Genomic DNA, 61,182 nt, shown 5'->3' with positions numbered 1-61,182 from the left:
TACCAGAGGTAATGTCTTGATAATTGCAACTAAACAAATTGCACAACCAGGAATACAATTATTATTTTAAAGTAATCTCAACAGCTGGAGTTGGCTGTTCCTTACTGTCTGCTTGCATCCTTTGCTCTGAGAAAAAAATGCATCCACTTATGGTGGGGGAGAGGAATTAATAGGAGGGGGAGATACTTTAAAGGACAAATGTTAAATGAAATAAGTTCTTTGCTCCTGGCTTTAACCTTGGGGGCGGGAAGGTATTGCTGGGAGGCAGGGGTGGGTTGCTGCGGGCATTACTGCCGGCTCGGTGCACGCGTGCGCAGTTGCCCAAAAATAGATCTGCGCATGCGCAGAACTTTTAAAAAGGAAAAAAAACACGCCGCCCCAACCAGAGAACCAGTTTGGAGGCGTGGCAGGCCTGGGTTGCTGCTGGTTCCGATAACCCAGGCCGGAAAACCACTACCGGTTTGACTGAACCGGTCCGAACTGGTCGGAACCCACCTCTGCTGGGAGGCAGGAAATGCAGGAAAATCAGATGGAATCTTATATTAAGGCATAAGGGAAAAAATGTTGTTTGCCAACACCCATATGAGAAAATTCACAGATAGCAGCAGTACTGGGATCCTATCATTCTGATTCACTACTACTGCAGTCACTATTTTCTCTAAGGTTTCTTTTTCTGTATGATCAATGCCAATTACTGTAATTTTAAGCAACATTTTCCTTCACAGCAGGCAAGGTAAAAAACACTATTGGGGAAACTGGTGAGTTCCACAGCTGGAATCCTTTGTTTCTAACATTCTTCTTTCTTGCAGATATTGTTTCTGCTTTCTTGAAGAATGTGGACAGGCTTCATTTTATGTCCTTTTTTTGTTTTGTTACCTGGATTGGGCACAGAGAAATGCAGAAAGTTACTGGGCATTAGCAGCTTGGGAGAGAAGATGAGCCCACAAAGAAGAGTTCAGTTGAAAATGCTTTGTCCAAGGGCCCCTCAAACCTTAGTATTTCTCCCAGCATCATTCTTACATGAAACCAGCTTCAGGAGAAAGCGATAATTGCTTAAAACAAACAGGCGAAGCAAGCCACTTTGCAAGACGTGGCTGGAAAGCATGTTGCTGGATCTGCAGCCCTAGTTGATCCAGAGGGCCTTTCTTGCTTATCTGTTGTTCTTTTCTGCACAGAAGATTGTGCAAGATGTTAGAGAAGTTGTCAAGGACTTAGAGATGATACGAAGCTTAATGACTGAGCCAGTTTTACCCAAGAGTTTCAGTCCAATATCTGAACTTTCACTAGCATACTATTTCTTTGATCACTTTTAAAGGGCTGAGAAGCAACCATGATTGAAGACAAAGTGCTAGGTACAGGTTAAACATTGGAAATGATAAAATACACTGTAGAAAGAAGGCAAAAATAAAATAAAATAAACAAGAGCATAATTTATGCATTTAGATGGGCAAGCTTGCAAAGTAGTAATGTAACTACAGTAATGGAAACTGTAAGAAGCTGATGGCATTTGTTTATTCACTGCTACAAGGGGTTATCTGTTCTAAATATGCAACCTGTAAACTGAACATTTTTAGTTCGGAGAGAGGGAGGGAGGGAGGGTGGGTGGGAAGATAGAAAATACACTATTCCAAGAGTTTTGAACTGCACAATACCTGTTTTGTATACGCCACAAATTAGAATCAATTTGCATCTTTCACCAAATAGCAATAAGAATCTCAGAGCAGGGAAAACTTAGATCAGTATCACTATATTAAATGGATTTTATGCAATATGTACATATTTACATGGGAACTCTTACATCAACACTTTCAATTCCTTGTCTAACAGATAACAACTTCGCATAATCCACTCTATTCCAGTGAAGAAAGCGATTATTACTGAGTCCCATTCCAATCTTGATTTCCTTCTGTTTTCAATTACTTTACAATCCTAGTCTACATCGCTTGGTGTGCTCCATGTTAGATATTTACTCTAACTACAGTGGTTTCCACCAAGGTCCTCTGTTCCGGCGGGAACAGAGGTTTAATCCTATTGGTCGAAGGGTCTGACATCTCCCTATAAAAGGGCTGCTGTCAGACCCAACCTTCGCTGGATTGTTCTCACTTGTTGTACTTAATAAAGAGCTGTTGTTACCGTTAAGCCTGTGTGTGCCTATCCATTACCCAATCTAACACCATACACACTTATCCACTTATACAATGTTGTGTACTGTATTAGTTATATTATTAAACTTGGACTGTGGGAACAAGGGTCAAGTCTGAAAGAAGTGTGAAGTTGGAAGGATAAAATTAGGAAATACTGTCATGTAAACTGCCTTTAAAAAGCAGAATAAAAATAGAATATTTTAAAAAAGCAATGCTAGAATTTTTCTCAAGTTTTTTTTTTCTTGGCCCAGACTCAAGGGCCTCATACCTGGTAATTGCCTTGGTAGGGGCTCTTCCTCATGTCCTTTAAGGCCATTCCCTAAGCTCTTGAACCTGGTATTCCTAACATATACTGTGCGATGTGGGATGATCTTGGGAAGTTTGGAGAGAGAACAGCAGGATCCGATGGGATCTAGCTCAGAGAGTTTTAGTGGCTGACTTTTTAGAAATGTTTTAATATCAGAGTTCTCTAGTTTTGTATAATTTAAATAAATTTCAGGAAGCTGTGATTTCAAATATCAAGTACCATATTTTTCGGAGGATAAGACCCACCTCCCCCGTCCAAAAGAACATGGAAATCTTGGTGCAATCTTATACACCGAATGTGGCCATTTTTGGCCTCCTGAAGCCCCGTCCCCGCACCCCATTTTTGCGAAAAAGACGCCATTTTTCGTAAAAGCAGAGGTGTTTTTGCCTTCTCCCAGCCCCCAGCAATACTCTGCAGGCTTCAGCAGGGCTGGAGGAAGGCAAAAATGCTCCCATTTGTGCGAAAAACAGGTGAAAAACGGGCCGTTTCCCCCAAAAAACGGAGGCATTTCGGTCTTCCCTCATCCCTGCTGAAGCCTGCAGAGTGTTCCTGGGGGAAGGGAAGGACAAAAATATTTTTTTTCTTACTTACTTCTTTGAAATCTTGGTGTGTCTTATACACCAGTGCGTCTTATAGTCTGAAAAATACAGTACATTTAAGTGTCCCTCATAATGGAAAAACTAGGATAGAAATCTAAATGTAATCAAGCCATCTTTTTTTTTTTTTGAAATATTTGAACATATTGCAAATGAGTGCTTTTACAACTTAGCTTCTTGGCAGCACTTCTTGCAGTTCCTGGGGGTGGGAGAGGAAACACCCACAATGTAGTCAATACGAGGAACCGCTTCATAGGTTAAGTGGCAACCCTGTCAGGTGAGTTGGGCTGAGTGAAGTGGCTGGTCTGAAGTCACCCAGCCGGCTTTCATTCTTAAGGAAGGAGTAGAATTAATAATTTCTCAGTTTCTAGTCCAACCCCCCCCCCCCCAACCACTACAATACATTAAACTTTCTCTTTAAAGGAGAAATGGATCGTGTACAATGTTTTATGTTTATTAGAAAAACTGAATGTACTTTGAATGTACCTTAGCCAATTAAGTTGCTGCCAGTTTAATTTAGCAAAGTTTTACCAGAAACACATATTCATTCTTTTAACATGGAAAGCTTACAGGTAGTCCTCGACTTATGACCTTAACTGAGCCCAAAATTTCTCTGGCTAAGTGAGACGTTTGTTAAGTGAAGTTTTCCCCATTTTACAAGCTTTCTTGCCACAGTTGTTAAGTGAATCACTGCTGTAGTTTAAGTTAATAACACGGTTGTTAAGTGAATTTAACTTCCCCATTGACTTTGCTTATCAGGTTGCAAAAGGTGATCATATGAGCCCGAGACACTGCAACCGGCATAAATATGAGACAGTTGCCAAGTATCTGAATTTGGTCCCATGACCATGGGGATGATGCAATGGTCGTAAATGTGAAAAACGGCCGTAAGTCATTTTTTTCAGTGCCATTCAGTCAATAAATGAACTGTAGCTAAGGACTACCTGAATTCAGATTAAATAATCATAATATATCCTTCTAATTTTCCGATCTTCAGAACGCAATGATTAATGTACTTGCATTACACCAGTTGCAACTCGGTTAATTAGGAGAGATGATTTTCTGATTGCGTTTCTGATAACAATTCAAGAGATCTGCAAGGCAATCCCAATGACAGCAGCTCTTTAACATGGTTAATCACTGCACAAATAAGGTAACAACTGCACTGATTCCCCCCCTCCCCTCCCCCCAAAAAGCTGTTGATATGCCATTTGGTGGGTTGGAGAAAATAAGTCCTATTTATTTCTAAATATAAGAGGTACAATTTAAAAGTTCCTTGAAATCTTCTCACGCCTTAAAACAAATTGTTTGTGCTTGGTTCCAATAACTTTAAAAACCCCATTTAATTGTTGGCATACTTTTATCACTACTTGTAGGGAGAGTGTACCTCAAGCAGCATTTTTTCTGTAGCTGTATTTCATTGATTTATTTACTTTTGGACTATCTGAGAATGTGACATGTGAATCATGATGAGGTAAATGCTTTGACTTGCAATTTCCCCAGATGCGCGGGGCGGGGGGGGGGAGGCATTTCTTTTTCATTATTTGTAACAACCACAGTAAAGAATAATAATAATAAATTGGTGTTTCATCACTGAATTTTTGAAAACCAAGCTTTGGGGTTCAGTCCACTGTACAGCCTATGGGCCTCATGTTACCCCTGATTTAACGCTGCCTCTCTTCTATTAAAGTGGAACCCACAAAAACAGAATTTTTAAGATCCCTTACAATTTTCAACGGATTAGGTTTACTATATTTAAAGTACAATTGTTTTTTTTATGCTACTTCTATCCTCCAAATGACTTATTACATGAAAACCAAGATTATAGTTCACCCAGACTAGCGTTAGAGAAGACACAAACCTTTGAAACGATAACAAGTTTTCAGTGAAAAGGGGAAAGTTCATTATTAACTACAGAATCCTGGAAAACATAAAAATAACATCCTGGACAGAAACCATGAAAATAAATTAGCAAGAAAGGGACGAAGGGGATGCAGGAGAAACTGAAAGTTGCACCCTTTACTTAATGAGCTAAAAGACACTAATAAGGTGAATGTCTCCCCCCCCCCCAACAAAACCAAAATTGGAGGAAAGTCTCCTATGACTCATGGGCGTTCTATTAAGGGGCAGAGATAAAAGAGGCAGCTTTCCTACCCATATAAATACAAAAGTGGATCAGAGAAAAAAGCTGACCAGGCCAAGTCATCTAGCATACTGCTTAGTAGAGGAATTTGGAGACAAGTCAAGATACAGCTAGACTTTGAGCTGGAGTCGCTGTAAAACGTTCTGTATATTGTACTCGGCTTTTCAAACTAAGTTAAAATGGGCAGATTCTCTCTCTCTCTCTCTCTCTCACACACACACACACACACACATTTTGTTGACTAAATATTCTTGGGCAGGCTATCAAAATTTTGAAAGCCCAGAAAGCTACCATCAGGCTGTCTTGAAACTTAACTTCATATGATATCTAACAGATATAATTTCCCAAGCACAGCTGACTGCTTGGGACTGCTAGCAGAGTCAGGACACAGGATAGTAGTGAAGCGCTTGATAAGTAAGATCTGATCTTTTAGGATGAGTACCACACCCAAGGAAAATAAATTCATGTACATATTTTTCTTCCTTTGATTAATTACACCAAACTATTTAGGGTAGAATCAATTCTAGCCAGGTTTACAGGTGAAACTCAAAAAATTAGAATATCGTGCAAAAGTTCATTTATTTCAGTAATGCAACTGAAAAGGTGAAACTAATATATGAGATAGACTCATTACATGCAAAGCAAGATAGTTCAAGACGTGATTTGTCATAATTGTGATGATTATGGCTTACAGCTCATGAAAACCCCAAATCCACAATCTCAGAAAATTAGAATATTGTGAAAAGGTGCAATATTCTAGGCTCAAAAGTGTCCCACCCGAATCAGCTAATTAAGCCATAACACCTGCAAAGGGTTCCTGAGCCTTTAAATGGTCTCTCAGTCTGGTTCAGTAGGAATCACAATCATGGGAAAGACTGCTGACCTGACAGTTGTGCAGAAAACCATCATTGACACCCTCCATAAGGAGGGAAAGCCTCAAAAGGTAATTGCAAAAGAAGTTGGATGTTCCCAAAGTGCTGTATCAAAGCACATTCCTAGAAAGTTATGTGGAAGGGAAAAGTGTGGAAGAAAAAGGTGCACAAGCAGCAGGGATGACTGCAGCCTGGAGAGGATTGTCAGGAAAAGGCCATTCAAAAGTGTTGGGGACTTTCACAAGGAGTGGACTGAGGCTGGAGTCAGTGCATCAAGAGCCACCACACACAGACGGATTCTGGACATGGGCTTCAAATGTCGTGCTCCTCTTGTCAAGCCGCTCCTAAACAACAAACGACGTCAGAGGCATCTTACCTGGGCTAAAGAAAAGCAGACCTGGTCTGTTGCTCAGTGGTCCAAAGTCCTCTTTTCTGATGAGAGCAACTTTTGCATCTCATTTGGAAACCAAGGACCCAAGGAGTATGGAGGAAGAATGGAGAGGCACAGACTGCAAAATGCTTGAAGTCCAGTGTGAAGTTTCCACAGTCTGTGTTGATTTGGGGAGCCATGTCATCTGCTGGTGTTGGTCCACTGTGCTTCATTAAGTCCAGGGTCAATGCAGCCATCTACCAGGAGATTTTGGAGCACTTCTTGTTTCCTTCCACAGACAAGCTTTATGGGCATGCTGACTTCATTTTCCAGCAGGACTTGGCACCTGCCCACACTGCCAAAAGCACCAAAACCTGGTTCAATGACTGTGGGATTACTCTGCTTGATTGGCCAGCAAACTCGCCTGACCTGAACCCCATAGAGAATCTATGGGGAGTTGCCAAGAGAAAGATGAGACATGAGACCGAACAATGCAGAAGAGCTGAAGGCCGCTATTGAAGCATCCTGGTCTTCCATAACACCTCAGCAGTGCCACAGGCTGATAGCTTCCATGCCACGCTGCGTTGAGGCAGCAATTGCTGCAAAAGGGGCCCAAACCAAGTACTGAGTACATATGTATGCTTATACCAGCAATGGCGAACCTTTTTTGGCTCGCGTGCCACAAGTGGGGGGAGCGTGGGGGGGTCGTTTGCGGGCGTGATGCACCCATAATGCAACGTGCGATCCCCCAGTGCGCATGCGCGCACAACGCACGCCCCATTTTTATATGCATTTTTCGCCCTCCCCAGGCTCCAGAGGCTTTATAGGAGCCTGGGGAGGGCGAAAAGAGCCCCCCCGCCCCCCCGGAGGCCCCCCGGAGGCTTCAGGGACTGTCCGGAGGCTTCCCTGAAGCCTTCGGAACGCTTCAAACCACCCTCCGAGCAAACCGGAAGTGACTTCCGGTTTCCTCGGAGGGTCGTTTTAAGCGCTCCAAAGGCACTAGGGAAGCCTCCGGACGGTCTTTTAGCCTTCAGAGCGCTTAAAACGACCCTCCGAGCAAACCGGAAGTCACTTCCGGTTTGCTCGGAGGGTGGTTTTAAGTGTTCCGAAGGCTTCAGGGAAGCCTCCGGACGGTCCCTGAAGCCTCCGGGGGGGGGGGGCGGGGGAGGCTCTTTTCGCCCTCCCCAGGGTCCTATAAAGCCTTTGGAGCCTGGGGAAGGCGAAAAATAGCTTTTAAAAAGGTGAACTCAGCTGGCCAGCCCGTGCATGCGCACTGGCCAGCTGACAGGGCAGCGCCTCGCGTGCCCCGACAAATGGCTCCGCGTGCCACTTGTGGCACGTGTGCCATAGGTTCGCCATCACTGGCTTATACTTTTCAGAGGTCCGATATTGTTCTATGTACAATCCTTGTTTTATTGATTGCATGTAATATTCTAATTTTCTGAGATGGTGGATTTGGGGTTTTCATGAGCTGTACGCATAATCATCACAATTATGACAAATCACGGCTTGAACTATCTTGCTTTGCATGTAATGAGTCTACCTCATATATTAGTTTCACCTTTTAAGTTGCATAACTGAAATAAATGAACTTTTGCACGATATTCTAAATTTTTTGAGTTTCACCTGTATACACCAAATACTAGAATTAAGCAAACTGAACTCCTAGGTCATGTACTGAGGGTCTATGTAAGTAAAAAACACCAGCCAGTTATTTTTTTCATGAGGGGTCCTTGGTGCTCTATGAGCTTGTTTTCTTGCTAGGTAACATCATCAGTACTAGCAAAGGGTGCTGTTTGCTGTCAGTTTATATTCTAATGGCTTGCCTGTCTGTGTTAGTGGGGTGGTCTTAAGAGATAGAAGCCAACAGCAAACAGCCCAATCAAAGAATCTCTAAGACCAGCCCACCAACACTGACAGGCAAGCCACTAGACTAGAATATAGACTGACAGCAAACTGCACACCTTGCTAGCACTGATGATGTCATCTAATTTGGGTAATGAAATGTCTGCAAGAAAACAAGCAAGCCTAGATAGCACGAAGGAGCCCTCATGTCAATTCTGAGCTACAAATATTCTCCTTTATTAGTTATTCTTTCACCCTGGCCAAAATTTTGACTTTCTTCAGGGTGGGTGGGTGGGAGGAGGCACTTTATTTAAATTGCTTTTTGTCCAAGTCTTCCTTCCCTAGCACTTACAGTTAAGGGCATCAAGTTATTACAAGTCCCCTGATCACAGTTCCGTGCACAATGACTTTATCTGAAAGAATCATAGGTGGATATATAGTATTTCTACAGATGGATGCTACCATCCAGGTTACAGTTAAGCTATACCACACTGAAGCCCTGGTTCTCAGCCTGAGTGCTTCACCCCTAAATACAGAAAGCATGACTCTATGGAGGCCACATCTTAGGGAAGCTTTGTGACTCTGATTGATGCCTTTTAAGTCTACGGCAGTGGTGGCAAACCTATGGCACACGCAGACACTATGGTTTAGAACAGATGTCTCCAACCTTGGCAACTTTTAAGACTTGTGGACTTCAACTCCTAGAATTTCCCAGGCAGTCCTAATTGCAGTCCACAAGTCTTAAAAGTTGCCAAGGTTGCACACCCCTGATTTAGAATCTTCTGTCCAAGTACTGGTGGTAATTATATCAATGATCATGTTTTTGTTTTCCTAAATTTTATTCGACGTTTTCTTCCAAGTTTCCTGAATATCCAAGAATAAAGACTGAATATAAATCAAGTAAATTTGGTGTCACATTTACAGATTTGGGGATAACTCTGCATGCAAAATGGAGGATCCATGTGAGGGAAGGAACTGAGAGAGTCTTGTTGAAGAAGGAACGAAGAAATACTTTTAAGAGTTTTGGACTGCAGCAGTTGCCCTTGTGAAGCAAAAACCCTGCAGTGTGAAAAGCAGATGGCTTCATTTACAGCCTGAATAGCTGAAAGAAAAATGTAGTTGAGTACGAGTGCCTCTTCTTTGGATTCTAGCCAGCATCATTTTATCAAAAGAGCTTAACAATGGTCTAATTGTTCAAAGTCAAACACTCATTTTAAGAATCTGCTTGATACAAGGAACCACAAATTAAGACTTACTTTCCACCACTTAGTCTCCAAGAAGTTGAGTGCAGGTATTTTGCAAATTGAGAAGACAGCAACATGTGAACATATGCCAAAATCAAAGAGAAGGCCTATCTTATCTTGGAGAAACAGGATTTAACAAATAATGCTCGTGTGATATCACAAAAGTTTATTTTTAATGAAAAAAATACTGAAAAGTGTGCCACAGTGTCCATAGCTCCATTGAAATAGTACAAAGGTATGACATATGTCATTTGAGGAATAAAGTTTTAACACTGTAGAAAATAAATGTGGTTTTTTTTAAATTATGTTCCTCTGCTTCAAAGAAAACAAAAAGGAAAAAACTGTAGAAAACTAACATTTTTAATACATTGGAGAAAACAAATAGTAAGAGGTAATAATAAATTATTGTTACAATATTTTCAAACATTAAGGAGTGCTTGCCAGTTTTAGTACATGGAATGAGTTTTGTTACACCCTTTGTATCTGCCACTTGCTTGATGGGGTTTCAATGCAATCGAGGGCAACAGTACCCATTTGCTTCTTAATTTAACTCATACAAAGGAGACAGAACATGGCTCTTTTAGATCTGCAGGCATTTCTCTTAAATGAAAACAAATTCCATTGTAACAGATTAGTCTCTGTATTTAAAAAGAAGCAGCTACTCTTAAACAGATATGTTAATCTGCAAAGATGTTATTCTACATGGATGCTAAAACAACTACTGCTGGCTTGTTTGAAAGCTGGAAGGGTGGGAGCTGAGAATGATCTTTCAAGAAGGCCTCAATTAGCACAGAAATGGATGTGTGCACTGAAGGAAAATAATCTTGGAAGGAAGGAAATCAGACATGCATTTAAACTGAAACCATCATGCCTTAAAAACAGATGTTGTCTGACTGTTTTTGTGCCAATTGTCATGTTTCATCCTTTCTCCCCTTCCCACTCCTCCTTAATTCCTGCCCTATCCCTAATCAAACAGAATCTAAGCGGGCCTTGATGTCATAATCCTCTTGGTCCTGCTTGTACATGAACGTAAGAAGGAAAAGAGCGACGTCCATTGATGACCAGTAAGCTGTGTGCGATGTAACGGCAGACCAGTACCTGCTTTCCACCAGGCCTTCCCTGAGCTCGAAGTCGATTCTGTGGTCCAGCTCAACTAGACAGGAAACAAAAACGTTATTACAGAAGAACTGTCCCCTTGTCCTTTGATGAACTTTTGATTCTTCACATCTACCTAACATTTGAAGGGGTGGGGAGGAGGGTTAGAAGAACAGGACTGAAAGTAGCACTATTGAGTGGCATTCTTCATCTCCTTAAGTTGCTAATTAGATAGAGACCCCCAAAATGCACACACACCCCATCCAAACCACTTAACAGAATGGAAATTGTGAGGCTTGGCAGCAGTGCCCCCAGAAAGTAGTTTCTAGTCAAAATATTAGAAGCTACACAACTGCCAAAGAAGCTATGCTGGGTGGCTCTGGGTTGAAAAAAAAAGTCTTTATAATACGAGCAATTGAAGAACAGGGAAATATCAGTAAAACTGAACACTGAAGCAGCAATGATTCTCTCCTAAGAGCAAGAGCTAAAAATGGGAGAGTGAGATCTTGTGGTCCTTAGATATTACTTTGCTTTCTGATTCGTAGGACTGATGGTGATGAATTTTAGGGAGGGTCAGAACTTCTAGAGCCAAATGAACTGGAATTTAAATCTACATTGAAGTCTGTCATGATTCTTTCTCTTGTCAACTCATGAGGCTTGCTTGCTGCTAATCGAAATCCTACTTCCACGTCAGGAGGAAGCAGTTCTTACACCAGCGGTCCACAACTTTTGGGGCAACGGGGGCTGGGGGAGGGGAGGGATAGTTTCGTGTGCTACCTAGGTTCTGCGCAGGCGCACATGAAGCATTGCTTATCTATGCAGTTCTTAGTGGGTCGATATCAGTCTATGGACCAGGGACCCCTGCCTTAGATAGAAAGACGAAGACATAATTAGCAAAGTAAGGAACCAAGAACTACTTACTTGTTGGATCTAGGAAGCCAGAACTGCTGTGTGGAAAAGTCTGAGTCCCGACTGATGAATGACTCAGAACTAACTTCTTGTCCTCCACTTCTGTTCCTTCTTTTCCTGGTTCAGGCACTTGTGAGGTGGGCAGACTGGAGCGTCCAAATCTTGAGAACAGCATCCCTCCGAGGCCTTTCCCAATGCTAGCTGCCCCTATTCAATTGGCACAGTTTTAAAGCAAGACACGTTATTCTGCAGCCACAGCACGCCAGGATTAGTGAAAGGTTAGATGGTAAGTTCACAACTGCTCCCTGTAACAGAAATCACAGGTTTTCTCTACATGCCACTTTAACTTCTAGTATAACTGACCAGTGTCCACAGTTTATGACTATTTTTTCACAGACTGATTGTAATACCGGTGTTTCATGGCTGAATTTTTTTTTTGTCCATTGCCATCCCAGAGCTTTCTTTCATCATGCGTACAGAAGTATTTGATTAAAATAGTGTTACTGAAACTGCAGTTATTCACCCTTAAGGATTATAACAGAGTTTTTTTCTTTTGTCTCTGCTGCCACCATGTGGATAGTTTTACCCTGAAACTAGAGGTGTCATTCTCAGATACTGTATCCCCAGGATCTACTTCATTAAAAATGCATCAACTGGAACTGTCTGCTGCCCATATACTAGCAAACACGGAGCTCTGTGATATACAATCCATTCACAACCAACTAAATTGTTACTTGTTTATTTGGGGTAGGATCCAGGATTTAGGACAGAGTTGTGCTAATCCCATTTACTTCAACCTGCTTAAGCCAAGGGTTCTTTCCTTGATTAGGATTCCATCCATTGCTTCTTGCTCTGTCATCAGATGTTTTGGATAATAGATTGACCCCCCTCTTCTCTGAGGCAGCTCCTCAAATACTGGAAGAGTCCTAGCATCTCACTCCTAGTCCTTATCTTCGTTAGAAACTAGACATACCCAGTTCCTGCAATTGTTCTTCATGTGTTTTTCCCCTAGTCCCCCAATAGTTGTTGCTCTTCTCTGCACTTTTTCTAGAGCCTCAACATTTTTTATACCGTGGTGACCAAAACTGGATGCCTATCATAAACCCTTTCCTCCACTTAGTGGAATCATGAAATGATGTGGGACTAGGGCTTTTAGCCCAAATGATTCTAAAGTACTATCCACTGGCCCACAGAGCAATGTTTCAAATTTCAATATTCTATATAGAATCAGGAACTCCTAAAGAAAGAGTGAGTCTGAAATGTAATATAGGTAGTCTTCATTTAGCAATCACAGTTGGGGACTAGAACTTGGTTGTTAAGAGAAGTGGTTGCTACGTGTGCTTATCGTCTTACTGCAGCTTTCCTTTGCTTTGTAAATGTGAGGACATTTTGCAAAGTTACTTTTTCATTACTGTCAGAATTGTGAATGGTTGCTGTACAAGGCAGTCACTAAATGAGGATTAACTAAATATTATGATTGAACATTTATGCTTCCTCGCAGCACCATTTATAGGAACACATTTCTTCTGTCACATTTTCATTTTTTATTTAATTTATTCCTTTTTGAAAAAAGGAAAAATATCAAAGAAGACCATACTAGGAAATCTAAATTATCTGTACCTTGTGCTTATGCTTCCTCTATTATTTCTGTGAAGTAGATTAATCGGAGATACTAAGATTGGCCCAATGTCACCATAAGACTCATGGCTCCAGGAATTCTATTTTTTAGAGTGGAGGATTTTAAAACTGTTTGACTCAATTGCAGGAAAACGTCATTACTTCACAAAAACAATCAATAACAAAAAAACAACAACCCCAAACAGTCTGCTCTTCACAGCAGCATTCGCAAACTGGATTTTGACTCATAAATAAGCAATTACATATTGCTTCTTTACTTTCAGGATTATGCCTAAATTCTCCTCCATTTACCGTAAGAACCACTGCTTTAGAGGAAGACAAACACTACCAACAAAGAAAGGTTTAATAGTTACCCAATATGCTTGCTTTGCCTATATTGGTTATGGACTCCCCATAATGCCGCCGAGACATGACAGGGGATGTTGTTGGACTGGGCAATGTTGGGAGAGTTTCAGGGTCAGAAACAGAGGTAGATTCTTTTGCTGGATTGAGAAAGCTTGGCTTCATGTGTTCGTAAGGTAGTGGATTTGTAGTGTTATACCAATGTATTTGCACAGGAGAAATATTACTGTAGTGCTTCAGAATTAAAGGTTCTAGTCTATAGGCCTGCAAATAAGAAGACAAAGAAAGAAATTGTGAACAGGGAACATTTTAATTATATCCAGTCTTCATCTGGTCAAATATCTACCCATTTATCACTTAAATGTTTAAGTAATGTTCCTTCTCTCTTCACCTCCATTTAAAAGTTTAAAACAATATGACTGATGCTGAATCCAATCTTGCTCGGTCCCTGGGAACAGAGGTTCCCTCTGGGAACCCAGAGACAGACTAATATTGGATCCTGCAACATTATCCTGGGACACCTACATTTGCCTTCATTCGTAATACGACTGATCTAAAGATCCTGCTGCCTAGAAAAAAAAAGAATCATTACTATCCTGCAGCTTCATATGAGCTTTATACAAACAATCATTTTTGCTGATATTAGAATTGAGAATATTTTTACATTAACTTGTTCTACACATTGTTTTAAAATAAACAACATATGCTGATTTGGTAGCACATTGGCACATGGCCAAGAAACATCAGCAATATACATGGAAATCATGAGCAATTTGCTATGCTAAGTTTTGCTAAGGATACTAGTGCATTAAAGATAAAGTTTTTGAATACATTGTTTTCTTTTATCATTTCTAAAATAACCCACATCTATGAAAATTTCCTGCCTAGGCAGGGGGTTGGACTAGAAGACCTCCAAGGTCCCTTCCAACTCTACTATTGTATTATTGTATTGTATTATTGTATAAAATAAAACAATGAAAACAAAAATGCCATTTTCTACTTATATAATACATCTAGTTCATGCAGTTGATGTTTCCGATGTTTAGATATTTCTTCATATTTTCTTTCATATTTGAGTTATTGGGAGCTAGCTGACTTATACATTTGATAATAAATACATAAATAAACATATAACCCATGACAGAGAAAACAAAAACAAGACAGACCCTAAAGAAAGACTGAAGGTCAAGACACATAATATGTGTTAGAACAATAGTTTATATGGAAGTCCCTTTGCAGAACTTAATTTAAAAAGGCTGTTTTGTGTGACTGAATTCATTAAGGAAAATGATTCTGCCAAGTTCAACTAGAAGTGAGCTATGACAATTACTTGGTAGCCTGTGATATCCAATTAAAGAAAAAGCTTATATGTGTGTGATTGTACATTATCTTCAAGTCTATCAACTCTGAATTCATCTGTAATGGGGCCATCCATCCCATACTGTTTCACTTTATAAAAAATGGCCATCGTCCAGTTTACCAAATGCTTTACTACAGTCTATGTATACTTCATCCATAACATTCTCTTGGCCTACTCATCTAGTTATTTTGTCCAAAAATGTAATGAAATTTGTTTAGCCCAACCTATTTTTAACAAATAATACAGGGTTCTAGTAATCACTCTGTTCCTTTCTAAATGCTTGTAAACTCACTACTTGATCTACCTTTCTTAGATTTTCCCAGATACTAAGGTATCAAGCTGACTGGGCTGTATTCTGGGCCACTTTTTAAACTTTTCATAAACCTGCAACGTCATTATCTTTTCCAGTTCTGAAATCACATCTGCCAGTTTCTTTAGCATCCTGGGATGTAATCCATCCAGGCTATTAGACTTGAATTTATTCAAAGCAGCTAGGTGTTCTCTCGCAAATTCCTGGCCCACTTTGACTGCATGTCTCTTCTGCCCCAATTCTGAAGCTGAACCATTTTTTTTTTGTGAAAAGACAAATGCAAAATAAGAATTAAGCAGTTCAGCCTTCTCAGCGGACAGACCATTTCCCTCACATTCTTCCTGTTCTGCACATACCCCAATATGAGCACTTTTTTTTAAAAAAGGGGGCTTAATTGCAGGATTCAGTTAATTCTTAGCATTAGCCTTTCTAAAAGTTCTAATAGATTTTAAGAGTTTGAACAATTTTCTCAGTTTTGGCTTTTTTATGATCCCCCCCCCCCCCTTTCCAAGTTTAAATTCCATGTTTTGTTTCTCTATTTCTCAGAAAACTCTTTATGCCACCATATTGGTCTCATTAGTTCTTTCCCATTTTTCTTTCTCTTTGGTATTGTTTGTGTTTGAGCCTTAATTACCTAATCTTTCAGAATTTCCCAACCATCTGGAATTGTTTTTCTCTTCAGGACTTCCACCAATGGAATCCTTCAATTTTTTTCTCCCTTACAAAAAAAATCCTGATGTACTATGGCCTTCATTTAATGACATCAACATTTTGCTACCTGAGGGGCTACTTCATCTGGCTCCATGATAGTTGCCTCTATTCTGTGAAAGCTTGCTACTATACTAACACTCACCACTGGATCTGTTGGATGAAAAATATTTAGCAACCGGTTACAAATTTTTCTGGGTAGAATGTGATCTTGAGTTCCACTGTTTCCTGGACGGATGCCACGCAAGGCCAAAAACACTGCTAATGGAGATCCCATACAGAAGAAATTGTCCACCTATGGAAACATTTCATTTGATATTAACAGGCAGAGTAATAGGCAGCTGGCCTAGCAAACAGCAGGAAACTTTGAGGTAAGGAAGAAGAGCTGTGATCTCATTGCCTTGAGAAACAATACAAATTGAGGAAAGCCACAGTTTAATAACGAATTAATAATCTTTTTGAGTTATATGATAACCAAAGAAAGTAACTAATGTTACAAAAATACTACAGTGTGGTTTTGATCCCCCCCCCCCCCCAGAACATTTCAATTAAAAGAAGTATTGCAGGAAAGGTTGGGGAAACTTGGGTGCTTAAAAAGAACTGTTCAGAATATTCCCAAAGCAAAACAGAAATCTGCTTCTCTGTGACCATATGGGAAATTAAGGAGGTTGTGGCCACTACTTAACTGCAAGTTAGGAAAGCTGCAGTATGTTTTCCCCAACAAAAACTTCAAGGAAGATATAGTGGTATGAGGGAAGGGCAATGGGAGACAGGGAGTTGAGCCACAGCTAGGGGGACAGTCAGATATGTTATATGCTTGCACGTGGGGCCCTAAACATGTTAAGGACAACATTTCCTGGTTATATTGATAGTTATAGGTATAACTTTTTGCAGCTGATAGACAGAAGCATACATTTATGTGTTGGGTTTGCCCTTGGTTCTAACTGCTCTTATGATTGTTTATAGTCCAGAGCAGAGGTGGGTTGCTATCGGTTCGCACCGGTTGGGTCAAACCAATAGTGGAAATTGGGACTGGGTTGCCAAACCAGTAGGGGCGGAAGGCTGGCCATGCCCCTGAACTGGTTCCCCGGTCACCGCTGCCCTTTCTGGTTTTTAATCATTTTTTCATGTTCTGCGCATGCACAGAACAATTTACACTCAACTGCGCATTACGCATGAAGTAAACCAGCGGGCGACGCCCAGGGGTAGGGCCTTCTCTGTGATGGGCCCGACCCTCTGGAATGACCTCCCCCCGACATCAGAATGACCACCGATCTCCGCTCCTTCCGCAAGAAACTTAAGACCCACCTGTTCAACTTAGCTGGCCTGGCCTAACCGAAAGTTTTAATCTTTCTAGCCTGTATTTTAAATTTTTAGGGGTAGGTTTTTAGGTTGTTTTTTTAATTTTTATCACTGTACAGCCTAACATTTAATCTGATTTTAGGGGTATTTAAGATTATTTATTTTGTATATGGTTTTTATCTTGTCGTCTGTACACTGCCCCGAGTCCCTTCGGGGAGAGGGGGCGGTCTATAAATTCAATAAATTCAAATTCAAATTCAATTCAAACCAGCAGCAACCCCGGCAGCAACTCACCCATGGGCCAGAGTCACTTGTTTGAGAGGAGTGGCTATAGAAACTGAATAAATAAACAAATAAGAGGCAGCTTAATCTGCAGCAGGAATGCGGGTGTGGCAAATATCCTAGAAGGGACCCTCCCTAATTTCTTGGGCTCTAAATGCAACAGGGGAGAGATGTGCTTTCAGACTTGCAAGATTCTGTTGTTGTAACCTTACAATAAAGTAGAACTGTGGCTCATCTGGGCGTGTTTCCTGTGGGGGTTACCATGCAAGGCTGCCAGAAGATGAACAACAAATATGTTTTAAAATGCTTAATATCCAACATCCTGGAAATATATGCCAGGAGACAGTGATGGAAGATCTTTTTCAAAAGTCCAATACCAAATATAATTATTGTACATTAATGTCTCATAAAATTAAGCTACAGTTATTAAGCTGCGTTCAATATCAGAGATGTGACTTCTTCAAAACAATCTGATCACAACTTGCAGATATACTGATTGGTTGACCGTAATAGATGCCAGCTTCCTATTATGCTCATATTCCTTTGTATAAACTGCAGCGGTGATAAAAAATGATTTTATAAAAAAACATATGAACTGCTAGCTGGATTGAGATGACAAGGGAGAACAAAACTGGACAGGAAAAGGTAAATTCACACTATTTTCGGTGATGTATCTTTTAATGTTGCAGAGACAGAAAACTCTTGAGGCAAAAATAGTATCCAAATTTGCACAACTTCTTTTCACTGGGAGGGCACATATTGAAAACAATTCATGATGTACAGCCAAAACCATCTAAATCAGGGGTGTCCAAACTTGGGGACTTTAAGACTTGTGGACTTCAACTCCCAGAATTCCCCAGCCAGCCATGCTGGCTGGGGAATTCTGGGAGTTGAAGTCCACAAGCCTTAAAGTTCCCAAGTTTGGACACCCCTGATCTAAATGATGTTTGATAGCCTGACTCAAGTCAACAGGTACCACACCCTGCACATCTTGATTATTTCCTCCTATCCTTTGTTATATAATAAGGACAATAGTCCTTTTTTGTTTGAAAATAAATCCATTTCCTGGTAATATTTGAATTAAAAAGTTTGTATATAGGAAACATATTTGTAGATTTATCTAAGTTGAAAGTAGAATTGGTTAAAAAAAAAAAGAGTTGACCAGCTTGTTAAAAGTGACCTATCAGAAAGAAAAGACATTTCTTATCTATTCATACCTTGAATTTTAAGGCAGGTGTTTTGGCTACAGTTGATGTCTTTAGTCCATGCAATCTATCTTCTATCTCCCTCAGCCTAGGAGAAAATTAACACTGGCATGAACACTTTTAATTCTGTTTAAATCTTATTATTCACATATATGGCAACAATGGAAAAGAAGGCATTTTATTTGGGAAAACAGTGGAGAGGGAAAAAAATCATCCTTTCCCCCATGGCCCATCTGGCCCATCCCCTCGTTAAGAACTGAATGATCATTAAGAAATGTCCGTGACCTTCCTAAAAGGTCAGGGACATTTAGATTGAAGCCCACTAAGTGCTGCATGTATCATTACATTACCTCTGCCAATGAAGTCTAAAAATAAAAAAAAATCAAGGATAGAAATGGCCTTCAATACTTATTTTACAAAGACACAGCTGAACTAAGATCTGCCTATGTGTCAAACCTATCCTGTTTCCTCAAAATGGTGCTGAATCTACTCATGCATTTTCTTCCTGCCTGGGATCTCTTTAGTAATTCCAAGGATATTTTCTTACTGTTTCTTGGTTAAGTAAAACTCTTCTAGTAAATGCTGCTCCTCATAGGTCATCCAGGAGTTCTCAAGAACATCATATTCCTTCTCAAGTAGCTGTTCATAAAGCCTGACTGGATTCCATCCTGTCATGATATCATACGTAATCACACACCCTAAGGAATGGGATACAATAGACACTTTCCCATTCTTTTCTGTAAATTCTGGATTCCGGGAACAGAAAAGTGTGTACAAACGATTCATCTCTTGCTGGAGGCCTTTTACCAGCTGTGTTAAACGAGTGAGGAAAAGAAACAGAGAGAGAGGTGAAAAAAATCATTTAAAAACTATTCTGCATATTGTTAGCTTCTGTATTTCTGCTTATATTTAAGTGCAAATTTTATGACCAATTGAATAGGACAGAAAAACCAATGAAGAGCAATCAGTTAATGGAATAGTAGTTTTTAAATGTATCATTTAAGTAAACAAAGAGCCAAGTCTTTTAAAAAGATAAACACAAAGATTCCTACTTTAATTATCATGCTTGCAGCTTAATTCCTTAAACTGTCAACTATTAAACCATATATATTAATCACAAGCAACCTGTCTCCAGGTAGAAGATACTGTACAGAGGCTACCGGTATTTAGATGATTAACAAATTAGAGCAGATTGAAACAAAGTAATTTGTAACAAGAGGATTCAAATAAACACTGTGGAACATCTGCTTGGAGGCACGTATCATTAAGGCTTTCTACTTTGATGCAATCAGATCAAGCAGCATAAATATGGAAAGGAATCTCTCAGGCAGCAGCTAAAGGACTGGGCTAGAAATTAGGATGCCATTTTAGTCGTCTCTTAGGAATGAAAGCTGGCTAAGTGTCTCTGGGACAGACACTCCTTATTCCAACACACCTCACAGGATTGTTGTTGGGAACATAGGGGGTAGCAACATTGAACTGACACAAAATAAAGACGGGATAAAGAGTTTATAAAGGAGTAAATAAGCCCCATTTCAGAAGGTCAGAACAATCAGCTCCTTTTATCAGTCATATTTATGATCTGTTTCTGTTGAGCGGTGCCATCCATTTGAAAAGACAGTCGTTATTTAATGCATAGGTTTCAAGTGTGGGGGAGGGGGACCTGAAATACGATTTGTGATATGAGATAAAACAAATACCCTGGCTATGAAAAAAGAAAAACTTGTAAAATGAGAAAAGGGTACTAGTGACTTTTTGTAGTATACAGTAGTATAACTAATTTGTTAGAAGTCAATATTGAAGTATCTAAGTACTTGGTATATAAGAAGAATCTGATAGTTTAGACACCTGCTTTTGATCCTGTCCCTGCTATGGAAATTTCTTATTACAATGTCAGCTTGACCCTTTCTAGCTAAGTAAACTTCAGATGTGTGACAGAGTTTTTGCTTTTGGACTCTATTGTAAAGAGGTGGGTTCCGGATCCTGGTGCAACCGGTACGGTGCAACGGGGCCGGACGTCCACCATATGCACGAGCACAGCGCACGCATGTGTACTTACTGCCTGCGATGCTCCGTGATGCTCCAGCTGCTCGGCAAAGCATCGCGCAGGCACCGTACGCTCCATGCGCGTGCACGGAAGCCCCGATTGGCTCAAATACAGGTAAGAAGGGCGGGTGGGTGGGCCCTCAAGAGCATTGTATCGGAATGGTACCTGGTGCTCCCAACAGGCACCAGTACGCCCGTACCGGTCGTATCCCACCACTGCTGTCGTACCATTTAAAGACATTTTTCCTTTTTCATAGCAAGTTCTTGACCACCAAAAATTCTACACCTCTTCACTGTATGAATATTTATTATGTTTATCATACTCTATTTGTCAGGGGAAGAATATCCCGGATCCTAGAATCCATTATTTGTTTATTCTTCAAAAATAGTTTCCTCTTTTTAAATTTTAAAGTGTCTACTAGGACTGTAATATCTGACTGATTTTTCCCCCTTTTATGTAGCTTACAAAGCACATTTCTTTCTGACTCCTACAGTCACATTTCTCACCCCAGTTGCTGGATGACCTTCTTAAACCATGGAACATTTTTGAATTATTTAGGAAAATCTCTTAAAGAGATTGTTACCCTCTCATCCAATGCATGATGTTGAGGGGGGATTTTTCTCCTCATAGAAATGTCTCCTACTTCTTCATTGCAGTTCTTTGCTGCAGCTAACAATTGATTCTTTGTAGGATAAATCATGTGATCTCATTATTTGCAAACTGCTCCTTAGTCCACTTCTTAGTCATGCCTACTAATTAAGTAAGCAATCCAATACACTCAAACAGCAAAGGAACTATTGCGCTTATACTGAACGTGTTAGAAAATTATCAGTGAGAATTCCATTAGAAAAACCATGGAATTATTTTTGTAAAGGATAATTAAAGTTGGGTTTAATTCGTATTCAGTCATCAAAACATACAAAAAGTCCTGCTGAATCTGGCTATAAAGCCAACATATTTAGCTCTCTATTCAAACAATAGCCAGGCAAGTAACCTTAAAGTACAGTGTGAAGGCAAGAAACATTTCCATTAATGCTTTTTGTTTAACACTATTTCATGCCACTTCTAATCTTGGAATAATATAGTTACTGATAGATTTATTTGTTATGGATGTATCTAAATCCCCTCCAAGTCAAACTGGTTAACATTACTGCAACTGTGATACTTAATTCTATAATTTCATGGCATACTGGGTATCTTCAGCCATTTTGAGGTGGAAACAGGAACGGCCATCATTCCAGCATCTACCACTGATAGTACATTACTAACACCTACCATTGATAGACAACCACTTCTACTGCAGATCTCTGATGTGAGACGCGCTCTCCAGAATGTTAACATCCGGAAGGCAGCTGGGCCTGATGGAATCATGGGACGAGTTGTTAGGGACTGCGCTGCAGAGCTAGCTGGAGTGTTCACGTATATTTTCAATCTATCCCTGTTGCAGTACTCTATCCCTATCTGCCTGAAGGCATCCATTATAGTACCAGTCCCTAAGCAGACAGCAGTGGTATCTCTTAATGATTATAGACCAATAGCTTTAACATCTGTTGTCATGAAATGTTTTGAGAGACTGGTGTTGAACTATATTAAGGCTAGTCTTCCATCTACTTTGGACCCATACCAATTTGCATATAGGAGAAATAGATCAACTGATATATATATTTGCTATGTCTATTGTTGTCCATACTGTATTAAATTATTTAATAATAATAATAATAATAATATATTTATTTCTTAGCCGCACCCTCTCCCGAAGGACTCGGGGCGGCGTACAACAAAACATACGAAATAAATATGTAAACAAAACAAACATAAAGCAAAAACATACACTGAGACATACACAAGGAGGAGGTCGATTGATAAAAACAATTAAAATACAAAATATAAAACCCCTAGAAATTAAATATAATTAAAATACCCGGTTAAAAACCCGTCAGGAGCGATATGGTTAGATCAAAGTTGAGCCAGGCCAGCTGCTTGGAATAGGTGGGTCTTAAGCTTAATACGGAAGGAGCGGAGGTCAGAGGTATTCCTAATATCCGGGGGGAGGTCATTCCACAGGGCTGGGCCCGCCACAGAGAAGGCTCTACTCCTAGGCGCCGCCCCACGACATTGTCTAGCGGACGGCACCTGGAGGAGCCCCTCTCTGTGCGAGCGAATTGGTCGCAGGGATGTATGGGGCAGAATACGATCCCGCAAGTAACTAGGTCCTAAGCCATGGAGCGCTTTAAAGATAGTTATCAAAACCTTGAAACGCACCCGATAGACCACAGGAAGCCAGTGCAGCTCGCGCAGGAGCGGTGTCACATGGGAGTACCTAGTACTCCCCATAATTACCCGCGCGGCTGCATTCTGGACCAACTGAAGCCTCCGGGTGCATTTCAAGGGAAGCCCCATGTAGAGAGCGTTACAGTAGTCCAAGCGAGACGTCACCAGCGCATGAGTGACTGTGCGCAAGGCATCCCGGTCCAGTAGGGGGCGCAATTGGCGCACCAGGCGAACCTGGTGGAACGCCCCCCTTGCCACGGCTGTCACATGGTCATCCATGGACAGCCGGGCATCCAGGAGGACGCCCAAATTGCGCGCCCGCTCCACGGGGGCAAGATGAATGCCCCCAATGGCCAATGATGGGATTAATTGGCTGAACCGGGGGGCTGGTACCCACAGCCACTCCGTCTTGGAAGGGTTGAGCTTGAGTCGGTTGTCATCCATCCAGATCCGTACGGCTTCCACACACCGGGACATCACTTCGATGGCCTCGTTGGGGTGGTTCGGGGTGGAAAAGTACAGCTGAGTATCATCAGCGTACAGATGGTATCCCACCCCGAAACCACGTATGATCTCACCCAGCGGCTTCATATATGTGTTGAACAGGAGTGGCGAGAGGACCGACCCCTGTGGCACCCCACAAGTAAGGGGGCGTAGGGTCGACCTCTCTTCTCCTGTCAACACACGCTGCGTCCGGTCAGAAAGGAAGGAGCCGAACCACCGCAAGACGGTGCCCCGGACCCCCAGCCCCTCGAGCCGGCGCAGCAGGATACCATGGTCGATGGTATCAAAAGCCGCCGAGAGGTCTAATAGGACCAGGATAGAGGAACAACCTCTATCTCTGGCCCTCCAGAGATCATCCACCAACGCGACCAAGGCCGTCTCCGTGCTGTGACCGGGGCGGAAGCCGGACTGGCGCGGGTCTAGATAATCATTTTCCTCCAGATGTCGTGGGAACTGGTAGGCCACCACACTCTCTACAACCTTCGCCAAAAAGGGAAGGTTGGAGACAGGACGATAATTGGCTAGCTCCAAAGGGTCCAGGGAAGGCTTCTTGAGCAGGGGTCTCACTACCGCCTCTTTCAAGGCGGCCGGGAGGGACCCCTCGCCCAACGAAGCATTCACTAGGCCCAGGAGCCAGTCTCGTGTAACCTCCCAGGATGCCAGTACAAGCCAGGAGGGACACGGGTCCAATAAACATGTGGTGGGTCGCAGTCGTCCACGCAATCTGTCCAAATCCTCGATGGCAACCAAGTCAAACTCCTCCCAGATCGAAACCTCAAGACTCGCCGTGGGCGTCTCCACTGGACCACTGACTGGAACCCAGTCTCTCCGGATTTGAGCGATTTTATCCTGCAGATATTTACCAAATTCCTCTGCCCTGCCCTGTAAAGGGGCCTCCCGCTGCCTCTGAAACAAGAGGGAGCGGGACACCTGAAACAGGGCGGCAGGGCGGTTCTCCGCGGACGCAATGAGAGTGGCACAATATTGACGTTTGGCCGCTCTCAATGCCACAAGGTACGTCCTTAAATGGGCTCGTACCTGTGTTCGATCAAATTCGGAGCGAGAGGATCTCCAACGACTCTCTAGACGTCTCTTGCGGCATTTCATCACCCTCAGCTCCTCGGTAAACCAAGGGGCTAGGGTGGATCGTTGCCGCCGGAGAGGCCGCAAAGGCGCCATCCGGTTCAAGGCCCCGGTAGTTGCATTATTCCACGCAACCACCAGGTCCCCTACCCGGGGGCGGGTCAAGGTTACAGGAGGTGGCCCAAGCTCCGTCTGGAACCTATCAGGTTCCATCAGGCGCCTGGGGCGGAACCATCTGGAACTTTCCGGTTCCGCCTCCCCGCGGCGGGAGGTAGCACCAGGGAAGTCAAGACGAAGGAGTGAGTGATCTGACCATGACAGGGGAGTGATGGTTAAGTCCCCTCCTCCCAGATCACTCAACCACTGGCCAGAGACAAAAACAAGGTCCAGAGTGTGTCCTCCCTCGTGTGTTGGGCCCGAATCAACAGGGAACATATGTAAGGTTGCTATTTGTGGATTATAGTTCTGCCTTTAACACCATTCTACACAATAGGTTGTTTCTTAAAATGTCCAATTTGGGTATAAATCAGAGGATTTGTTTGTGGATAAAGGATTTTCTGACAGATAGTTCACAGTCAGTAAGGATGGGATCTCAGCACTCTTCCACTCTGACAGGAACCCCACAGAGTTGTGTGCTAAGCTCCTTCCTATATTCTTTGTACACACATGACTGTACTCCATTGTATAATACCAATGTAATTATTAAATTTGTGGATGACATGACAGTGGTGGGGCTCATTAATAAGAACAATGAGTCTGCTTATAGGAAGGAAGTACAAGGGCTGACATTGTAGTGTAAAGAAAATAATCTTACACTTAACACCAAAAAAACTAAAGAACTTATAATTGACTTCAGGAGGAAGAGAGATGTACATTTACCATTGTACATAAATGGCGAGGAGGTGGAGAGGGTTGGTAGTTTTAAATTTCTGGGCACTTATATCTCAGAGGACCTCTCATGGACCATGAATGCTAACATTCTTGTGAAGGCGGCACAGAAGAGGCTGTACTTCCTGAGAATGCTAAGGAAGAAAAATCTATCTCAACATCTACTTCTGTCCTATTATCGCAGCACTATTTAGAGTGTCCTGACACTCTAAAGAATACGGCATTCTTGCATGGTATGGGAGCAGCTCTGCAGCAGACAAAAAAGCTCTACAGAGAATCATTAAAACTACCCAGAATATCACTGGGCTCCAGCTACCAGTCCTGGATGACATCGTCGCATCTTGCTGTTTGAGGAAGTTGCATAACATTCTCAGAGACTCTTCCCATCCTGCTTACAATCTTTTTAGACAGTTGCCTTCTGGCAGAAGATACAGAACAATTAAAACTCGGACCACACGTCTTCTGAATAGCTTTTATCCCAGAGCTATAATTGCACTCAACAATGAACTAAAGGGTCACTATCAGTGAGCTATTGGACACCCCTACTTGGTCTACTGTGTGGATATTTGGGGTGGTTTAGGAGCGGGGAACTTTTGGATGGGTGGGGGTGCGTTTGGGGATTGTTATGTGTGGTGGGCCTGGTCTCTGGATGTTATGTGAATTTTGTTGTATGTGTAAACTGTGTATATACGTACAATGACAATAAAGTAAAGTAAAACTACATCTGCAACTGCACAACAGCCTAAGGCAAACGAATTTTCAGTCTCATCTAGCTCACAAGGTCACTGCAAATAAAACATGTTGGACATGTTTTGGACAGTTATATATTTGTCATGGACAGTTATATATTTGCTAACCCGTGTAGCCATCACATTATAAGAAGGGACTTAAAAATTTTATCACCAATAACCATGATTAATTGTATATTCCCCCAGTGCTGACATGAGAAAGTGAGGAGATTTATTTAATTGATCCACCCCACAAATTACATGTGCTCTGAATCAAGTCTGTACTGGGCTGCTCAACTGCTATCATTGCACAGCTAGACTGTAGAGACTCAAAGAGGAGGTTGATATAGTTAACTATTATTACATCCCACTATCACAACATAACTTACTATACTTCTCTCTTGCCTTTTGGTTGGTAAATGAGGGACTATGATCACAGCATCAATTGGGATGTTGGAAATAATTGGATGCCCATGATTTGCTAAAACTTAACTTGTAAGGTTAGGTTTTAGCAAATCATGGGCATCAAATTATTTCCAACATCCCAATTGATGCTGTGATTGTATCTTTTTGCACATTATGTCTGAAAAAGATACTGACCTTACTCTATCACTCAGTGTGTGATTTAACTGTAGGACTTCCAACTGCAGAGCCATAGCATGCAGGAAGTATCAGGGCTCCAATAAATAAGTGATGAGTGTGGAGATGTCCTATGCAATAGCTTCTTTTCTAGACAACATCTCTTCTCTTCCTTTTTTGGCACTAAGGACTCCCCTTTTAGAGTTCTTTTATTAATCCAAAGCCTGGTTATCATGAGGTTAAGAAGCAAATTAGAAAAACTATGTTCTAAACCTCTGCCTTTCCTTCTGGATCAGGAAATTCCATAGAATGGTTCAACCCAAGACATCATTTTTATTTATTTATTTAATCTTAATTTATACAGCTTGTACATTTCATTTGTGCAATTATTTCCTACAAGATTCCCTATCATCTGTACACTTTTTACTATTTTAAATGATATAATCATGTCAATCTGATTGAAAGACAACCTTTCTTGACATTTTATTTGAATTTCTCTCACTACTACCGTGTTTCCCCGAAAATACACCATGTCCTGAAACTAAACCCTTGCGACATTTTTCGCGTGCGCAAAAATATAAGCCCACCCTCGAAAATAAACCCTCTGGACAATCCCCCCCCTCCGACCAGGCAGAGCACCGCTCGCCGACCTAGCGGTATCCCGAAGACACCAAGCCACGGGAATGAGGTGGGGGCAAAGGCGCTTGCGTTGCTTGGTGCTTTCGGGGTACCGCTAGGTCAGTCAGCGGCGCTGTGCCCAGCTGAAGAAGGGGGGGTTGCTGGGCAGCTGCTCTCTTGCGAGCGGGCTCCCGAAGAGCCGGGCACAGCCTCAGGGTCGAATGGCTGTGTTGCGCTGTCGCAGCAGCAACGCAGCAGCCATGAGGTGACCAAGCTTATGAGCAGCCGCCCGGCAACCCCCCTTTCCAGCCGGGTACAGCGCCGCTGACCGACCTAGCAGTACCCAGAAGGCACCAAGCAACGCGAGTGCCTGTTCGCCGCCCCCCGCCTCCCGTGGCTCGGTGCCTTCGGAATGCCCCTAGGTGAGTGAATGGGGCTCTGCATGGCTGGAGGGGAGTTCGCAGCGGCTTTTCCTCTCCCCGCTCGCGCGAAGGGCATCTATGGACAACCATAGAGCGTACTTCCAGAGCGGCATCCATCCTCCGTGCTTTGAAAAAAAAACCCAAGCGGCGGACGGCGCCAGCAGCGCAGATGCCATTCGCGCGAGCGGGGAGAGGAAAAGCCGCTGCGAACTCCCCTCCAGCCATGCAGAGCCCCATTCACTCACCTAGGGGCATTCCGAAGGCACCGAGCCACGGGAGGCGGAGGGCGGCGAACAGGCGCTCGCGTTGCTTGGTGCCTTCCGGGTACTGCTAGGTCGGTCAGCGGCGCTGTACCCGGCTGGAAAGGGGGTTGCCGGGCGGCTGCTCATAAGCTTGGTCACCTCATGGCTGCTGCGTTGCTGCTGCGACAGCGCAACACAGCCATTCGACCCTGAGGCTGTGCCCGGCTCTTCGGGAACCCAGTCACAAGGGAACAGCCGCCCGGCAACCCAAAAATAATAAGCCCTCCCCTTTAATAAGCCCAAGGCCATATTTCGTGGGTCAAAAAAATATAAGCCCCTGGCGTATTTTCGGGGAAACACGGTACTTTTACCATCCAATACTCAGTGGTCATTTAGTTCACCCATATTCAAAATAAAAACTTAAAAACAATGATGTATAAAGAACATATGCCATTTTATTAATAGAAGAATATGATAAGAGGATTATGCCTGGTTATTACTGTACATAAAAACAGAGGACAAGCAGTTTATTACTTTGTTTCTATACAATAGAACTTCACACACTCTTCCTTAAGATAAAAAGAGAAACCGAAGTTTGCTTAACTGAAAAGCTGCTGGGCAATTTTTTCTCCACACTTAAAAAAAACACCACACCACTTACACATACCTCATCTCTATAGAGGGGACTTGTGTAATACATTATGTCCATTGCACTGCTGTTAAGCAAATCCCTTAGTCCACGAACTTTATCTGGAGTAATTGAGTCAACAGTGTCTAAAATGAAAAAAAGGAGATCAAGGTGTGATAAAATCTTAAATGGTTCAAAATCAACAATTCAAAACATCTAAATCCATAACTATGGAAACTGCTCAAGTGCTGTGATAATGTGCTTGTTCATCACTACCAATGTTTTCCTTCTATATCAGTTTAGGCAGCTGAAGGATGTTTGGGATTAAATTTAGAGCCAACAGACCTAACAAGCCTAAATTAAAATGAGCAGATGGTATCCAGAAACATTTACAATATGGATGAGTTTCTTGCTAGATAACTGAACAAGTGAAACTCAACGCTAGAGAAAATATAAAAAATGCCACTTTCCAAGTATCACCAAGATCATCAGATTTTTAAAAAAGAGACAGAAATACCTCCATCAAGTGTAAGTTTAGATCGCCATTCTACTGGCAAGAATTCAACATGTGTTGCGAGGTTGCCAAAGTATTTGTCTTCAATTTTCCTTGCAGTTTCCCGCATCCTAGAACATAAAACAAAACAAAAACAAATGTTAGACTGAAAAATAAGAGTACTTCTTATAAATAACAAGGATCTGCAAAGCAGACGCTTATAGGAAATGATCTTGCCCAAAGTTATCCAACAAAGGATATTCTTGGGATCTAGTTATCTTAAGAACCACCTTTCTCCTATTGTTTCTGCTTGACCAGAAAGGTCTGGTAAAGTCAACATTCTCCAGGTCCCAGATGTAAAGCTCTGCCATCTTGCAGAACCCAAGAGATGCACCTTCTTTGTAGCTCCACCTCTCCTATGGAATGGAAATCTTCCCGAGATCTGCATAGCCCTAAGCCTGTTGTGCTTTCGCAAAACTGTAAAAACCTGGCTTTTTCAGCAGGTCCTGGGATAAGGTGAGGTCATTTGTTCTATGATAGCGCATTCTGGTATTCAATTATGATTTTGTTTCATTCTCTGGTGACTTGTATTTATTACTGTTTGCTTTTTTATTTTTATGACACTATTTTTAATCCTCATATTGTACAACCTGTGCCCCACTGGGTCATTGTTTCAGTGACATTTTATTACCTAAAGAGGGAAACAGAATGACTATGAGTGGGCAAAAATGCCGTGGGAGCAAGAGCTCCTTCCTCCAGAATTTTGTAGCCTAATTAAAAAGCACATACAACTCCTTAAACAGCTCTTAAGTATATTAAAACGAAATTAACTTATTTATATTTTGTAGCATTCTTCTGATCTACTGATGTACATACAGGTTGCAAAAAAGAAATGAAGCACTTACATGGCAGTATTCCTTATAATCCTTCCTTGCTCTATTTTCTGTCCAATGCCATGCACAACAAACACAATGTGAGTTGTTGGAGAAGGCTTGTCTTCTAATGAAGCTTCTTCAACATAGCCTCTATGAAGTCTTGTCCCACTACTTGAAGCTGCAGAATGAAATTGGCATCACTTAATTCTACCTGGAAAGGGCAATTACTTTGTGCAAAACCATCTTTTAAGTGCCCAAGCATAAAAGTTTATTTAAAGTTTATTTAAAGTTTTTTTTTCTTCATTTGCTTTAAATACATTATAATGTACACTAAAAAACACATATGCACAAGATGTATATGTATACTGCAGAAAGGGCTTATATTTTGAGTAGATTTAATAGCAAGATTAATTTTAACCCTGCAATGTTACTACTTCAATAGCAGATATTTGTAGGTATTGAACAACTGATGTTTATATGTATAACACACAACATCAGAAATCCGTATGTAATGAAATACTGAGGTTATTGTTTTTATTAAGATTGAGGGAATCCAAGTTTAAACCATAAACTGATTAGATAACTTTATGCCAGTTGTTTCATTTCTGCCTATTCTACTTAAGAGTTTTGTGAAGATAAAATGAAGGGAAAAGTCATGCAAGCCTTTGGATTACAAAAGAAAAGAAATGTAACTGCTATGAATGAATAATATAAAATATCAAAATACTGTATGTTTCTTTATCTTACATTTGGGGTAGCCAAAATATCTTGGGGAGGTCAGCTATGTTATGGTTGAAACCTATCCCTTTATCACAAACAATTGGTAAGTTTGTCAAAAAAACCTCCTACCCTAATCTTATAGTTCCTTTCTGAGTAGCACTGGTCATTATTAAGTACATTTCAGAAAAATAAACCAGATCAGTTTTCACATTTTTCACAGAAACATACAATATATTCAGCAAGATTTTTTTTTGATAATGCACACAAAACTCCAATTAGTTTTACCTTTAGAAAAACCTAGCTTCTGAGAGACTGTTCTTGCAATTTTTGAAGTTGTTGCATCACTATACAGATATACCTCCTCGACACTGTGCCAATCCACATGGTTGCGACTCAGCTTCAAACTATTAACAGCTGTAGCAAAAAAAAAAAAAAAGGTTTTTAATTAATAAAATAAAATAAAACAGGAACCACAACTCTTCCAGAACTATGGATAGCAAAAAACAGGGAGAAGGGTACTGATATTACATATTAGCATGCTACCCAAATATCAAATTGTGAATAATGAAAACACATTTGCAACCAGTGATGTTTTAAAAAGGTAACTAGGTCCAATAAGACTGACTCATTTTTTTCTAACAGCTCAAAAACATGTGGAATTTGTTTTGTTGAACCTAATTAAAGAATTCTTGTCCCTATAAACTCTGAAATCCATTTTCATCACTTATTTCACTGCTTTTGTTTAAGTATTGTCATTTTACTATGCTTATTTTGATTTTAATAATTTGTTATGAGTTAGCATGATGCACTTCCAACTATGTAATTTTCATCTGAGCAGGTAAATGAAGAGTGTAAATGAGATTATTCAGTTCACATAAAAATATTCAGCACTTAACATCGTACCCTGCATTTATTATTTAAAATAGGGAATGTTTGGTCCAATGTTTGTTTCCTCTGCTGTTTCCTAAATAAGTGTCAGCTGCCTGCAGTTCTTAAAAGTCTAATGCCATCATCTAGGAGTTTAAAATATTTATACACTACTAAAGATTCCCATGATAGAACAAAGACAAACAAGATGACATATCTGTTGAAGAGACAAGTTATGCACATGAATGGGTTTTGGAGCAAAAGAAAATTGTGCTTTAAAAGGTACGCATTTTTTAGCCACTGTCACATATATGCTGCTCGATGATAAACATAAGAGAATACATTATGGTATGGTAAATTAAATGTTACATAAAAAGCAGGCTGAATCCCACCTGTTTCATTTTTTAGTTTTTTCTAAAGAGTAGAAGATTTGGGAGGAGAATATAAGAAGTGGCATAGCATTTCGCTGCTGTTAGCAATTTCTAACTTCTACATCCAATTGCTATTGGATCGTTTTTGAAAAATGCACTTCTTCCTTAAGTACATTTAGCCTACCTTAAAAATCTTAAGAGTCATGAGTTAAACATTCTAATTTCACTAAGATCAACCAAGGGTTTCCACAGAGATGTGGAATTACCCTACAGATCATTAACTCATCAACTCTGACCTTGAGTTGTACAAATAAATGCAGGATATATACATATAGATGCATACGTATATAAATGTTGCTGATCAACAATAAGATGATTAAGTCCACACCTTGACATGTATTTTCAGAAATTCTTTCTGAGGCCAAATATGCATGTTGAGCACAGCTCTGAATTTTTTTAATTGTTAAAATAGGTGTAAATAATCAGAAAGCTGCCAAGGAAAGTATGCAAGAATGCCCATTGTTAGAACAAGCCCGAACAGTCATGACTCTTCCCAATGTTATTTTACTGGATCTGTAATAAACATGAAGACTGACAAAACTTATGGCTGTTTAAACAGTAATTATTTTCTTATGAGTCCATGGTGAAAAAATAGGAAAAATATAACTTTATTATTTTCCTCATGCTTTAAGAATTTTCTTCCTTTCTGAGAATGAGAGCGCTGTTTTTATTCAGTGACAGTGTTGACAAAATGTCTTATGACAAAGATGCAAATGAGCAAAGAAGAGCAATGAACTTATTTCTGTGATACCTAGGGGCAAAACATTTGGCCCAATATCCATTTCTCTTCCTCCTCACTTTTTAAATCTCTTACATTAATCAACTTCAACATTTTGTAAAATAATTAGGTTTGCCAGGTTTAATCAAAGCAATTTTATTAAAAGTAGCCAGCTAGTTTTATAGCTGAACAGGCATTTAATTATATCAATTTTCAGTAAACAACTATTAAAGAAATCATTATCTGGACAGGATTTATAAAAACCTTGCCTTTTTTTTTGAAAGTGGAGGGTATTCCATGGCCAATTTTTATGTTAAGTAATTAATGTATAAAATATTTTAGAATTTTAATTAATTGTAAGTATACTTTGTCAGAGCACTGGCAGCTTCTACTTTTCTTTGTAAGAGTACAAAGTGTCTCATTAAGAGCCACAATGTCTCCTTTTTTGTTTTGTTTTGGAATCAGGAAATATCAAAATTGTGCAGAGGGGAAAGCATTTGGTTATCTAAACGCTCTACAGTGCTAGCTACAATGTAAAGCTTCCTATACAAGGAGAAGACAAGAACACAAATCTGTGATTTACTGTACCTTCAGACCACTTGCGTTTAACCCCTGTTGCCTCTGCATTCTCCTTATATCCTCTCCATTTGAACAGAGAATGGAGGGAGAAGGTAGGTAGATAGTTGACAACTAAAAGTAAAAAAATCGAGCTTCAAAGTGAACTTTTGAGAAGGTTCATAATTGGGTTTGAAAGGGAACTATCCTAAAAACTAATGAACACAGAAAACAGAATAAAAATACTATGGATAAATGTTAGCAAAACAGAAAAAAAACACTGATTTAATGGGGAACCAATTAAATATGTCAATGAAGATAATAATAATGTTCCTTACTTGCTCCTTTGATGCAAGTAAGATTCTGTTTAAAGAGCAGAAAAGCAACATATATGCAATGTAAAAATGAATGGGTTCATCCATCACCTGTGAATTCATAGATAAATCAGTCAGCAATTTTACTGTGATTATAAAGCACAACTCTGTAACATAGGCTCAGGATATTAGGCAGCCTAAAGAGATGGCTAAAAACAAGGGAAAAGACCACCGGTAACTTTCCAACTCTTGAAAGAAAGACAGGAAATTCCCAACATGCATTATCTATTAACAAGACTTCCATTCCTGAACAGCACTGGAGTTTCCCTGTGGTGGTAAATGCACATCCACTGTGATGCTTTCAATACTCATTTTAAGCTTCCAAGCTATTCAATGAGAATATTGAAAAAAGTGAAACCCCTGAAGATTACTGTGCTGTAGTTTGATGGACTTACCTTACCCCCACAGGTAGATGCCAGTGCTGTTCAGTGTAGGAAGGGACATCACAAGGTGAATGAATGCTGAGGTATCTCACAAGTGGCAAGTTAGGAATGAAGAGGAAGCTGCTGTGCCCCACCTAAGAAACAGGAGAACAATAAGCACCACCAAGGTCAGCTGGCATTCAAACAGGGAGTCAAGCTCACTTGAAAGACAAAATGTGACAATTTAAAAAACTGAGCATCAGTTTGGAAGTCTCTGTTTGAACCCAAAACAAAAAACAAAACCTCAAATAGGGTACTGATAATTTAATGCGGTGGTGCATTTCCTGGACCCACTGATCTAATTAAGAAAACATAAATTAAGATATGTGATAATGTCCAAATCCCTGAATGATCAGAGAAGACGGTAACTGCAACTAGTTAGTACCACCAAAAGAAAGATTTCTATAAACCAGTGACTCCCTCCTATCAGAGTGCTCAGTAATCATTTTCATAATTTCTAAATCGCATTATACAATGTAATTTAACCACTAATGTAGATCCAATACTCTCTTTAGAGAGAAATGCTCATTGTACAGCATTTATTCTAGCTCAATTCCTTCCAATCAACAACTACTGATGTTATATTATTGTGTACATTTTTTCATTTGTTGTGTTTGACATGACACAGACAATTCTGTGTGAAAGATTATCCTTTAAACAGGGAAGGTGGCATATAAAAGTCCTTGTAGAAGTTTCTGCTCTAGGCCCAGAATAATAATTAATGAAGAAATAAAGGGGAAGAATTAGAGTGATGAATCTCACAAGTTCTAGGATAAGATGTTATTGTTAACCTTGAATACTGATTTCCTACCTATTTAACTGTGCAATCAATCATGCTGTAAAATCTTTGGTGGTTTACCAACTTCACCATTGTTCAAAGTCTGAAAAGACAGCCAAGAAATTAGCAAGGCAATTGGAAACTGGAGGGTGAATTGTGCAAAATGTAGAATATCATGGGTTGTATAGAAGACTAATTTTCCATCTCATTATAGAATCTAGGAACATACACAGAGGAAACACGTTTTTTTTAAAGTGTGTTTTCTCTGTGTTTGTTCTCAGAGTCTAGACAGCAATGATCCTGCATTTTTCATCTAATATATAGTACTTCTCTTCCTTATGTCACAAGAACTTTGTTCACCAAGGTTTGCTAGGGGTAGGATGGGGTATTTATATTTGTATGTTTTGCTCCCCCTCCCCAAGAGTTTTAGAAATTTATTGCTCCTTTTTAATTTTGACCACCCTTGTTCTCATTTTTGTATCCTGGATTTTCCTGGAATATAATTCAATATGATATTTATTAAAATGATTTATAGAGTCAAATGAAATATTGTATGCTACTATGAATAACATACTAATAGAGAGATTTTTTTAAAGGATCACAAAGCAAGGATTTAAAAGGAAGACACCATCAGGGAGCAGAATCAATCTATTCCTTCACAAAACAGGCAACCTTCCAATTGCTTAGACATAAGACCAACAAGAACTTTGCCACCCTGTACTGGTTGCCAGTTTGCTCCTGGGTTTGATTCAAAATGCTGGCTGTTAGCTATAAAGCTCCACATGGCATAGGTGCTGGTTATTTGAGGGAGTGCCTGCTCCCACAGGTATTAGCCCAGCCAATTCAATCTGTCCGGATTGGTATGTTACAGATTTTTTTGATTAAATATGCCACCTTTTTCTGTAACAGCACGTACTCTCTGGAACAAAGTTCTCCTTAAAACTGGATGCCCCTATACAGGTAGGATTTCAAAGGGCCTAGAAAGACTTTGTTCCTTTTTATTTGCAAATTGCTCAGTCATTGGAGTTGGACAGTATATAAAGTTAAATAAAATAAATAGTAAGTAATATGGTCTGGATTCACTCTAATTCTTTAAAATGAACAACCTGCAAATAACATTACATTGCAGTTTCCTTCATTCAAAACTGAAAATAAAAACAAGAGATTCTATCTTGGGTACAAAGCGAACATGATAAAGTAGAAGAATGTGGGTTGGACAACATCACCACCAGATGGATTCATAACTGGCTGACCAACCGCACTCAACGTGTAGTCCTCAATGGAACTGCATCTACATGGAGGGAGGCATGCAGTGGAGTACCACAAGACTCTGTTTTGGGCCCAGTACTCTTCAACATCTTCATCAATGATTTGGAAGAGGGAATAAATGGGGAACTCATCAAATTTGCAGATGATACCAAGCTGGCAAGAATACCAACACTCCAGAAGATAGGCTTAAGATATAGAAGGATCTTGACAAACTTGAACATTGGGCACTATCTAATAAAATGAAATTCAATGGTGAAAAGAGTAAGGTTCTACATTTAGGCAACAAAAATGAAATGCACAGGTACAGAATAGGTGGTACCTTGCTCAACAGTAGTAACTGTGAGAGGGATCTTGAGAGTCCTAGTGGACAACCATTTAAATATGAGCCTGCAGTGTGCAGCAGCTGCTAAAAAAAGCCAACACAGTTCTAGGCTACATAAACAGAGGGATAGAATCAAGATCACGTGAAGTGTTAATACCACATTATAATGCCTTGGTAAGGCCATACTTGGAATACTGCATTCAGTTTTGGTCACCATGATGTAGAAAAGATGTGGAGACTCTAGAAAGAGTTCAGAGAAGAGCAACAAAGATGATTAGGGGACTGGAGACTAAAACATATGAAGAACGGTTGCAGGAACTGGGTATGTCTAGTTTAATAGAAAGAAGGACTAGGGGAGACATGATAGCAGTGTTCCAATATCTACGGGTTGCCATAAAGAAGAGGGAGTCAAACTATTTTCCAGGGCACCTGAGGGTAGAACAAGAAGCAATGGGTGGAAACTAATCAAGGAGAGAAGCAACTTAGAACTGAGGAGAAACTTCCTGACAGAACAATTAATCAGTGGAACAAATTGCCTCCAGAAGTTGTGAAAGCCCCAACACTGGAAGTCTTTAAGAAAATATTGGATAACCATTTATCTGAAATGGTATAGGGTTTCCTGCCTAGGCAGGGGGTTGGACTAGAAGACCTCCAAGGTTCCTTCCAACTCTGCTATTGTATTGTATTGTAAATTATTGTCAATATATGGAAAATTTCCTTTAAAATGGTAACAGTAAAGTCTACATTTGTAAAGCCTTCAGTCATTTGTGATACTTCCTTCAAAAATATTTAGATCTTTACTACTAATTATATATGAATTTATGAGATTTTTCTTCTATATAAATGCTTAAATGGATTCTAGATATGATGTGAAGGATGAGAAGTGATGATGTTTATGATGTTTACAATCAGACAAGTGAGGAGTCCCAGGTGGCTTAAAGATCAGAGAAAGAAATTTAAGAAGCATCTGCCCTAATTGATCAGGCTATTAAAAGTGATGGTGGGAGATTTGTACTTTCAGACTTTCAAAATTATGTGGCCCTACATTAAAGTAGAAGTAGTTCATCTCGTTATCTTTCCTATCTGATTTATCTGAGACGGTTAACACATATTGCCAGCACAAGTAAGAAAACTTTGACAAGTGGGACCAAATCAGTAAACTGCAGTAAATGTATGAATACTTTCATCAGATGTTTTCACAACAATAAAAGTTCTGGTTATTCTTGTTACTAAGATAGAAAGTATGCTGCAAGTTATTTATTGGTAGATAGCTTGTTATGCTTCATGTTATTCCAAGGATCCAGCTATTAAGAACAAATAGCAGTATTTTTTTTCTCTCTTAGGTTTTACAAGCCCATTATAGAGGAGTTGAGTGGGATAAAATTTAATGAATTAGAAATAATTAATAATTACTGAATTACGCAGTCATAATTATGTTCACACATAAGTTATAAGCTTGTCCTTGTCCTCATCCTAGTTCAGGAGGATTATTTATAGATAGTCCTCAATTTACAACCATTTGTTTAGTGACCTTTGAAAAATTAGAATGGCACTGAAAAAAGTGATGACAGTTTTTCACACTTACAACCACTGCAGTATCTCCATAGTCACATGATCAAAATTCATACACTTGGCAAGTGGCATGTATTTATGACGGTTGCAGGGTCCCAGGGTATGTGACTACCTTTTATTCAATCACAGTGTTAAATTGTATAAAGGTGGTACATTAACACCACTATATTTTAGTTATTTCTAGACACTTTGGCATCTTCAGAGCCATTTTTGCTGAACAGGTTTTTTTGAAGCTTTAATACTGTTTAATAGCAGATTAGAGTTCTAGCCATTACAATGCCTCTGTGTACACATGAACAAAATTTGAGCCCATTCAGGCCCACCCACGTTTACCTTTTGGCTCTCTGCCTGGCTCTGCCCACTGCTGAGCCCACAACACTGCCCAACCCTACTACTGTATTGGCTATTGCCTTCTTTCATGCTGCTGCCTTTGCACTGATGTAGCTGGGGCTTCTCTGGTACATCAGCCACAGCCTCCATTCATGCCCTGCTCAGGACCTTCTTTTGCAAAAGAAGGACCCCATGTAAAAGGATGCCCTGGCTGTGTTGGTGCAAAAGAAGCATTCTTCTTTCACACACGGACTTCTTTCATGAAAGAAGGCCCTAGTCAGGAGCAGGATCTGAATGAAGGTGGCAGCTGGGATGCAGAAGCCCTGGGCAGGTGAAGACCTGGCTGCCCCCATCATGGAAGAAAGCTTCTGGCTGGTGCAGTAGTAGTCTGGGTAACAGCATGCACAGCAGTGGATGTTTTGGTGGGCTCTAGTGGGCTTCTAATTTGGAGTTAAAGGAGATCAACGATAAGCAGCCAGAACCAAAACTTCTGAAATTTTGGGAAATTTTTTTTTTTTGGGGGGGGGGGGGGGGACGACGACGACGACGACGACTTGTCTCTATACCGCAAGTGTGTGTGTGTGTGTTTGCAAACCACATTTAGTAAAGAGAAAAAAGGTATCTTTGTGTACTTGTGTGTGTGCTTGACCTGGGATAGGACAATGGGGGCAGCTGGAAGTGGCAGATAAGTGGATGGCCAAAAGGCCAGAGATGGTGGAGGAAGAGGTAGGCAGGTGAGGGTAGTTCAAGAGAAGATAGAAGAGGCAGCTCCTTACATAACCATGGTTTGGGGCTGGGAGGGACCAAGCTGGGAATCACTTGGATTGGGTTGAGTCCTTGCTAATGACAGATGAGATTTATTTAATGACAGCAACTGGAGACTGCCAGGATTGCCATCACTAAAGAATGCAGTTATGCGACAGTGCATATTATGACTGCATCACTTAGTAACAGACATTCTGGTCCAAATTACCGTATTACCTCTAGTATCAATATGCATGCTAATACTTATTTTTAAGCTTCTTTCTCTTATGTTATAGTTGTACTGTGAACCTTCAACCTAACCCAGCTGCTATTTAACATGGAAGATAAGCCTAAGCTAGCTTCAGTTCCATGCAAACAGCTTGTGAAAGAAACTCAATACAGTTATTCTAAAATTGGGAAAAAGCTGGTAAGAAAAATGCAGCTTTGCCCTAGATTACACAATAAGCCAAACTAATGCCAAATAACATGAAGGACCTTAGGGCTACACATGCAGTAGCAAAGAGCAGGAAACGGTGTTGGCAGCATTCCCAGCACTGATTAACTATTAACTCTGGGCAAAGAGCATTAAAGCTTACCAGTATCCTTTATGCTGACTGGATTCAATCAGAAAAGGAGGGATAAGATCAAGTGCTTTTCCTTTCTTACAATGTAAAAGGTCCCCTGCCATTTTAGTAACAAGCAAAAGAAGATTCTTAGGCTGCACAGAAATAAACATGTGGTATCTTCTACTCCTAGTAGTTTAAGGTTCAATTTGTACAATAGGTAAAATAATAGGTAGCTGGTAAAATGAAGAGCACTCAGAAGCTTTGCTACAACTTACATCCACAAGAACCATTTCAACTTTTGCAGAAAAAAAATAGAACCTCTCTTGTGTTTCTACTTCTATGGATTAAATCACCCTAAAAATGCCCATCAGTGACTCTAGAAATTGCTTGAAAGTGAGGCTCAAGGCTGTGATACAGTAAATTGATTGCAGACAGACTGCAACAGATTTAATGAAGTCTCAAATAGCATTGCTATCCTGGTGATGGATAAAAAGATCATCCCATACAAAAAGGAAGTATTTTAAAAAGGTTTTAATTTATTATAGAGAAATCAAACAAAACATAGTGATAAAGCTGCTGGTCAACTTGGGATTTATCCAGGAAGCTCTATGGCTGCAAAATCCAACTCTATGTTGCATTGCTGCTTGCATCCACCTGAGCCCACTAGAGCAGGGAGGCAATGTTGCAGGTCCTATCCCCTAAGGAGATACATCTGGTGGGACTTAAAAGAAGGGCCTTCTCCGTGGTGGCTCTCTCTCTTTGTTATACCATCTCGGCAGAAATTAGATTGGCCCCTATTTTGGCACTCTTTTGAAAAGCCCTGAACCCTTGATTTTGTCAGTGGACCCTAGGGAACCCTGAGTGGATTGGAACCCATCAAGTTGCTCACCTGACTGTTGCTCACTGGCTGGGTGTGTGTTATCGTTTTTTGTTTTTTTATACTGCATTTTTTTCACTGCTTGTAGGCCGCCCAGAGTCACTGTGAGAGATAGGTAGGCGGCCTCATACATTTTCCAAATATATAAATAAATTGTAACCATATAGTTATGGAAGCTTTATGTGCATTTGTTTATTTGTGCCCTTAGATTCATTTAAAGATAATATTAAAATATGTGAGCTAGCCTCAAGGCTTTGTAACTTGTATGAGTTACACCCAATCTGGAAACTGATTCTACGTTATTATACTTTATTTGAGAAAGGTACATTAACAACCACTGGATCATAGAACAAATGAATCCAGAATTCTCATTGAAGGCATAAATGACTGGCTCAAATTATCCAACTATTCTTTGGGCATGTTTTGTGAAGATGTAGCTTTCTGGAGAATTTTGTAACAGTGGGAGACAGTGGGACAGATGCAAAGAAAGATAAGAGGAAAGAAAGATAAGCAGCAAGATGGAGTTAGGGTGGGTGCACCACTGAAAGATCTAAAGCAGTGTTGGCAAAACTTTTTGGCACTGAGTGCCGAAATGGGAGCACACATGTGCGTCTGTGCGGGAAACTGGAAAAGGAGTCACCCAGTGTGTATGCCGGAAAGATGATTTTCCGATTTCCAGGGTGCGCATGCGCACTAGCCAGCTTGTCTTTGCATACACATGCACACCAGAACCCGGAACAGCAGTCACCTGGAGCACATGTGCGTGCTGGAAACTGTAACATGTGCGCTGAGTAGCTGCTCTTCTGGTTCCCGGTGCTCCCATGTGCGTGAAGATCAGCTGGCTGGGGTGGCAAAACCTGGAAGAGCAACAGGTGAGGTGTGTGCCCGGAGAGATGGCTTGTGTGCCACTTCCGCCACGCGTGCCATAGGTTCGCCATCACAGATCTAAAGGATCAGAATAGGGACCGAGCTTCCTGCAGAATATTTATTTGACATAATCAATACGATAAAAGTAAATTATTATATTATTATAAAAAAGGCAATAACAAAGCACTTCTGAAAATCTTGCAAGGAAACTGCAAGGACTAATCCAAGCAGTTATTGGAGTCAAGACTGACTCAAAGGCTAAGAATGAAAGTGATAATTTTTAAAACTAACATAAAAGTTCCCTATTCCTGTCCCAATAAAGTGATGCCCTTCAACTGTGGATATTATAGCAGGGAACCATATTTTTTTATTTACATCTCCAGCTGAACAGACATTTTACTTTCCCCAGGTCACCTGCAGGGTTATGCAAGGTTGCACTTTCAAAATTGCTAAAATTAACATTTCAGAAGTTGGAGTAGAATTTGGTCTTGTCTTTCTTCATTTCTTCTAATAGTTGATTAGCAATGTGTATTTTGTTAATTATTTTATTTTGCTTTAAGACAGGAGTTCTTAAATTATGGGTTATGATCAATTTAGATCATGGAGGTCACAACATTTTTGACAGCTGCTCAAGTTAGTGCAGGCAAAGCAGTAATTTGAACTGTTTTTGGTAGGTTTATGCAAGAACAGTGAAAAGCAAAGCCTGAAGTAAGCTTTTAGAAAGATCTAAATAGAGATATTTTTGACTTACAAAAGTTCACTTAGTTACCATTCAAAGTTACAACAGCACAGAAAAAACTAACTTATGAGCATTTTTCACACTTATGACTGTTAGCAAGAAAGGTCATAAAATGGAGCAAAACTCACAAATGTCTTGCTCAGCAATAGAAATGTTGGGCTCAACGGCGGTTGTAAGTTAACTAAGATGATTCAATCCAAAATTAAAAACTACTCTGCAGTTACTTTGACACTAACAGTAACACATATATAATCTATATATGAAAAAAACCAGCTATCTATCTCTCTATCATGTTTCACATAGAGAAATTATTTACATAACTTTACATAACTTATTTTAATCTTTCCAACAGCAAATGATGCACTCTATTTAACAGTATTAAGTAGAATTCAGAAGGGAAAATAAATAAAATTTTGATGTTTGTTAAGCCCTAAAAATATTGTAGTATTAATCATGCAACTCAGAAATGGATACTTCATAAAAATAGTTTTACAAGTCAAACTCAAAAATTTACAGAAGTATACTTTTTTTTTTACTATTTTAAGCTAATCTGCTTTGGATCTAAGCTTAGTGATGCTTAGTGCAGGTCTTGTGACAAATAAATGAGGTCTAACTCAAGTGATCCAACCTACAGCACTGAATTAAATACATAGATGTATAAAAATCCAGAAGTCCTGGAAGCAGGATTTGTTTCCAGGTTAGACAAAAGTTATGCTCTTCTAAACTAGGCTTTAGAAGCAAAACATGCTTATTATTTAATACAGTCTTGTATTTTACCAATTCACCTGAGAGACAGAAAGGAAAAAGGAATTCCATGTATTCAGCAAGTAGGTTGGTAGAAAATGAAAATACAGAAATTACCAATCGCAATTGGGACTCCACTACTCAGCAGTGTGGCCATGAAGTGAAACATCATGTGATCACACTGGACTTATATCATTTCCACTGTGGTTCTTAAGTGAATCATGGCAGCTTGTTAAGCGCAACATCATTTCACTATGACTTGTGACTTCCTGCTGGCTTCCACATTAACTTTGCTTGTTGAAAGTCAGCTGTGAAGGTTGTAAATGATGATCATGTGACTGTTGAAAATGTACATCACTTGCACATGACTGCAGGGATGGTGCAATGGCCACAATTGTGTGCAAGGAGCAGTTCTAAACTTACTTTCTGAGCACTGTTGTACTTTTGAACAGTTGCTTAACAAGGCAGTCAGTGAATCTACCTATAGAAGAAGAGACTGAACTGTCGTCTGTTAGGAATAGTGGAGGGTCTCCTGCTTGGGTGGCGATTGAACTAAATGGTCCCTTCCAACTTTGTTATTCTGCTATTTCTTTGTCTTTTCTCTACTAATGAGGTTAGCAGCATGATAATTTTTGTAACCTGTTTCATAGCCTGAATTTCGGTTTGGTGCTGAAAGAAAGACTAAAGTCTAAAAAATTGCACAAAGGTATCAAAGTTTCTCAGACTGGACCAGACTGATAAGCTGACTGACTTTGCTGAAGATGCTTTATGGTTCAAATGCCGCTATTTCCAGAGATTTATCACACCGTCTTTTAAGATTAAAAATGTGACTGGTCAAGGAGATATGCCCAAACGGTTCTTTAATTTTTCAAACTCTGCCTTAATAAGATCAATAAAATAATTTAATCACGAACCAGATTTAACACTTGTGTAAACTACAAAAAACAGATCATGTAAACAATGATCTCTTAAGAAGATTGCAATTAATTACAATGTAATGATTAAGCAAAGTTTCTGTTAATGTGCACTTAGTTTTTATCTGCAGGGTAATTAATAGAATCAATTTGTTTTGACTCACTTCAGATCACTATCTCTCAACCTCTCCAAATTTAAAATGCAAGGACTTCAACTCTCAAGATTCTAGTTGGCTGGAGAATTATGGGGAATATTCTGGGAGTTGAAGTCCATGCATCTTAAACTTACTGTGGTTGAAAAATACTACTCCATATACACTGAAACTAAAGGCAGAGTTCTGCCTTTGTTAATTCATATTATCATGAAATTTAAAAACAAATTACCACCAGACAATTTTAGCTTTCCTGAATAGTTGACCAGTCAAATAAGTATTTAATTAACTTTTCTCTGCCACCAAAGTAGTGCAAACTATTATTATTCAGGACAGAGCAAATGGTTTGTCAAGATTCAGTCTGATCACTTAAAATTTTATTCTACGGAAAAGGAAAATAAAACAAGTAAACAAGTCTGCTTAACATACATGGATCATTTTTTCCTAGATGTATCCTAACTAGAGTTAACTGAATGGATTTTAAAAAATATTATTCAAATTACTACATTTTTCAACTAAGCAACTAAGCAGATTTATAGAAATACTACATCTTAATATATATCACATTGTTTTATTTAGAAATGTTGAATATATATTGAAAATATATTCATGGAAGAAGTTTCTGGCAATTCTATGTAGGCTGAGAAAGAGTCCTCTGATATTCTAGAAGACGTTCTGTCCATTAATGTGGAAATATAAGGGTAATTACCTAATTAAGTATCAGATGTCCTGCAAAAGTTATGACCATCATAACAAGAAAAGTATTAAATTTTGGTAGTAAATCTTACCCTCTTTTCTATCTATAGGTTTTGACACATTTGTGTCAAAGTTTTGCATCTGTTGCCCCTTAAAACAGCGGAGATGTTCCTCTTCTATCAGATTACTTTCTTCTTCTTCTAGTGGTTGCCATGTGCCATCAATAAACCATTGTCCACGCATCACAGGAATCTTTTCAGATTCTAAAATGGAAAGAAATAGAATGATATTAAGATCCAATATAGGCTAGAACAATGTTATTGAATCTATTTAAATAACAACAGACAACATATCAAATTCAATGTTATTTCCCCCCTATGTTTATACAATATATTATAATAGAACCCTGTTGTTAAAAATCAATAATAAGAAAATAATTTTATTAGGCTACCTGGGTCTGATGATTCCTAATAAGGACGAAACTGGTAAGTGATCAATGTCACTGAGAAATATCACACAGAATACAGGTGTCAATTTGCAAAGCAATCATGGTCAACCCTGACAACAGGTAATCCTCGATTTATGACCACAAATAAGCCCAAAATTTCCACTGCTTAGTAAGATAGTTTTTATGTGAATTTTGTCCTATTTCACTATTTTTCTTGCCACAGTTGTGACTCTCCAAAGTCACTCTGCAACTGTCATGAATACATGTCAGTTGCTAAGTCTCCAAATTTTGATCACATGACCATGGGGATGCTGCAATGGTTGTAAATGTGAAAAATGGTTATAAATCATTTTTTTCCATTGCTGTTGTAACTGTCACTAAGCAAATGATTGTAGGTAAAGGACCACCTGTACTCATTTCATCGTCCTCCTTGCTGCTTGAGCTGCTGGAATTTACTATAGGGTTGGAGTTCTTGAGACACATTGGTTTTTTGAAATTCAGCTCATCTTCCCTGGAGAAAAAAGTCAGAGGCAACTCTGGAGTTCATGACATCAGGATAGCCATGAACCTGTCAGCACAGGATTTAGCATCGGTTGCTTATAGATTACATTTGACAGAGCTAAGCCATCTCTGGAGTTAGATGTGGGGGATGCTGTTTTGCAATATTTCTCCTTCCTGAAGGGAAGCTCCAAGTGACACATAATGTCCCAAACTCCTCAAATGTAAAAAGACTCAGGGCTCTCAATATTCTCCAAGCTCCTATTCAACATCTATGTGAAACTTCTGTAGGACATCATCTAGTAGTATGGTCGTAGGTTTCATCAGAATGCTACTTTTCACATCTTGACCTCTGGCCGCAAAATTGGTCAGAATCAAACTGCAATCCAGGTGCCTAGGTGTCTAACCAGATTTGAATGGAGAGGAACAAGCTGAGATTAAATTTCTGTAAGATGGAATGACTTTGCGTTCAACGGTCTACCAATTCTGGAGGGATTCCATGCTTAAGTTTGAGTTGCACTCCCCCAGGAGGAGGAAAGTCACAATCTGGGGGTTTACAATCTTAGATTCACAGCTCCTGCTTGAGAAATTGATGGCACCTGTGGCCAAGAGGGCTTTTGCACAGCTCACGTCTTATATGTACTCATTTTGACTTTCTGGAACTGGAGGCATTACTAATTGTCATTCATGCCTTAGCCACTTCTCAAATGATCTTGCAAGGAACTATATTTGGGGCTGCCTTTGAAGAGCATTCAGAGGTTATAGTTCACCCAGAATGCAGTAGCTTAAGTATAAATGAGCTGAGGCACCAATAGCTCTTCTTCAAGAGCTGCACTGATTGTCAGCTAGCTTCTCAGTGCAGTTAAGGTGCTGGTTGCCATTTTTAAACTTTTCATGGTTCATGATCTGGAAATTTATGGAACTGATGAAGTTAAATAGTTGTTTCACTAAGCCAGGGGGAGGGGTTATTATTATCCCTCTAGGTCAGTGGTTCTCAACCTTCCCAATGCCGCGACCCTTTAATACAGTTCCTCATCTTGTGGTGACCCCAAACCATAAAATTGGTGTCTCGGTTCCTAAGACCATCAAAATATGTGTTTTCTGATGGTCTTAGGTGACCCCTGTGAAAGGGTCGGGACCCCAGGTTGAGAACCACTGCTCTAGGTCATAGATTGGGGGGGGGGAGGTTGGTTTTGAACATGACTCCAATTTTTATGGGATGATAATGTATTCTATGTCCTTTAGCTGTTGTTTTAATCACAATTACATACAAGCCCTATTAATAAGCAAGCAAGCATATAAACACTTATAATGTATCTAATTTAGGTGCATGAAAAACAAAACTCCCGGTTAATTTATTACATACAAAAATGAAACATTCACAATCAGCCAATTAGTTCCTCTTTCATAGCATTTATTGATCTTAGATGTGCTTCTCATTTCTACCTCCAAATTAGTTCAGAAACTGCTCTTCCCCAACTGATAAAAGATTCTTTGTTCTTACAGACAAGATATATGAAAACTTTTGTATGTATTTATTGTTATATTTCTATGTTGCCTATCTTGCCTAGAGGATGAAGGTGTAATATAATGTGCAAGGATACACTACCAAGGAAACTCCTGTTAAGAGGTGAGTGAGGCAAGGTGTATTCTAGCTCCCCTTCTTTTTAATCTATATACTAACTACTTTATAGCCAAATTAAATACAGGCAGTCCTCAACTTACAACAGTTCATTTAGTGATCAATTGAAGTTACAACAGCATAAAAAAAGTAACTTATGACCATTTTTCACACTTGAGATTGTTGCAGCATTCCCATGGTTATGTGATCAAAATTCAGACGCTTGGGAACTTACTCATGGTTGCCGTATCCAGAGATCATGTGATCACCTTTTGCAATTTTCTGACAAGCAAAGTCAATGGGGAAGCCAGATTCACTTAACAATCGTGTTACTAACATAACAACTGCAGTGATTCACTTAACAAGTATGGCAAGAAAGGTTGTATGGGGCAAATCTCACTTACCAATTATCTCACTTAGCAACAGACATTTTGGACTCAATTGTGGTTGTTAAGTCATGGACTATCTGTAATTCAATAGGCACCAAGACACATGTGCAAGTCTTAAGTAGTGTTTGGATATGGCTTGTAGAAAGACTGCAGAAAAAATATGAGAGAATCCTCTGGTGGAAATTGTTATGTGTTCTACAAAATGTTTTCCTACTAAGTGAAAAAGAATGTTCATCACTTAGCAGTGAGACATAAATTGTCACCAAAGTGTCAGAAATGAAGCTCTAAACATAGGAGTCTTAAGAGACAGTAAAAATGTCAGTGTGTGATCTCTAGCAGCACAAAACATAGAATCCCAATTCTATCATAAATTTTAGAAATTTTCTTGTATGAGAACTTTATTCTCATGGCAAACAGGGTCAGACTTCAGACAGGGGTGTATAAAATCTGTTCTTCAAAAACTCGTGCAAATTCAACAATAACAGAAGCTTCATAATTTAGTCATAGCTAAATAAATTTCTTTATTTCAAATCATTGGCATCCTTCAGTCTCAAAAGACTATGGTATCGTGCTCTGGAAAGAGGTCCCAAAACAGCATCTGGTGTGGCTAAGAAGGCCAATTCGAGAGTGAATTGAATTCCGATAAATTCAATAAAACTCTTGAATTTATTGGAAATAAAAATCAAGTTATGGATATAAAGATTTGTGTCTCCCCAAGCACATACATCAAGCCCTATAAACCTTATTAGTTAGAGGTTTAAATTCTAAGCCTTTTACTCAGTCATTCCAAATTAATAAGACTTTGGGCCATTCTTTTCTCAGCTTCAAGATTATGTGGCACCTACTCAAATTTTATTCAGCGTTGGGTCTGGCTTGAGCACCATGGTGCCCACCTTGCCTGCTTCGGCTTTTACATGCAGTATTTTGACAAAAGCAATGGAGATTACATATTATTCAGTGACTGAACAGTAGAATCAATAGGATCAAAATGTAATGATCTTAGATAAAGATAACAAATTCCAAATGCTACATCAATCGTTGTCAGCAAAATCCAGTACGGGCAACTAGATGTACTGAAACTATTTTCTTCTTTTAACTTAGTCAAACAAATCAATATTATAAAGCTTCCCTGAATTGTTAAATTTATTCATTAACCCTTTCAAAGTCCCAGAGATAGTTTGCTTATCATCTGTGTTTTCCAATGAAAAACCTTCAGGATTTTAACCGGTTTCCTTAGTATCAATAAATAAATGTTATCCTTTTGTTTGTCATTGCTAAAAACATATTTCCAAATCTTAATAGAGTTTTCATGTATATTCAGGAGAAACAAATTAGCCAAATTAGTTTCCTGGTTAATATCTGTTCTCTCCTCCAGGGGATAGACCTCAATCAGATCCATTTGTGTTACATTTAAATCATCCTTTACATTAATTTTATAGACATCCGCTATTCTTATTTTATAACTTCATTGGAACATGTTTTCTCAATTTTATTAAGCATTTGATCTATTCTGTCCAAAAGCTTGGCTGAGAGATATTCAAAACTTTGCACTAAAGATTTCTGCTTTGTTTCTCTTAACCTTTGGCTATAGTATCTAGTCTTTAAGGTCTCCTTATCATAAAAAAACCCTAAACCAACCCCACAAAAATCTCAATTTCCCCATTAAAAATATCTTCTAAACAATTCAACACTGTAATTCCAAATCCCTGTGTCCCCCTAAATCACTGTTAACTTTCCAAAATCCATGTACTCTTTTGCTGCATAGTTTTAAAAAAAAACCATGTACTTAAAAAAAAAATCAATTTAACAGCATCTTTTAAGGAGGAATACAGTAAAATCATGCCAGTCTGAAACGTCTTAATCTCTCCAATATACAAAAATAAATACAGTTATTAAGATATAAGGCTCAGTCAAACCTAATGTTCATATAGGCTGCTTTATGACTGTGAGCTTGATGTTGTAAGCACCATTCATAAGCAGACCATAAAAATAGCAGTTTCTATGGTCTTCTCATGAAGAACGGCTCTTTGGGGCCATTCTGGTTGATCTCAACGATATTTGTTCTGCTCAGACCCAGCATCCAAACACAACTCCCCTTGCAAAAGCTGTCTTGCTTGCAAGCAGAAGCCAGCAAGCTGTTAGTTTGCCATAGTGCTCATAGGAACTGTCTGATTTAGACAAAAACTTAAGCATTATGTTTGGCCTTAATATAAGGACATGTAGTCCTTGTTTAATTCTGCTAGGAGAGTAGCCATTTGCAATTTACAGTGGTGATGAAAAACTAATTTTGTAGTATTTACGACCTTTACAGTGACCTGCATTTATGACCTTTACAGTATCCCTCTCGCAATCAAGTGATTACATTGCAGTAATTTAGTAGGTGCTGTCCCGTGCCTGACATGCTTTTCTCCCTCACCTCCAGTGGATACTGCCTAAATAAGCTGCTTCTTTCTGACCTGCTTTTTTCTACATCCCAGCCAACCCTTAAAATATGCTAACCACAAGCTTAGTTCTGTGACATTAGTTAGTTGATTAGAAGTGGCAGTCCCTGCAGTTTTCTTCTCAAGAATTTGGAACTGGTTTGCCATTGCCTTCTTCCTAGGGCTGAGAGAGAGTGACTGGCCCAAGATTATCGAGGTGATTTTGTGCCAAAGGCAGGATTAGAATTCCCAGTTCTCATATCTAGACTGATGCTTTAACTCCCTACACCACAAAGGCCTTGAAATTCAGTTTCACACAGAAGGCTTTCTTTTGCTTCCTAAGCAGTTTGCAGAATGTCTAGCACTTTCCTTTTGATGTGTATTCCCAATAGGTTCTTGCTTATTTTCTTGTAATCATTTCCTTTCCAATACTAACATTAATTCTCTTCTTGATAATTATTCCAGCATTGGGTTGCGCATTCTAAAAAGCATGGGAGTGGGTGAAAAGGACTATAAGATTTGCCCTTTTATCTAACTTCTTCATGAATCAAAGTCTGGAGACCTTTCCTGCCATTTGGGTCCACCTAGCTATTTGGCGCCATATTATGATTTTGAGAAAGAAAGAAAGAAAGAGAGGGAGGGAGGGAGGGAGGGAGGGAGGGAGGGAGGAAGAAAGGAGAAAGCTGAGGTAAAATCATAAGCACAATTGTGATCACGTAATTTTTCATTTAGCGAACGTTTCTCTTAACCATTGAGTTGCCAGCCCCAGTTGGCTAAACCACAACTACATGTGCTGCATATTCCTGTGTCCCACTATCTCCTTATAGCCTGCCACCACTTCAAAACATTACCACTACAATTCTCTCCCGCACCCCCATTTTTAAAATCCAGAATAACAGGACAAAAACTGTAAATCCCGCCTTTTTTGTGACATAACCACATCCCTGAATAACAGGCGAATCAGAAGGCTATACAGCAGATCACATCCTTTAGACTAGGGATGTCAAACTGGCAGCCATGGGCTGGATAGGTCACGCACAGGTCGTGCCCACCCAAGTTCCACAAAGGGAAAAAATGTCATGAAACATCACATGACGGCAACTTGACACTGTGAGTTTGACACCCATGCTTTAGACTTGTGATGGCGAACCTATGGCATGCATGCCACAGGTGGCACACGGAATCATTTCTGAGGGCATGTAGGGCATTGCCCTGTCAGCTCCAGCACGCATGTGCCCGCAAGCCAGCTGATTTCCGGTCTTGATTTTCGGCCGTTTTTCACCCCCTGGAAACTTCCCTGAAGCCTCTGGAGGGCGAAAAACGCCCAACACGCAAACCGGAAGTTCAGAAACTCGGTGAAACACGCAAACTGGAAGTTCGGTGAAAATGGCCTCCCCCGCCCCCCGGAGACACTATGGAGGCCGGAAACAGCCTGTTTTCCGACTTCCATGTTGCCTGTTGGGCCATATTTCTCCCTCCCCCTACCATCCTGGAGGCCCTCCGGAGGCCAGAAATGGCCCGTTTTCCAACTTCCGGTGGGCACGGTAGGTCTGTTTTTTGCCCTCCCTAGGCTCCAGAGGCTTCCCTGAAGCCTCCTGAGGGCAAAAAACAGCCCAACACACAAATCAGAAGTTCGGGAACGGACTTCCGGGTTGCCTATTGAGCCGTTTTTCTCCCTCCTGGTCTTGAAACTACATAAATGAACAAACAGCTTTTATCTTCTTCTGTAAAAGCAATCAGTATAATGGTAAAATTTCATCACTCATTGGAAAACTATTTGGTTATGCTAGCTCCCACTTACAGTAATCTACATTGTCAACAAAGGGGAGCATATATCAAACTAGAGAACGTAACAGTTTTTATGCGTCCTCTGAAAGACTCCAAGAGATATAATAAAACAAATATATTTACACAATATCTCAGGATCAGTGGAAATGAAACTATACTATACTTCCTTTTCATGTCAGAGGAAAAGACTGAATTTCTCTGGATAGCACAAGGATAATAAAACAGTAAGAGATCCCAGACTGAAACAAAAATATTGATTTGACGGATGCAAATACAGTATAAGAACGCTTATAAGCAACAACTAACAATATACAACTCACTGTGGCAAGTATTCAACTGCACTGTTCCATCATGTTCTTTCAAATGTATCACATTCCAACACCCACAATTTAGTATGTGGAAAATTGGCCTTTCCTTTCTTGAGTCATGAAGGAAACATTATTGAAGGCAAACTCCATGGATATATGATGACTGCATGGAATCACTGAGATTTCATATACACACATCCTTCCTATGTAGTTGGAAACTTAATATATCATGATTTTGTAGAAACCTTCATGAATATACAAAGATTCCCCATTGTAGGTAATCATGTTGTATATACCATGATTTAGAGAGGTGAAGAACTGCACATAATCTTTTCACACTGATTTATTATTATGCCAATATATCACTGGAACAAGAATTCATTTGATTATCAAGTCCAAACTCTTGCTCAGTATAAGAATCCATATTAAAATATCCCCTTCCCAGCATCTACTTGAGCAAAAAGGAGCAAACTATAACCCTATGCTAATTTGGCATTAGAGTCCAGTTCTAATTTCAATCCAGACATATATTATGAGATTATTGATGGTAAATGTAACAATGGTAGATATCACTATAGAGATGAAGCCTTGCGGTATGGTTAAATACTTTAATTTTCTTGGGATCACCTAATCATTTCTTTTTTAACAGAACACAATTTTAGGAGGTACTCAGGTTATGGTATTAGGCTACAGCCAACTCCACAGGCCAATACCCACTCACAGTGCCATAGAACGCCACTGAAATCTGTTGGGCCTCATGAATCAAATAAGGATCTCTGTGCCAAACATGTGGAACTGTAAAGATTAAAACCAGTACTTTTGATTGCAGTTGGAAACATATGGGAAGCCACTGCAGGGCCTCTAGCAGATCTCATGTGCTCGTGTCATTCTGCATCAGCCAAAACTCAACATGGTGTATTGGGTCAATCGAACGAGTGATCTTTCATGGCAAACCATGTAGAGTGAATTGCAATAGTACAAAGAAATAGTAATGGGATGTGAGTTATTCTTGAGAGATCCAGTAGAGCTACAACTGGTACAACACCTGGAGATGCACAAACTATGCCCTCAACACAGAGTTCACTTGCTTGTTCTGTAAATCCTAGAAATTACATATCTTTTCTTGTGGGACTAATGCTAGAACTGCAAAAAGTAACATTGGCAACATTAAAGAATCTGCTAGGCAGCAGGATGCCCAAACTATGCCCATAGCCTTACCCAGCCTATTAATATTCACATTTTGCTATCTCAGGAGCAAAGACCCTAATCATAGGTAAAGAAGTTTTTAAGATCTATGTATGCCATGTTGCCTTCCCAGATCTATTACAGGACTCAAAACCCAAAAGGGCTATCTCATTTACAACATTCCCAATTTTGTCCCACCACGCCTCAATAATATATGAAACAAAATAACTGGCAAATGCTCAATTCCGCAAAGTCCATAAACTGTTCCTACAATGCCTTTGTTCTTTAAATATCTCACTTTTCTTTTTCAGGATATTATCAATTGAACAACAACCCAAACATGATCTAAAGATTCCTTATTGCTAGATGCTTAATTTAACAATGAGCCAACAAGTACTAACTAATGATGTTTGAGAACAAGAAAAGAGCAAATTCATAAAGAGATAAACCAACTTTATTTAGTTAGTTATTTCTTAAATTTTGAAGCCACTCAACTACAGATCATCTTCAGGTTATCCAATAGGATATACATACACTTGTGTGTGTGTGTGTGTGTGTGTGTGTGTGTGTGTGTGAGGGGGGGTCATTGTCAATTAGGAAAAAATAATAAATACACACACATACACACACGAGAAACAAAATTTAAAAAATACTATCAAATTTGGGAAGATGCTCCATAGCAGAAGAAAATAACATGATATACAGAGAAGATATGTATTTAAGGCACAAGCTTTCTTCTTAGTTGACAGATGAAGAGTGAGTCTGTAAGATGAAGCAAGTGTTCAGTGATTCTGCATATTTGAAGAATGGCCAGTGCAATCAGAGGGGGGTGGGGAAAGAAACACCCAATTAAGGGCAAAGATGCTGAACATCTATTCTTCTTCATCCTTCACCTGGCTCCTATGCCTATAATGATTTTTTGCTATATGCTTACAAGCGGGATTCTAGCTTTTTATTTTTTAAGGAAGAAACACCTTTACATAGAATCCTAAGTCTACAAATGCATGTTTGGTTGAGAAATAATGCCTACTGAATGTAGGGCAGCTGATTTTCTTGTCCAAGGTTTGATTAGCCTTCCCAGCCAATTCGCCCCTCACCCTACTGGACATCACTCCTAACCAAGGCCCGCAAAGACTCTCAGCACCTTAGTAAGCCATGGCAAGGAATCCCTTCTCTGGAGAGAAGCACAGTTTGAGTCCCCAAAGGATGCTCCGTTGCACCCGCCAGCATCCAGCAGGAGCAAAGGTTAAAATGGGAGAGGAAGAGGCCACTTACGGTTCCAATAGACCGGGTAGCACTCGGAGTGGGCAACATCCACCTCGTAGAGACCGCCACGGACACAAACGGGCTCAGGGCTCGGGATGCTGGAAGAAGGCGCGAGTTTCACAGGCCTCCCGGCGGTGGGGCTGGACGAGCCTGAGTGGTCGGGAAGCAGAAGGGCGCGATAGGCCACTTCGATGCGCAGCGAGTCGTAGCCGATAAACGGCTTCCAGCTCTTGCGGTCCTCGCGGTAGAACCAGCGCACCTCCTCGGCTCCCAACTCGCGGACCACCTCGTAAGTGCGGCCGATGCAGGAGGAAACCGAGCCGCCCCCGCCGCTCAGCCCGCTCCCGGATCCGCGGGCTCGCTTGCGGCGCTCGGCCAGGGCGCAGCCCGGGGTGGAAAAGCCGCTGCCGGCGCTCTCGCTGCTAGCCAAGTCGCCGGCGCCTTCCTCGTCGCCCGCCTCGTCCAGCTCGTCGTCATCGTCCTCCTTCTCGTCGTCGTCGTCGTCGTCCTCCGCCTCCCCGTCTTCCACCCGGCCCAACGGCGGGTAGAGCAGCCCGGCAGCGCCGCCCGCCTCCATCAGCGCGGCGCCGCCGGGGTCGAGGAGCAGGAGGCGGTTGCTGCGGCGCCGGCGCCGCCTCTGGGGGGGAGAAGCGTTCAGCGGGGAATGGTGGCGGCGGTGGTGGTGGTGATGGTGGTGCGGGCGCCGGTGAGGGAGAGGCGGCGGCGGCGGCAAGTGCTGGGGACCTTCCGGGTGGTCCGGTGGCGCCGCCGCTTCCTCGGAGCCCGAAGACGACAAGCGCGGCGGCGGCTGAGGAGAGCGCGGGCGCGGCGGCGGCTGCTCCTCGCCGGCCGCCTTAGAATCGCCCAGCGGTTTCTCCTCCTCGGAATCGCCGAGTCTCCTCGCGCCTTTGCGGAAGCCGCCCAGGCAGGGGGCGGCCGGGTTCGAAGCGGAGGAATTGCCGTTAGCGGCGGCCACTGCCGCCTCAGGGTTCTCCATGCCGCCGCGGAGGGGAAGGGAGGGAGGGGGAGGGGGCTTGAAGCAGAGGCCGGGCGAGGGGGTCTCCGGCTCGGTCTCTTTGCTCCGGCTCCGCCTTAGCTCCGCCTCACGCAACCGCCCAGGTTTGCAAGCCATCGCCCGGGGGTGGGGGGAATGGTGAGAAAGCGCATGCGCAACCGAAGGAAGTTGTTCGTTGCTCCTGGCGGTCGCAAGGAGGAGACGGTAGAAACGCCACGTTTATGGTGGGCGAGGAGGAGACGCGCCTTCCTCTTTCGGTGGGGTCCTCGCCATTACTTCCGGAGCGGTGCCCTGGTTTAGGCTGAGGGCCTTCTTTTGCACCCTATAGAACAGTGTTTCTCAACCTTGGCAACTTGAAGATGTCCGGACTTCAACTCCCAGAATTTCCCAGCAGGCTGGGGAATTCTGGGAGTTGAAGTCCGGACATCTTCAAGTTGCCAAGGTTGAGAAACACAGCTATAGAATGTATATTGAAGCAATGGATTGTAACAACCCCCGGCCCTTAAACGTTTCCAGTCTGAGATTAACTCAAAGGAATCTCTTTGTAATAATAACACCAGACAATGGGTGCATAAGCGCACCAAAGTGCCTACCGTCCCTGTCCTAATGTCCCCATTTATTCATATCCATTTCATGTATTCATAATCATGTTTATACTTATATCTGTTATCTTATACATGCTTGACAAGTAATAATAAATAAATAAATAAAATCCCTACTATGCTCCATGGAGTCATCGTTTCGGAGAGATTTCCTGATCAGATTCCTCAACTAAAATGTACTTGGAAGATTTAGTAGCTCGGGTTGGTAGCTCAGGCTATTGGTTTGAGCTCCCAGGCGATATGGTTGCAAACCTTTTGTCACCATTTAAGGAGACTTCACCAATCTGCATCACATAAAACGGTATTTTATGGCCAGTGCTGGGATAGAGGAGCACAATTCAAAGCACACTAATGATCTCTCCTCGAATGGTGATGAAATGTTTGCAACCAAATTGCCAAGCTTGGAGCTCAAACCAACAGCCCGGATTCCTCAATGCCTTGAGCGATGACGGAGCTTCTAATGTACAACCTTCACTGGAAGACCATCTTCAACTGTATAGTGCAATCAAACAGCTGAGGAAAGGTTTTAACGACGTTCTGAATTATGTCATAAACTCTTAACAGCCCTTGTTGAAGTGTATAGCAGAGGCAAACAGCACAGGAAATGTTTTATGGCATTTTGCATTATGTCATAAACTGTTTTGCGATAATGCTTGTGTTATAAAATCAAATGAATTTTATGGAAAAGGGGGGGGGGGGCATAACTAAGGCAGAATATCAGCAAATAGCCCGAGCATGTAAAGATGAAGTGAGGAAAGCTAAGGCTCACAATGAAGAAAGGCTTGCCACAAAAGTAAAAAATAACCAAAAAAGCTTCTTCCAACATGTTAAAAACAAGAAAAGAGTTAAGGAAACAATTGGTCCATTGCTGGGAGAAAATGGCAAGAAGGTGACAAGCAACAGGGAGAAAGCAGAACTATTTAACTCATGTTTTGCATCTGTCTTTACACAGGGATAAAACAGTCCAACCTATCAAAAACAGCACCACAAAAATCAGATTAGGAACACAAGTTGAAATAGGGAAGAAAATGGTAAGTGAGCACCTGTCTACCCTAGATGAGTTCAAATCACCAGGACCGGATGGATTACACCCCAGGGTTCTGAAGGAACTGGCAGGCGAGATCTCAGAACCACTGAACTATATCTTTCAGAGATCCCGGAGCACTGGGGAACTACCAGAGGACTGGAAAAGAGCTGATGTGGTTCCCATCTTCAAAAAAGGAAAAAAAAACAGATCCAGGAAACTACAGACCTATCAGCCTGACCTCAATACCAGGAAAGATTCTGGAAAAGATAATCAAGCAACGAATTAGCAAACACCTAGAAGCAAACTTATCACTCCCGCTGTCAAGCAAAACCAAGCATTTAATAGTGAGTGCCATACCATTTGCATGAATCATACAAGTGGCAAGAAAATAGAGGCAGTCAGGCATAACACAGGTTATGTAGACAGTAAAAACAGGTTCAATCAAAATGGACTCAAATGTCTATACACCAATGCGCAGAGTATGAGGAATAAACAGGGTGAATTAGAAATTCAAGTAAAAGTGGGCAGATACGATATGATATTGTTGCCATTACAGAAACTTGGTGGGATGAAACCGACAAATGGAACATACAGCTAGAAGGATTTAAATTAATTAAAAGAAATAGACCAAATAAAAGAAGAGGTGGAGTTGCACTATATATAAGAAATAATTACCTCTCTACAGAAATAGAGCACAACAATGATGAGAACTATCTTGAATGCATTTGGGTCAATATTAAAGGTTGTGGGGAGGGGGCGAAATGACATTGCCCTAGGTCTATACTACAGGCCACCCAACCAAGCAGAGGAAGTAGATGAACTTTTTGCTAGTCAGCTAACTAAGGTATGTAGGAAACACCCCCCAATAGTAGTGGGGGATTTTAACTATCCTGACATCAACTGGGAAACAAACTCTGCACCAAGTGGAAGATCCAACAGGTTCCTAACAAACCTAGCAGACAACTTTGCTTCCCAAAAAGTAGAGAAGGGAACAAGGGGATAGGCCATATTGGACTTAATTCTCACTAACAGAGAAGAAATGATAGAAGGTGTTGAAGCCACAGGAACCCTGGGGGCAAGTGACCATGCAATATTGCAATTCAACATTATGCAAACACAAGTAGTAGAACAAAGTGAAACTAGAGTCTTGGACTTTAAGAGAGCTAATTTCAATAGAGAGAGCTTGGGAAAAATTCCATGGATGAGAATCCTCAAGGGGAAAACAACTCAAGAAGCTTGGGAAATTTTGAAAAATGAGATTCCAAAAGCCCAGTCTAGCACAATACCAATGAAGAAGAAAAATAACAGCTCCCAAAAGAAACCAGCATGGCTGCATAAAGAAGTATCTGACAAACTGAAAGACAAAAAAGGTAAGTATAAAAAGTGGAAGGAGGGGGACATAACTAAGGCAGAATATCAGCAAATAGCCCAAGCCTGTTAAGATGAAGTGAGGAAAGCTAAGGCTCACAATGAAGAAAGGCTTGTCACAAAAGTAAAAAATAACAAAAAAAGCTTCTTCCAACATGTTAAAAACAAGAAAAGAGTTAAGGAAACAATTGGTCCATTGCTGGGAGAAAATGGCAAGAAGGTGACAAGCAACAGGGAGAAAGCAGAACTATTTAACTCATGTTTTGCATCTGTCTTTACACAAAGGGATAAAACAGTCCAACCTATCAAAAACAGCACCACAAAAGTTGAAATAGGAAAGAAAATGGTAAGTGAGCATCTGTCTACTCTAGATGAGTTCAAATCACCAGGACCCCAGGGTTCTAAAGGAACTGGCAGAAGCAAACAAAGTAATAGCCAAAAGCCAACATGGATTTGTCAAAAACAGATCATGCCAGACTAATCTTATTGCATTCTTTGATAATGTGACAAAATTAGTGGACCAGAGGAATGCCGTTGATATAGTTTACTTGGACTTCAGTAAGGCTTTTGATAAGGTAGACCATAACCTACTACTAGATAAAGTAGAAGAATGTGGGTTAGACAGCATCACCACCAGATGGATTCATAACTGGCTGACCAACTGCACTCAACGTGTAGTTCTCAATGGAACTGCATCTACATGGAGGGAAGTATGCAGTGGAGTACCCCAAGGCTCTCTTTTAGGCCCAGTACTTTACAACATCTTCATCAATGATTTGGATGAGGGAATAAATGGGGAACTCATCAAATTTGCAGATGACACCAAGCTGGCAGGAATGGCCAACACTCCAGAAGATAGGCTAAAGATACAGAAGGATCTTGACAAACTTGAACATTGGGCACTATCTAATAAAATGAAATTCAATGGTGAAAAGAGTAAAGTTCTACATTTAGGCAACAAAAATGGAATGCACAGGTAAAGTATACGTGGTACCTTGCTCAGTAGTAGTAACTGTGAAAGGGATCTTGGAGTCCTAGTGGACAACCATTTAAATATGAGCCAGCAGTGTGCAGCAGCTGCCAAAAAGCCAACACAGTCCTAGGCTGCATCAACAGAGGGATAGAATCAAGATCACGTGAAGTGTTAATACCACTTTATAATGCCTTGGTAAGGCCACATGTGGAATACTGCATTCAGTTCTGGTTGCCACGATGTAAAAAAGATGTGGAGACTATAGAAAGAGTGCAGAGAAGAGCAACAAAGATGATTAGGGGACTGGAGACTAAAACATATGAAGAACGGTTGCAGGAACTGGGTATGTTTAGCTTAAGAGAAAGAAGGACTAGGGGAGACATGATAGCATTGTTCCAATATCTCAGGGGTTGCCACAAAGAAGAGGGAGTCAAACTATTCTCCAAAGCACCTGAGGGTAGAACAAGAAGCAATGGGTGGAAACTAATCAAGGAGAGAAGCAACTTAGAACTGAGGAGAAATTTCCTGACAGTTAGAACAATTAATCAGTGGAACAGCTTGCCTCCAGAAGTTGTGAATGCCCCAACACTGGAAGTCTTTAAGAAGATGTTGGATAGCTATTTGTCTGAAATGGTATAGGGTTTCCTGCCTAGGCAGGGGGTTGGACTAGAAGACCTCCAAGGTCCCTTCCAACTCTACTATTGTATTATTATTGTATTAAAAGCCAATACAGTTCTAGGCTGCATCAACAGAGGGATAGAATCAAGATCACGTGAAGTGTTAATACCACATTATAATGCCTTGGTAAGGCCATACTTGGAATACTGCATTCAGTTTTGGTCACCACGATGTAGAAAAGATGTGGAGACTCTAGAAAGAGTGCAGAGAAGAGCAACAAAGATGATTAGGGGACTGGAGACTAAAACATATGAAGAACGGTTGCAGGAACTGGGTATGTCTAGTTTAATAGAAAGAAGGACTAGGGGAGACATGACAACAGTGTTCCAATATGCCCCAACACTGGAAGTCTTTAAGAAGATGTTGGATAGCCATTTGTCTGAAACAGTATAGGGTTTCCTGCGTAGGCAGGGGGTTGGACTAGAAGACCTCCAAGGTAACTTCGAACTCTGGTATTGTATTGTATTGTATTGTATTGTATTGTATTGTATTGTATTGTATTGTATTGTATTGTATTGTAAATGTGCCAAATTTTAACACCACAAGGAGATATGGGACCTGGATTCTGGACACGTTGTGTAAGCTAGGCCACTTTAGGTAACTTGGTTCAAAAAGTGTTGGCCTATGGGTAAAAGTTAAAGGTTACAGGTATCAGAATTTTACTGTATGTATAGATGAAATACTGTTTTGTTTAATTGGGGCTTAGCACACCCGTGCATCGTCGTTTATGGCTGGATTCAGCCGCAGTGTGCTGGTTCACCACTGGCCTATTGTGTGCTGGCTTACTAATGACCTAGTGTCCTAAAAACCCAACTAAAACATAGGGATCTTTGTGGGTAACAGGAGTTACACTGGACTGAAGAAAAATATGGCCTTGTAGAAGGATGTC

General features: G+C 40.6%; 1 protein-coding gene across 2 annotated transcripts; it reads right to left on the bottom strand.

Annotated features, from left to right (window-relative positions):
• Positions 1-9,672: 9,672 nt before the first annotated feature.
• Positions 9,673-55,739, bottom strand: DDHD1 (DDHD domain containing 1). Of its 2 annotated transcripts, XM_081966171.1 has the most exons (13): positions 54,640-55,739; positions 44,800-44,970; positions 33,375-33,476; positions 31,056-31,184; positions 30,081-30,228; positions 29,200-29,306; positions 28,722-28,828; positions 19,220-19,482; positions 18,685-18,760; positions 16,029-16,178; positions 13,517-13,769; positions 11,538-11,732; positions 9,673-10,674 (listed from the first exon to the last, which is right to left on the bottom strand). In XM_081966171.1, exons 1-13 carry the CDS (start codon positions 55,625-55,627, stop codon positions 10,490-10,492), a joined length of 2,874 nt encoding a protein of 957 aa, XP_081822297.1. In that variant the 5' UTR covers positions 55,628-55,739; the 3' UTR covers positions 9,673-10,489. The 2 variants fall into 2 exon arrangements, with proteins under 2 accessions (XP_081822297.1, XP_081822298.1); XM_081966172.1 differs by lacking the exon at positions 33,375-33,476 and having other exon boundaries at positions 54,640-55,738.
• Between the last annotated feature and the right edge of the window lie 5,443 nt (positions 55,740-61,182).

This window comes from Natrix helvetica (assembly GCF_964273705.1).
Source record: "Natrix helvetica genome assembly, chromosome: 1".
Taxonomy (NCBI): domain Eukaryota; kingdom Metazoa; phylum Chordata; class Lepidosauria; order Squamata; family Natricidae; genus Natrix; species Natrix helvetica.
Note: the sequence above shows the minus strand (reverse complement) of the source record. Positions and strands in the feature narration are given on the sequence as shown.

What these genes read in the sequence shown, in the direction of transcription:
- DDHD1 (XM_081966171.1), bottom strand. Translation starts at nt 55,627, where the DNA reads ATGGAGAACCCTGAGGCGGCAGTGGCCGCCGCTAACGGCAATTCCTCC. An exon ending in ATTATAAGGAATACTGCCAT is followed by an intron (nt 29,307 to 30,080) that starts GTAAGTGCTTCA and finishes TTTATGTTCTAG; the next exon opens with GATGCGGGAAACTGCAAGGA. An exon ending in TTTTACTTAACCAAGAAACA is followed by an intron (nt 18,761 to 19,219) that starts GTAAGAAAATAT and finishes ATTTTCTCCTAG; the next exon opens with GCTGAGGGAGATAGAAGATA.